Source organism: Thalia democratica, chromosome 9, assembly GCF_965202585.1.
Source record: "Thalia democratica chromosome 9, ktThaDemo2.hap1.1, whole genome shotgun sequence".
Lineage (NCBI taxonomy): Eukaryota > Metazoa > Chordata > Thaliacea > Salpida > Salpidae > Thalia > Thalia democratica.
The window spans coordinates 9,905,511-9,970,523 of record NC_139173.1 but is presented as its reverse complement, the minus strand read 5'-3'; the positions used below and the strand labels follow the sequence as shown (position 1 = coordinate 9,970,523).

Below are 65,013 nucleotides of genomic sequence, written 5' to 3'. Positions count from 1 at the left end.
AAATTTTGTTAAACAGTTCAAAGGTTTTGTATTAACTTATACCACACATTTTACTCATCGACACTTTGCGAATGTATGAGAAAATTGATTGTTTATCATAGTGTTTATTTTTAAAATCCGTGTTGTTTGTAAAAATAAATTTGCGGCAATTATCTCTTGAATAAATATTTGTTTATCGTTTAAACCATAGAAAAAACATGCTGTTTTTGATAAAAAAGCTTAAAAGTTTTAGATGTCTTTAATTTTAGTTTTAGCTATTATATACAAACAAGCATTTCTAAAACTTAAGTTTATTCAAAAAAAAAACTAATTAATTTTTCTATTTATAACTTAAACTTAATAATTTTTATCTGATTACTAAAACAGCGGTAACAAAATTTGAAACAAAACTATCTAAATAATTTAATATGCAATAAATTAGTTATCTTGATAAGTAAGTATCTAAAGCTTTGTTTTTTTTTAACAGATTTTCTTAAACATAATAAAAAGTTTTATATAAAGATTTTTGTCATTATCTTAAATTAGTTATAATATTTAGGAAAAAACTTTAGTATAGTATGTTTTTACTATAAAACATTTCAGTTACTTTATAATTCATAAAATTTTGTTGTGTTCATAAGAATAAACTGTAAAAAAATGTTAAAAGGTATTAAAACAAATTTAAAAAAACGATTTTCTAATTTAAACATTGATGAATATATATTTTAAAACAAATTTAACAAAAACAAACTTCGAAGAAAAAATCTTAAGCTTGAAAAAGCAAAATATTGTTTGAAAGAGAAATTATAAATTTTAAAGTGTTGTAACACTTTTCTATCTGAAACGTACAACGCTTTTTTCTAGTTCAACACAAACAACGCTTCATGACTTTCGATGCTCGAACTTTAACCCAGATCTCGAAGTTAATTGAGAATTGGTACTTCCTCGCAAATTAATCAGCTGATAACCGGCTTGCAGCGAAACCTGTTTGTGAGATAGGCAAACAGTGTGTTGGTGAAACAACTCAACTGGCACTGAGCAGTTACTTTCTTGTTTACCTGCTTAACTGCTTTTGCCGGACTCGAGTCTCACAGTGAAACTAAATCGGCAGCATGAACTTTCGCACGGCGGTTATGAAAGTGTCGAGTCAGCAGTTAAAATGAGTAGTTAAACGAGCGAAGAGCAGTAAAAACTGCACAGTAATTTCACAGCACCGGATGCTTTTTGAAGCGTTGAAGTTCAAAACTGCTCATTTTTGTAAATGAAGCAGGTCGTAATATCATTGGTTTCGGAAGTAGTTCTGTTTTTAATATTTTACGCAAACCAACCAAAAACTTTAAATGGCAAAAGAGAAAAGATATTTTAACCAAAACTGTGTTTTTTAGTTTATTTTCCAATCTCTTGAATACTTATTTAGTGCAGATTTAGTATTAGTGAGTGTATTCTATTAAACTATTCAATCAAACTATCTAGGTATGACCAAAGAATTAAAGTAATAGTTTAAACATACGTTATTATAAGTAACGTAGTTTACTAATTTTTTTTAGTATGTTTTTGTTAATTTGTAATTTCTACTATTTTTTGATGTCTGTATATTAAATTAATAATTTATAAATAAAAGAAAAGGATTTTGAAAAATTACTTTGTTTCTTATTAGTTAAGAGAGTTGTTTTGTTGACATAAGTAAACATTTCTATGATATTTAGACAGCATCTGAAAATCAATACTTTAAAAAATAACGCACAATTTAAAATAACTTTTCAATACGTTTAATTTTTCTTAATGAATTGAAACAACACATACTTATATAAAGCATAATTTCAAATTGTTGATTTTTAATGATTATTTTCCAATTTATTTGTATATTATTAACAAAAATCTAGTGCTGTTTTATAGCCTTAGGTGTATTTAAGAATGGCTGAATCAATTGTTGACAAGCTATAAAAAATACCATATAAAAGTCACATGAGTTAAAAAATATAGCTATAAAATAATGTATACAAATATTTTGGTCGTTTTACGCACGAAAGTATACATTTATAGTCTAAGTTCAAGTAATTCACTTTTAAGTATTCATAAGACGGCTTATGAAGTATTTTTCAGTGTAAAATCTACTGAAATATGTATGAAAAACTTTTTGATAAAAAATGCGTAATTAACATCATGACTTCTGCAATGCAGTGGTTTGGTTTATCATGACAAAATATCAAGCTTTGTTTTGAGAGAAAAAATCTATTATGTATAAGTTTTTACAGCTGCATATGAATTAATAAAAACCATAACTATTATTTCAATTTTTATGTATTTATTTATTCTGTATTTACTTTTACTTTTTATTTTAAACTTATTGAATTACTTTAGAATTTTTTATAAAAATTGTTAGTTTTTATATTTACTCTAAATAAGCTAAGCAAATATTGCCGTGAACAAAAGATCAAAGAAAAACTAATTTAAGTACAGAACTAGTTTTTAAAACACATCAATCATATTTTTGGACAACTGTTACAAGCTACTACAAAATTGTTGCTCTACTACAAATACAATCTAAATATTTTTATTTGCATCATTGATAAGTTTTTTATGTAGTTTATTTAAAATTTTTTATACAAGTTCAATTTTTAAATGTTTTAAATTGTTTGTTAGAAATAAAAAATATATATAATTTTGTAAAAAAAGTGTAAAAGAAGTTAATCTTTTGTAAAAAATCAAGTTTTAATTTAGAAACAGTATATTTGAATATACTACAATGAAACAAAAAAAATAGTTTAAAACAAGTTTGGAAAGAAGAAATAGACTGTATTTTACAACTAGTTGAAAATTACTGAACAACGCGGTAAAAAAAAACTTCTAGTAGCAACAAGTTCCAAGGAAATAAGCGATAATGTCAGTCAACGGCTCACTGTGGTGTCACAATCGTATTGCTACTCAATTGTTGACTCGCCCGGCCCCCACCTGTCACCGACGACAAAACTGGAGGCATTATGACGTCACAACGGCAGCTGGACGATGCTACTTTTTCCGATGCTTGGCCGCTGAAACGGGTTTTGAATAATTCATAAGAAAATCGGTGCACTGTTGAGTCTTTTATTAACACAAGTGATACAGTTGGTATAACTTACTGGTATTTTAGTTTAGCAAGTATCAAAAGGATTCAACTGAAGTTTTGGATAAGAAATTTTATTGCATTTAATTAAAAATATTTAAAATTCACCATACAGAGGGCTTTGAAGTAAGTTAAAGAATGTGTGTTTTAGAACTTTCAAGTCTATCAAATATAGTATAAGTTTTCTGATTTGAGGTTAAGAAAAAACTAGTAACAGATATACGTTATTGAAATAAAAATATTTTTTGGGATTCTCACTGAAAACAGTTTGGTAGATTTTAAACAGTTGAAATTTGAACTTTTGTTTAAATGAGAACCAATATAATTATTAGTTGTTAAAAAAGCTTAGATATAGAAACAAACATCTTAGCGTAGTATTGTGTAAGTTTTGTATTAGAAAGCTTAAAAGTACTTTGTTTGAAAATACATAACAAATATTAAAGTTTATTTTAAATAATAATAGTTAGAAAACTTTTTAAAACTTTGACTGTATGAGTTTATAATTGAAAAAAAAGTTAGAGTAGTTTTCAATACATTTTTATTAAAAATTGACTATATCAGGTATATAACTTAATAGTTTGGAAAGGCTTTGTAAATTTCGCAAATTAGTTTCTAAAGCAAATAATCTTTACTGCTTGTGATAGTCTATAGATAATAAATAAGAACAAATTTGAATATTTATCATAAACTATAGTTAAATCTAAAAACTATAATAGAAAACTAAATTAGGTCTAATATAATATTAAATTTTAAAGTGTTTCAACAGTAAGTTAATTTAGAGAAAATAATTGAATCTTAATATTGTTTGGTAATAAACACAAGTTACAAAACTGGATAATTGAAAACAATTGCTACAAAATTTATTGTTTAGTTTAAAACAATTAACCAAAAATGTTTCAAGTTTAATTGAAGTAAGCTCTTTAAAGTGAAAAGTTTCAAGTTTAAAAAGTATTTAGTGACTTATTTTAATAGTTTTTAGAAGTGTTAGTAATAGAGAAAATTTAATTTTTAGGTTTTTTTGTGTATTGGACGATAAGAGTTGAATATTTTTTTTGGTTTTTGTATTTCCGCAACAACTGAAATACTTGCTTTAAAGATGATTTTTGTACTAGAATTCGAATAAGTAAAAAAAAAAACTATTTAAAAATTAAAAATGCATTGTGCTGTTTATCTTAACACAAACAATAAAATAAATCAAACTTATGTAAAAGCTTGTTTTTACTTGGTACAGCGTCATTACAAAAGACAGGTAAAATCATTATTTACAAATAAAAAGGTTTAACCATACACACACAAGCATTACAAGAGTGACGCAAATATTGAATAATTAATCTGGTGACTTAAGCAACTTCATTTCTTCTTTTCGCAGGTGTTAACAATAAAACAACAAAACAAAGCAAACAAGCAATTAGTCTGTTATGACTTCGAAATCATCGCAGAGTCGGTATGGCATCAATTCACGTTATAGCGAATCTACTTCCTCGAGAACTTCAAGGAGCGTGAGTTTTTGTTCATTTTGTGGGTGGCAATAAGAATCTTTAAGGTATAATTGCCAGTGTCAAGTTGCACTGCAATTTTGAGAAGAATAGTAATCTTCCCGCTTATTATATGCTTGTAATTCGTTATTTTAAGTCTGTTGTTTTGATTCTTGTGTGACGGTAGTTATATGTGACGTGTGAACATTAAGTAAAAAACATTTTATTTTTTAAGTCGTGATTAGCTCAGGTTATATATAATTAAGAACGTCTGTGGCAATTTTAAAATGCATTTTGAGTTTCATTTTAATAAATTTTTCAAAGTCATACTTATTGGAAAAGATAAAAGTTGTTAAAATTTAAATAGCAAATTTCAACTTGTAGCATTTTACAGCTGACAAAAAATTACAAACAAAAAAAAGTTTAATTGTAAATTATTGAAACAATAACAACGTTTTATTCAAACATGTAAACAATTTAATTAGATAATCTGATATAAATTAATCAAACTGAGTTAGCTAAAAGCCAAAAACTTAATTTTACCGTCATAAGAAGTCATTATAAAGCTAAAATATGTAAAACACTAACAATTTTTTAATCTTTTATAAAAAATTTAAATCTTGTCTGTATAGAATAAAAATAGACTAAACAATGTTTTATCAAAAGTAGTTTTTACTGAATTGTTGTTTTTATCAGAATGCGGACATGGTACACTCCAGTTACGCTCGTTTAGTTGAAAAGATTCAGCGAGTTGAAGATGAAAACAAAAATCTGGTTAAGCTTGTTGAGAACCTGAAGAGTAAAAATGAAAAAGTAAGTAATATTAATATGTTTAAAACATTTTTAGTTTTTTTTTTAAATATGTTAAACAACTTCCACACAACAAGAAACAAGACTAAAGTGTTTAAATTTTTTCAAAGCAAATTTTTATGTTTTATACTTAATATAGTAAAAAAAACTGAATTGATCGAAAAGCGACTTAAACATCATCAAAACAACTTGAATATTTTTTTTTAATGCAGTAAAACGGGTTGTATTACTAAGACTATGAAATAAATTAATCAAGTAGAAACGTAATTTTAACATTAACTTGACATTAGGGCGATTAAACTCATTTCAATGTACAATTTTCGAATACTTTAAATGCTTTAGAAAGTATTTTTTAAACATGTATACGTTTGTATTTATAAACATCTTTTTTGTAGTACTGAATACTTTTTAATTGTAAATTAAATGAGTATTTTGAATATAAATTCCAGTGTAAATTAGGTGGTAACAGAAAAGATGCTTGTTGAAAATGAAAGGGATGAACTATTTGATGAATGTGACATGTTGAGAAACCAAGTGGAAGAACTTACCAACAAAAACAAGCTAAACACAAAAAGTAAGAAATTTGCATACATCATATTATACTTATTAATTATTGTACCTATTTAAATAAGTTGTAAAACAACATAATGTGAGTATTAATATCAAAAAATAAATTTATTAAATTTAGTTGCTAAACTTAGTCAAGTAAAAAATAAATAAAATTTAATTATTTTTTTAGAAATATGGATCAAAAATTTTTTTTGTCTTTAATATAACTATACGTATATATAAAATAAAAGTAAGAATTAAAGATAACCTAAAAGCTGTCTCATTAAACATTTATCCACTTAATCTTAAACAAATTTTTTACTAAAAAAGAAAGAATAAAATCTTCGAGTGTGCTGATACAAGAAAACAAGGAAGTTAAAAGAAGTGAAACTTCGGCGAACTGGAAACAACTGGCTAAACAAACAGGTTATTATATTCGAAAATAAAATTCCGAATGTCGAAACCGAACAAAAAGATTAAAGTATATATATATATATATAGAAATAACATACACAAAATAAACTTTTGCTTGGTACAGCTGTTTCTGCGTTTAATACGCGTCCTCAGCCAAGTTTTATTCAATGAAAAGCAAACTTGTAAGTACAGCAATAAAAATATACAAAATTAGGTATTACGTAATAATAGATAGTTGATTTTAGACAAAATTATTAACAGAGTTTTTAGATAAATTGCTTTCTATAATGTATGCATCCAGTTTGTAATTCGTTTCTTTTGTTTAAAGATTCAGATTTCTTAACTTTTAAAATTTCGATTTTTTCCGCATTGCACAATTTACATCCGTTTTTTAAACTGTATTTATTTTTCGTTCTTGTTAATATTTCCCACTGAATTTTAAAATTAACTTCGTCATTTTTTAATTTCCAAATGTACTGCGATAAAGTTGTCGTATTTTTATGTTTTTCGTGTTTGAAGCTGTACTTGTGTTTTGTGTAGCGATTCTTGAACGATAGTCCCGTCGAGCCTACATAAAACTTGGTCTGGTTATCAGTTATGACTGTCGCTTTATATATAACATTTTCCATCAGGCAACTTCCATTTACCGGGCATTCTTGTTTTTTGCAGTCACACATTCGCCTCTCTTTGTACTGCGTGTCTAACATCTTTTGATTGTGTGCCATTATAAGTTGTTTCATGTTTGGCATGCAGGAGTAGGACACTTTTAGTGTCTTCCTGTTAAAAACTTTACAATATTGATGGTTTTCAGTAAAGTTCTTGTCCACAATCTCTAGGAAGCGCTTCCCAACCCGTGTTGCCACACTTTTGCAGAATGGAGCGTTGAAATAAAAAATATTTCTTCTCCTTCTTTTCTTGTTGTTACCCTTCTCGTTTTTGTGGCTATAGGCTAACTCGTGATCGTATCCACTTTCTCTTATAGCTTCCTGGTATTGTTGGGTTGTTTCCTTAAAAATGCTTTGACTGCTAGAAATCTTCTGGAGGCGGTTGTTCACTGCAACCGGTATGTGTTTTAACACATGCTCTGGATGGTTTGACTTGCTATTCACATAAACCGTATGCGCATTTGGTTTTCTGTACGGCTTATGGCTTTCATTTTGAAGATCTAATGTTACATCTAAGAAGTCTGTTACAAACAGATTGGCTTCGATGGTGACATCAAAACCAATGTTTTTAAAGACTTTTCTTAGATGTTTGACTTTTCTCTCCATATCTGGTCCCGGTAGGATGTCCACCACTGCTAAACCATCGTCACGGTATATACCAAAATTACCATCTCTAAAGATCTTTTCCTTCTTCAATTTATCTAAAATGTATAGGCCAACCAGTTCGCAAATTTCTGCGCCATGAAAGCTTCAGAAAAGCAATATATATATATATGTATATAAAAGCGTGATACAGGATTTTTTCTGTTTTGTTCAAACAAAGCAAGCTGCTGTATAAGAATCAAAAGACGTGCCGACAAGGTTAAAAAAATTTTTGCTGGCAAACAGCCTCGTTTTTGATCAACTCGCAAGAAAAACACGCATGAAACAAATCCCAAAAATTTCTCTTCTACTATTTCAGTTTCAGCTACTAAAAAATCGCACGTAACGAATAAACAACTTTACCTTGCACTTCAGGTAATTTTACAATTTAGACAATCAATTTCTCCTGTTGGTGTGGAATTCCTCACTCGTTATGTCATTTTCTTCGCCTTATTTCTATCTTAAGGCAAAAAATAAAAAGGCGTTTGTAATAAAAGAGCAAGGTAACTGTATAACTAAACATTTTATGCCATTTTGACATTTAACTGTTAAATTACTCCGGTAGTTAAAGTTTGATATTTTTTTCGTAAATGACTTTTCAGTAACTAGTAAAGTATTACGTAAACATTATAACTACTTTAAACATATTTCGAAATTCTTTTTTTTTATATATACCTTATACCAATAAAACATTAAACTAAATGTTTTCGATAAAATATACATGTTTATGCTTTTAAAAAAGTTGTTAACTACTTGAAAAACCAAACTACAAATAAAAATAAACGAAATAGCTTTGAAAAAAAAATAACATAATAATAAATACAAAACTAGATAAAAACGGAAACACAAAAAATATTTTTAAAATTTATTGAAGGTATGCCAGACAAACTTATCGAGCAGCTTTTCACGAAACTGGCTCCATTCCTTTCCCTCCTACTTTCAACTAAACCGGCAGAAAAAATTAATAAAACTGAAGTTAAACCCTCTGAAGACAAAACCGCGGAACACCTTAAATATTCCGACTGTAGCGAGAAAATGAACTGCGAACCGCAGAGAACCGACGAGATGAAACCGAAGATGGGAGTGAAGGTGTATGAAGATGTGGAGACAAACATCAAGAAGCAGGTGGAGAGCGAATCGGAAAGTGAAGACGTTTTTCACGAAACAGAAGAACGTCCAATCAAAAGCCAGCAAAACTCGAAGTTCAAAAATCGAGGCTGGTCATCGACGGAAATCGACAACGTTACAAGTGATTATAAACATTTTTGAATAAGCAAATATTACTAAAACTAAAACAAATCAGGCTTTACTAAGTATTCATCAGTTAGTGAGTAATCAAACTGTTTCTAGAAACTTGAATGTAAATTTGTTTAAAAGATCGGAAAAGAGGAAATTAAAGCTTCATTTTTTAAAACTACTGGTTAAAAATTTACTTAAAGTACTACTTTTTTATTAACTGTTTTTTTAAATGTATTTCAGTTTTAAAAGTATCCGCTAAGTTCAGATAACTTACAAATAAGTAAAAGCCATGTTCCTACGATTTCGTGACGCTGTTATTTTTAAGTAAACGATTAGTTAAGATAATGTGATTTTAGTCAAAATTTTTACTAGATAACGTCATTAAAGCCTAATGATTATTTGCAAACACTTAAAAAAGCGTGTGACAGTTTTTATAAGTAAACCAACTGTCTTTTACTTAGTATTACAGTTGTTTATCTTTGTTTACCAGATCTTAATCCCTTAATCACGATTCGTGTTTGGTGGTATCATTTTTCTGCCTGAAACTAAATTGTTTTGTTTTAATTTTGTAAATCTGTTTGTATAATTTTTTTTTGTTATTTACAAATCTTTTTGAATATTAGTAGGGAATAATTTTCCGTTAATGCCGAAAACTAAAGTCTAATAAGTCATTTTAAGTAGTATAATGATAGATGATACTTAAAAGTTTAATCTACGTATATGTATATTTATATAAAGGGTATACAAACGGAGGTAAGATACCTGTCAAGGCGGAAACGCAAAAGAGATGTGTGAACGTTGTAGTGGAAGGAGATGATGTTTCAAACAGAAATTCTTTCTATGCGAATAATTATTTTGTTGGAGAAGGTTACCAACAAAACGAAAATCATCAAAACAAGGATGATGAAGTGTAAGTAAAGTTTTGTTTTGTTTTTAAGTTGAATAACTCAAATAGTAGATTATAACCGCTTTAAAACAAAAATTTTTAAATCCAACAAAAAACTCATGAAAAAATTTAAAAGCTTGTCAGTATTATTTTATTTTGATATAATTTTGAATAGTAAAAAGATTAACTGTAGTTGAACTAAAATAAGTTAAAAAGTACTACAAAAACAGATACTATACTGAGGAGAATAGTGATGAGACATGTAACGATCAAGAAGAAGCGATAAGATTGCTAGGTTAGTTTCTATCAATAATCAATAGGCTAAAATTACTACGCAACGTTTATAATGGTGAATAAGTTCAATGAAAAGTTAAACAACCTTAATAAAAACAACACAATACAATTATGTAAACATTATAATAAAACTAATTTAATGGTTCAAACCATTAGTTGAACAAAACTTATAATGCTCAAATATGTAAACTAAATGTTACTCAGATAGAAAGTATTCCTTTGATGTTATAATACAAGGCAGCTAATAGCACCTTACATAATCTTTAAATGTGACACAAATTAATTTATTACACACAAAGTACTTTTCAAGGGTGTGAATCATTGAAGCTAACTTTTCAAGATTTATATTTTCTCATTCATCAAAACTTTACACTGTTTTACGATACACAAAGCAAACAGATCAGATTGACTGATTTATGTAATCAAGTTAAACTTTTATGGTATTTAAACAACAAAAACCAAAAAATTATAAAGTATGAGTAGTTTAACCTAAGTTATGAATTATTTAAACTACTTATGCAGGTATAGCTTAACCCTAAATTAACTAAAAACGCTCGTTTATTTACTGTAAAAATAAATTTGAATAACGTATGCAAAAATATTTATAAATATAAAATTTCAGACCAAAGTTACTCTCATTCAAGTGACATGGATGCATTCAAAAATTTCGCGACACTGGAAGAAATTAATTTGTGTCAAAACAACATGATGCAAGGAGGAAATCAAAAAACAGAGTCTTTGCCAGTTGGGATGTTTTTGCAACAAGATTGCATGGTAAGTTATGAGTAAAATTTATAAAAAAAGAAATTTTTTTTCTGTTTTTAGTTAAATTAAATGAACTGGTAATATTATTTATGATTTTTTTTGTTTATAGTTTAAACCGGTTTGTAATAAAAAATCCGAAATACAAATTATTTCTAGCTTGTAGACTTATTGACATAGTTCCAAGAATTTAAAAAAATACTTACGTAATAAAAAGGCGTTTAAAAAAAAAAGAAAACTGATTTAACTTTTTTTTTCAAAAAACCCTTAAACTAACCGTGAAATTTTCACAGATGCGAGAATTCGATAGATTTGCAGTCGAGGACGACAACTGCAGTGAAGACAATTTCGTTTGTCCCCAGCAAAGTTTGTTTTTATTATTAAAATATAATTATATCACTTTTTAAAATGTGGTTTTAAATATTTTATCAAAAAGTTGTTTTTACGCCTCAAAATTGCATGTCTTGTTACAAACCAACAAACAATTCATTGGTTTATTATTTCACTCAAAAATACTAAAAATAAGAAAAGTACAAGCTGCACAGCTATATATAAAGTTTTATTCACATTCTTTCAAAGCTTTTCATTCATGAACTTCAAAAATAGTATTTGAGTGTTTTCATAAACTTTCTAAAAAAATTTTGAGTGCTATAAAATTGACATATACAATTTGGAATATAATAGTGGTAGGATTGAATTAATTCCAAAAACATTTTAAATATGCTGACAAATGGTTTTAAAACTTTCCTAGGTTTTTTGCACACAAATAGAAAAATGTACTTAGAATTTTTGTTTAAATAGTTTTATGAAGTCAAATAAAAATTGTGTTGGTATATAACTTGCATACTTAAGTGTTTTTTAATCACATACGCATGATACTGTTTGCGGATTTTATTTTTTATTACTCTGGTACGTTTTAACCACATAAAAATAGTAACTTATCAATTATGCATAAAGTATAAAAACTTGCGGACTAACAATACTAATTTACAGAGTTTATGATGCACAAAGCATCGCAAGAAACGTCCACAGTCACGTGCTACAACCCTGAAACAGGGGCCAAGCAGCAGTTCAGCAAGTTTAACAACTACAACGACGATTTGCAAAACAGGATAACACTCGCTGAAAACTGTGAGTTCCTGCAACACTTTGAAAGCACATTATATCACAATGTCGGACCGTTAAATTCATTATCGGCACCAAAGCGAATTTGTTTACAATTACTCGCTTGTTTGTTTTACTAATGCTGTCTCGTAAACACAAACAATATTAAATTTCAGAAACATTAAATTCAAACCCTTATTGTTTTATGGCTTTAATTTAGCACGCCTTGCGTTTCAAGTGCCGTGTAACGAGCGCCTGACCGCACTAACTGTTTTTTAAAAGCTCTGAAACCCGACACTTTGGCAGTTAATTTTATTTACTGCTCATTACTAACAGGCGAAAGGGCGCCGCTGAAACCACAAAGCGACTTTTACAAGAGGGAAATCCCCTTCGACTACCACCAGTCGGGGTCGTTCGACTTCAACATAATTCCCATCAACAAGGCGGTGTGCCCCAACCTGAAAGGTGGTTCCCCTTCGATAAAACCGAAACCTCTGGCGCCGCTGCGCGGAAGCACCAGCTCCAAGTCCATCGTGGGAATAATGAAGTCCAAGTTTAGAAGGTTGTTAGAATTAGTTGGAAAAATAAAATTGTTTCACTTGTATAATTTAATGATTGATTGTTTTAGATATGCAAATTGTTTTAGGAATATTGTTTATTTTGAAACTAAATTTATTATTTTCCGGAAATTTACGATTGAAGTAATTGCAAATTATGTTTCATGTTGAATGTGTACTTGTTATCATAAATTTTTAAAACTGTATACTATATATTTTTTTACTTTTGTAAACTTTCAACGAAAGAAGTTAACCTAATATGCTGTAAGTTCCTAAATATTTTTTTTAGTTTAACAGTTTTATGTATTCTACCTTTTTTAGAACTATGTAATGTAAATAATTTCAACCAACATTAGCTTCAATTTTTACAACTGAATATATACATATGGCAGTTAAAAAGCAAAAAATGTAAGCAAAAACCTACATTAATAAAGCCAAGTTAATCTTAATTCGAATTTTATTCTTAGAGCATCTAAGGAAAAAACTAAAGACGCATCTAAAGAATTCACATCAAACAAGATTCCTGCTTTTAGTGGTTATGTCAAATCAAAGCCACCTATGGGTTCTAAAGTTAAGCTGACAAGCTGTAAGCCATTACAGCAGGAAAAAATGTACCAGGAGGACAAAAGTTTGGTTGAAAATCGCGTAGCAGAAGGTAAGTTGTTTAATCTCAAATTTAAATCAAAGCTTAAATACACACTTTAATTTTTTTAAACGTATATATCAATCAAACTTTTAATATTACAAGCTATGCTTTTAAATTACAATTGTTCTAGTTTGTTTTAAAAACAGTGGTTTTAGTAACCTCCCTAAAAATGTCAGCTGAATAATTGTAATAGTGTTTTAAAACTAATTAAAATCATTTCAAAGACACACAAGACGTGGAGGCACTGAGTGATGAAGGATTCGGTGAGAGCAGCACGATAGAGCGGATGGAGAAGGACGGAACACTCACACAGAACTCAGTTTCGCCCAAGAAGAAGCAATATGACGACAAATACGTGAACGGATTATCGAGTTCTGCCCGGATAAATGAAGAAACTCCAGATAACAGTGTGTAGAAAACTAATGTATTTCGTTGAGAATTAGTTTAATTAAAAAACTATGTTTAACTATTTAACAGATGAATGATGTGGCTGTAAACTATTTTTTTTTATTATAGCTAAATTCCATTTAAAAAAACTCTACAAAATGACATTCTAACAGGCAAACTGGCAACAAAAGTCAGCAAAGTAAAGGTTCTAAAAAAGCAGTCCTTGTGTTCCAAACTGTCGTCTCCTGCCAAACTGCAGCAAAAGCAAAACGGTAACAAAAACATAGCTGTTATGAATCACAGAAAGATACCTTTGGTGGAAAGGCAACACTCGATTGACGCTTCGCGGCTGATTTTAATGCAGAAGGAAAAACAAGCGACTGTTTTATCGAAAACAAAAGTAACCCAGCCTCTCTCGCCCAGGGGAATGATAAAGTAATAATTTGTTATTCAGTAAAAAAAAATTGAACACAATACTAAAAATATACTAATTTAAAAAATTATCTATCTTTTACATATTACTCATGCAAATATTCTTTAATTATTCTTTACCAAACTTAGCAAACTAACTCTAAAAAACTATTCAGAAGAATTGAATCGCCCTCTAAATCGATCAAACCGAAGCAGCAGCTCATCAGGCAATACAGCACACCGGTTAACGTGGCTGCCGATGACAAGAACAACAGAAACAGCAAAAAACCTCTTTTAGCCTACAAGAGGCTCCCGTCCTCCTCTGCAATCCCCCTAAACAGCAACCAGCCGCTCAGGCCACCGAACTCACGACTTTCCTCGTCGCCTAGAACGCCAAACCAAGATTACAATGAATTCCACGGCAGCCAGTATCGAAGGTTTTTAATATAAAAACCATAAAAAACTGAATGAATAATATTGTATGACTGTTATTTCTTAATTTTTCCATCGAAAGTCAAAACTCTTTATATACTTTAAAATACAATTTGTAGTTTATATAAATCTTGGTTGTATTGAGAGGTATTTTGTTTTATGAAGTGTTTATAAAGAAACTAAAAATTCATATTACAGAATACAGAACAAAAAATTTAACTAAACATGCTTCGCAGGTCATCAGTGTCGCCAGGAGAACAAACCAAAAAAGTTCCTTATACATATAATGACAGCAGCAAAAGAAAAAAGCAACAGTCCTATTTATCCCCACCGACAAGAATATCCCGATTAAAAAAGTCTACCTGATTTTAATTTTTTTTATCTTTTTTTTGTGTAATAAACAATATACATAAATGCTACTGAAGCTGGTCTTCTTAATATATATTTGAATAAATTTATATATATTTTTCTCCATTATGTAGTTTTGCAACTAAAATTTTTATACCCTTTGTACTTTTTTTTCGAGAGCGAAATTAAAATAACCTCAAAGTACTACTGTGACTAGCTCACATGATTACTAAAAACCAAACACCAATAATAATATTAATTCGTTGCAATTTACTTAACTTTATAAGAGTTTTGCTAAACTAGCATTTTAAAATTAAGTTATTGATGGAAACTACAGGCTGTATTACTAATAATAAAAGCGTATCCATGTTTTCCTGAAGAAATAAACTTGAAAACAGATTAAACAGACCTTAACCAAGAGAGATTCAATATAGCAACAACTTTATTGTGAGATAGAGGTTATTTGATTTTAAATATTTCGCTTTTTTTTATTTAAATATTATTTAAACATTACGCTTTTCACAACGTATCTTTTAACAAATTTCTTAAATGATATATTTAAACTTATTAAAAATATTGTACAAAAAAAACTAAAAAGAAACATTTCACAGTCTATGACAAAACAGTTTGCTATGAATCGAACAATACTGCTCCAGCCAGAAACAGTGTTGGAAAAGTGCTTTGGGTTAGTTAGATACTGACTATACAAAACTTAGAAGGTTATTTACAATGAAAACTATATGTTAGTTTAAAATACTTGTGGTTTTCATTAGTCAGTTTTATATGGTATAACATTCTAACAGATCAGCTGCAGCTTTTGTGAAAGGAAATGTTACTTGTCTGGGCTACAGACCGTATTATTTCGAGGCTATAAAAAAGAGCTCTTGTTTTTGTCGATATTGTAATCATGGTAACAATCAACTTATTAATTTTGGAGTTTAATTTATTTTAGATAGTTTTAATTATGACATTTTTTGTTATATCATTTTAATTATGTTAATTAAGAAAACATTTTTAATAAGATAAAAACTTAACGTATGTAAAACATTAATTTATTAAACAAAATAACTTCTTTTATTTTATAATAATTTTCTTAAATTTCGTTTTTTGTTTAAATTTTTCGGTTCAAGTATTTTTTCTATCAAATAAATAATTTACTAATATAAACACTTGACATATATATCAATTAAGTTTTTTTATCAGATTAAGTTCTTCATTTTTCAAATAGTATATAATAGTGAAACTTTCGTTTATGTTTTTGTTTTAGTTAACTGACACAAAATTTTTCGTTTGTAAATAGCGTGCAATTTGTTATATATTTTCTGTTGAAGAACTGACTATAAAAAGATTTCAGGGCGAAAAATTACTTTTTTTGTCACGTTTTATATTAAAAAAAAAAACAAAATAAAAAAACCAAAGACTTAATTGTAAAACTACAGACTTTGAATTTTTTTTTTTAAACCGATATCGTTTATGAAGACCATTTTTGACTCTTTATAGGAGAATTAGCTGATACAAGATTACGTCAATACTACACTATAAGACTTTAAAAAAATCTATATAATTAGTTTGAATTTATATTCATAAAGATATGTATTCAATGTCAAAAAAAACTAATTTTGTTTAAATAAGTAGTACTTTGATACTTGATAAACTTTTAAGGTAACTAAAGATTAAGAACATGCTTAGACAGTATTTGTTATAAAACTGATTGCGTTCAAAATTATATGTAAACAAAATTGATTTTGTTAGTATGTTGTCTTAAGTTTAAAGTTTATCGATTCACAGATTTAAGTAATCTTGATATTAGAATCTAAACGAAATAAAAGTAAGTATAAAAGCCAAGAAACTAAATCCAATTACCACATATTTTTACTAATTTAAGACTTAATCTAACTTAAATATTTTAACTTGTAAAAACTAAAATAATACTCTCAAAATAAATGTGATAAAGCTTTGTTATTGACCAGTTATAACTTAAAACATATTCATTTTATTAATAAACATTTTTGTAGTATACAAACCAGCGCTTAAATTATTTTATTTAATATTAAAAATGTTTATTACAATATACATAATAACTTATAAAAGTCAATAATTCAACTATAAGTTTTATAAAACTCTAGCAACAAAAACATTAAATTCTATTTAACCTTCTTTTGAAATGTTTATTATTTAATAATTTTAGTTTGTATCTAAAATCTAATAACACAAAATTTTATTTTGTTTTTTTTTTGGTTTATATAACTTTTATAAAATATATTCTTTTGTGGTTTTTAATTCAATAGTTCAAATAAAAATTTTAGTTTAATTTTTTATGTAAATATTCGGCAAACAGACTATTAATTTAAACTCTTATAAAACAAGCAACACAAAAAACAAGTAGTCAAACATTTTTAATTATATTGTAAAACTCATAAAACTCGTTTAAACTTGTTGTATGTTTAATATGAGCATTGATATAAAACTCAAAAAAAGTAAAATAAAAACTAAATATTTTTTTAAAATAAAGTTTAAAGAAATCATTTGTTCAGCTAAAATTTAAAAGCAGTAATACATACTATTTTTTAGCCTATTTAACTAAACATCTTAAAAAGTTTTGAAGAAAGTAGATATAAACAACATAAGTAAAATAGTAGGAAAATTTTCTTATGGAACTTAAATGACTTTACTTGTAAACTTTAACTAAAACCGTCGATTTAAGTGCTCTGTTTTGACAAGCTTATTGGGAAATTGAAATAAGTTGTCTAGTGTTTGGTTTTTCCTTTTGAAAAGTTCTTTAGCTTCAAACCAGTTATTATATCACAGGTTCAAACTGAGGTTAGGAATCGCTGGTCTTAATTTTGTTTATTAAAAGAAATCTGTCGCGAAACCACAACTTAAATATTGTTGATTTCGTAACCTTATTTATATACTTCAAGATTGAGAAAAACTAAAATTTATTATAAAATTGTTTGTATTTTAATACATTCACAAAAAAGTTCTTAGTTGCATTTGTTCATTGTTTAAAATAGTAATTTTACAATGTATACTTTAAAAAGTATAAAACATTTGTCTCAAGCTATTAAACTTTATATCTCATCACAACAGTTTTCAGTAAATAAGTTTAATTTCATCAAGTTTTTAATAATACAGATTTTGCTTTAAACATACAAAAAGTACGCTGTTATTACAAAGTGATCTTAAATTTTTGTTCTTGTAAATTTATTTAAATAAGTTTTCAAATAGTGTTTACCTAATAGTTTAATAAGGTATAAAACTTATTTTTTGTTATAAACGATTGCAACTTGTAGCAATATATTTTAAAATATATGATGTATTCTTTTTTATGCTCTAGTGCGTGAAAATTTGATAAAAAAAAACCTGTGTTTTCTTTCTAACATAGTAAAAAACAAAACTTTAATACCAAAGCAGTTTAGACTCAACAGTTTTTTTCTCATATAACTATATATTTATTACAGAACTATACGTAATCTTTTTAATGTTTTTGAAAAATACTTTAATTTGCATAGAAATATGTTCTAAGCTTTCATCTAAACCGTATACTCGATTTAATTTATTTTTAAGTTAAATAAAGTTTATAAACTCAGACTGTAAATATATAAAGTATGCAACTTTCGTATTATTTTGCTTAAAATTTACTTAATTGTTAAAACTTTAGAAATTCTAAAATATCAATTCTGGATACATTAACACAAAAAAGCCTTGTTTATCTCAAAATGTTTCTACAACAAAGAATTTTTGTCCTACACAATAAAACAGTCTATCAAAAAGTACATTTGCTCTAAATTAATGGAACAACTATTAAAACATAAAACGTTTGTTGAAAAGAAATTAAAACTTAAAAAAATACTTTGTTAAAATTTTTTACTTAAACATATGATTAACAAAAAAAAGAAAAATATATATACAAGTTACAATAAATATTTAAAAACGATGCTAAAATATCATGCTGCTTCAAGTAATTTACTCATATTTTAAATGTAAAAATATACATGCAACCATATAAAAAAATAACTTTAATAAAACTAGCTTGTTGCAAACTATTTTATGTATATAATACATATGGGAACGGGTCACTTTTGCACGAGCGTCACTTTAGCACGAGGGGACACTTTTGCACGGCGTCACTTTTGCACGAGGGGACACTTTTGCACGAGGAGACACTTTTGCACGGCCGTTACTTTTGCACGGTCGTCATTTTTGCACGGCATTTTTATACGATTTATAAATTGTGCGACATTTTATACATCAAAAATTTTGCACGACGTTACATTTGCATGGCGACATTTTTGCAAAGCGCCACTTTCGCACAGCGTTATTTTTTCACGGATATACTTATAAACTGCGAAAATTTTTAAAAATAAGTCAACTTTAAACGGAACTTCAATTTTGCACGCTTCTAATTTTTATTTTCTCAAATAATAAAGTTTTTTTTTGTCAACTTAAATAATATTCGCTCTTAAAAACCAGTTGTTTTGAATAAATAAAATGTGGTAGTTTTTTAATAAAATTTTAATGTAAAGTTTTTGTGAGTTTAAACTTTCAAGAATTTATTTTACAAACTAAGTTTTGGTCAAAGACCTCGTCAGTGCTTAAATAAAGTTCTTAAATAGAAGTTTTTATTTTAAATTTTACGAAGAACAATATAATAACGTACCACAATTCATTAACTCATTTTTATAACCTTAATTTAAATAAACTAGATGAATATACATTTTCTAATTTTAAATAAAAACAATTTTGAATATTTTAAATAAACATAATCTAAATTTTGTTAGTTTTTAAACAGAAAGATAAACTTAATTTAGTAAGGCTTTAAAACACGAATCTTGAGTATTATTTCAAACTTATATTCTTATGATGTTAAAATTAGCATTGTATATTTGTTAAACAAACACTTTAAATTTATTTAAATTTTAAACAAATGTTAAATAATAATAAAAAATATTTAGTTAATTTATGAAGTGTAAATGTATTTTAAATTTTACTTGAAGTTTATTTTTTAATTCAGCGTGAGAATAAAAAGAGCAACAAAGTAGCGCATGTTTTCATGATTTAAACTTGGATTATTTTATTACTATAATGTTGCATGATCATGATAAGCTAACATTTGGAAGTTTGAACTTATCTTCAAAGAAAATATACCATACTAGTCTTCAACCGCTGCAATATTTCAATAATGAGGCTTAGAAGAATTCTTTTTTTTATCAGTCAACTCAAATATGGAACAAACTTCCAAATGAACTATTTTCTTGCAAAAATTAAAAGAAATTCGATTAAAGTTTTATCTTTATATTTGTGTTATATTCGTTTTAGTAACATTAATAAGTAATTTTAATCAACTATTGATTTAGTTTTAAGATTTAGTTTAGTTTATAGTTCAATTTTATAGCAGCACCTTTACTCTATTAATAATGAGTCATTTTTTAATGTATTTAATGATTATTTATACGGCCAGTCTATTGTTAATGTACTTGGAGCGTTAAATTTTTATTTTGTTGCTAGTCAGTGCATTTAAATATTTGATTTTGATCGTTTTACATCAAAGCGTTAATAAGTATAAGTTTGTGGTTAAAATTTTGCTTTTTATGTTGACCTATAAATTTGATATCAAATTATGTTTTTATTTTTTTTTAATAAATAAACTATTTGTGATAATTTTCGCTATCTTTATGTGTCTTTCAGTTTAAGTGGTCTAGGTTTTGATGCCTAGGTGTATCACATGGACAATAAACTTGAACCGTATAGTAAAATATACAAAAAGGCATAGTTGTTGATTAATATTTCAAAGTTCAAAATAAACTAGAACAATTTACTTACACTAAAAGTATTTTTTAATCCTAGTTTCTTAATAAATTACATTTTTGTCCCTGGTATGAATTTTTTATAAATAATTTTAGTTTATCTTTTCGTCAGTTTGTTTCTAAATTAACTTTTACTGTTTAAGATTTTAAATCTTTCATTTTTTACGTTTAATATAAGCATTTTATTAGGTTTTAGTTTTCAGTTTCTTTTTATGTCACAGATTTGGTACTAGCTAAAAAACTTTTTACCAAAATGCAAAATTGATATTCATTGCGAAAAAGTCATCGTGCCAAAATGTAGCTGTGCAAAAATTTCATCGTAAAAGTGTGACGTTGTGCAAAAGTATCGTTGTGCAACAATGCTGCCGTAAAAAATTATCATCATAAAAAAATGTCGCCGTGCAAAAGTGTCTCCTCGTGCAAAAGTGAAGCCGTGCAAAAGTGTCCCCTCGTGCAAAAGTGACCCTCCGTGCAAAAGTGACCCTAAGTGCAAAATTGACGCCGTGCAAAAGTGTCCTCTCGTGCTAAAGTGACGCTGGTGCAAAAGAGTAGCCGTGCAAAAGTGTCCTCTCGTGCAAAAGTGACCCTTCGTGCAAAAGTTACGCTCGTGCAAAAGTGACACCCACCCAATACATATACAGCTAGAAGCAATATATTACACAAGTTATTTTTATTTTACTTTGTGAAGTAGACTATATATTAAACATAAAAATAAGACTATAAAAAATTAGTTCTTGAAAGTGCTACTTAACTTAATGCCAGTAATTAAGTTAGTATTACATTTAAAGTATGCATGCATTTCTGAGTATTTTTGTTTTAAAAGTTCTAACCACTAAAAACAATTACTACGGCTTATATAACTTAAACCGACAAAACAAGAATCACGTCACAAAAATTTCAAACATATTTTAAACAATATTGCGATACTTTATTCAATACTATTTAAATATTTTTCTTATTGTTTTCTTTTCACGGCAGCTTCACTGCACGCGTGGGAACAAAAACAAGAGTCTTAAAAACGCCTTACAACGCATTTTGTCGTTCATTGTTTATTCAAGTCCCATCGCTTTATTCAAATCTTGTGTAAACTGGCAAACAAAAAGGCGAACGACAAAAGTAGAGGTGTCGCAAAAGCACTACAAAAATCGTTTGAATTCTTTAATGCTGGGATTAAAAGCGGAACTTTGTGGACTAACAATAACACAAACTGCTTATTTGCCATCTGGCGTCCCTGACAGCTAGTCGTTGGGCAAACATTCTAACCCGAGAGTTTTTGTAATAAGTTTGTTTTTCTGCGCTAACTTATTAGTGTTTAGAAAACGCGCTAAGCCTCTGCATGAGAGAAAAAAAAAGTGGGATTGTCAACAAGAAGCGATGTAAGGTGTTTGATTTTTTAAACAAATTTAAACGATAAACAGTACTTTATTTTAAAATTGTTTCAAACAAATTTCAATTAATTGATCTACTCGGTTTAGATATTTTCTTTTTAAATGCGAAATCAAATTACAAACCCGTATTTCAGCGATGTTATGTTGAATTGAAAATTTTAATAAAAATTAATTGAAGTAGAAAATTGCGTATGAGCAGCGGGAAGAAGAGAAGTCAATGCAATTAAACGTAAGCAAATAAAAAGTGGCAGGGTCACATTTACCACAGAGACGAAAACGACCATGTTATTAACGTCTCGGACTCTGGAGTGATTGACGTTTTTGAATTGAGATTCGTTTCGCTTTAATTCAGAAGATAGATGTAAACAGTTGAGATTGCTGAAGTGTGCCGTGTGACAAACTTGTTTATGTTATACCACAATGTTTGACTTCTATTATAGTTCTGAATATGTTATGGGAAACAAATGGTACTAATACTTTAAAAAAAGTTAGTAAAACTAAATTTTATAAAACTACTTTACAAGCTAGTTAGTAGTCAACTAATCAAAATACTTCTTTCCATTCGACTTTAAAGTTAGCACAACCAAATCCGGTTACAATTTGTCAAATAAAACAAATCCCATTATCTTCGTGAAAGCTAAATTAAACAAAAAAAAAAACCTAACTAGAAGCTATACGTAATTCCACAATTACGTCATAATAGAACATCTGAGTAAATTTCAAACGCATGTTATAAATTTTGACATTAGCCTTAACACAATGAGTATTGGAATTATGAATACTTCCATGCACCTGCCAATATTTCTTTTTGTGTTGTGAATGTCCTTTTGTTAATAAAATTGTAGTTAAAATAACATTAAGAGCACGTGATTACATTTAAATATGTACAGCTATTAATTCTTTTAAACATTTTTTTTTTGCTAAATTCTAAATTCATTAGAAATGATTAATCTATTTCAGTCAACTTGAGAATAAGATTTTTACTTTTAATTTAGAAACAATTTTCCAAAGTCTGTGTTTTTACAGCTAAATTAAGAGTTATATATAAATTGTACTTTATTTATATCAAGTATCAATTAAAAAAACTTTAGAAAATTTGTATAATACATTTAAAGCCAGCATAATACGTAGCAAATATACAGACAGCTTCTAAGTAGCCAATTTGAACGACTCAAGTCGTGACAAAATTGTGTATCAACAAAAATTCCAATCAGTGAACTTTCCCTTCGTTAGCATGACTTCACAGCACGAATCTGAATATTAAATGAACTTGATACAAGTTGAATATACGCTCTGTATGTTTTAAATACTTATTGCGTTTGCATATGTGTGTTTATAACGACTATTGTAAAGTCATGACTTGCTGTTAATTGACTTGCATGCACTATTTGTTTGTGTCTTAAAACAAATGTTTAGAAATATTTCTTGTTAGTATGATTTATACTATCTTTGTTCTATGAAGGTTTAATACATTTATTTTTCGAAAAAATCCTCGAAAATAGTTGATACTTAAGTTAAATTAAAAGTTGTTTTTAACAAAGTTAAATAATGCGAATTTTTAAAGCAATAAATTAGTCAAATGTATGATTCTGTTATACTAACATCAAAAACGAACTTTCAGTGTGGAAGGTTTTAACAAAGCTGGTGTAAGTTTGAACCTTAGTAATAAAAGTTAATTACTTTTAAAGTATAACTATAATCTTTTGCCAAAAAAGTACTAATTAACTTAACATCATTCTTATCTTTTAGAGTTTATCATGCAACAAGGAAATTTCATAAACTATGAAACTTATCAGCCATAGCTGATATAAAAGTTAGTCATTAAACTTAAAAATAAATGATTTTTGAAAACTTTATCTAAAACTCTGCAGAGTTATTAGTCAACTACTTATTTTTAACTTAAATAAAGCATGTAAAAATTAGAAAGAAAATAGTATTTTTATTATCTAAGTTAATCTTGAAGTTATACAACTTGTTGTCATAGTTAGTTTCTAATTATAGCAATCAGTACTCCTTCTTAGATATTTTTAACTCTTAATTTTGATTTTATCGTTTTCTTTTTGGCTAAGCCTGACGTCACCAATAATCAAGATTAATTATCGCTTCCTAGGCGCCAATAAAGACAACTTTCTGTTTTCCTATAAACAAAAAATTCTTTTGACTTTTCGAACAGCCTAATAGGTAAATACTTGAAGCTTGCTAGAATAGGTTTACTTTTTATTACTTCCCATTTATTAAACGTTAATGGTCTTCACTTAGTGTAGGTCATAGATAAGTGTTGTTTGTTCAACCAATTAAAGCATTTTTTGTTGAACATAATTTTAAAATTTTATTATGAAAACAACGACGGTTGTTACTTAAGAATTTGATATTAAATAAACTAGATAAGAGTTTTTAATTTAAGGCTGATATATTTTTAATTGATTAAGTTATTTTTTTTTTCTAAACATAACATATTTTGTACTTTGTTTTTTACCTAAAATTTTTGATAGTTAAAAAAGTTATGAGACTTACCAAAAATTTGTTTATAACTAAAGCTGAAATTGTTTATTATAAGACCTTATTATTCTTATAAAAACAAAATCTACTTGAAGCACTTTAACTGTTCTTTAATCAAGCTAATTAGAGATTATGAAATAAAAATGTTATTTAGTAGTTAAATTAAAACAACTAAAAAAAAAAAAAATAATTTGGTTGTTGTGCAAGTAATAAGTATTAATGATTATAATTTAAACAAGCTTTTAAAACAACTTATACCGTAAAAAAAATATTAATATCTAATAATATTAGAAAATAACGATATTCATTTCTATAAATAATAGACATTTATGATTTTTAAACATCTTCTAACTATTGATACCATAAAGATAGCTCAAAAGTTTCTTTTTTTTTAAGTTAAAGAAGCTTAACCTTATTTTAATTAAAGATAAAATTGTAGCTTAATCACAATTACCTATTAAAAAAGCTTAAAAAACTGTATTTGTTTTTCGTTCTTACAAGAGTAATTACAAGTAATTGATTTACAAAAAAAAACTTTTAAATTTTTGCAGTAAAATGAAATCGAAGCGTAAACTAAAAATACTTTACTTAAAAAAAACTTACGAAGTAATATAATATTCTTAACGAACACTTTATTTAAAATACTTAAAGTAAGAAAAACAATTAATTAGATAAACTTACAATAAGTCGTTTTATAGCTTAAAAATAATTTTACAAACAACAACTAGTATATGTTATCTTTTGATAACAGTTTTTTGTTAAAAGCTACAACTAAATAAAAAAATCAATTGTTTAATATGAAATTACAAACATCATTAAATAAATTGACGGTATAAAAATTTTCTCTAAAAGTATAGTTTAATTAAATTTAAGATATTTTATTAAATCAATAACTTATACAGGAGGGAGAGTAGTATAAATTACCTCAAATGTTTTTACTTTACTTTAAAATAAGTGTTTTAAATATTTGGTAAAATATTGAAAAAAAAAATTAAAGCTAAGTTTAAAAAAATAGTATTTCAGATAATCAATGTTTGCAACTATCTGTGGTTTACCCTAAATTTTTGTAAATCTTTTAATTAGTTTTGACTTTTTCATAACTATCTCTACGGCAAATTTTTAATTAGTTTTTAATCTTGTCATAAAGTTATTGTATTGAGTGGTTTTAACTTTCGTACAAGTGTAAATCTATATAATAGTTTAAAACCCTACTCTCCCAGGATTAAGAGAAACAAGACAGCAAATACCTCAAAACTCCCGATAATTAACATTTTGAGATGAGTGACATTGGTTGCTGCCACTTGAGCGCTAATTAACAAAAAGGAGCGACACATTAACGAGTTATCGAATCTAGCGAGATTTTCAATTTATCTTCTTCCTCCAGTATTTGTTGCTTGTTATTGTAAGACGACGGCTGCTCGGTAGTTGAAGCCCATCTCGTTCCGGTTATTTGCCTTCAATTGACGCATTAATGACACTTAATACTGCTAAAAATACCGAAAAATTCCGGCGATACAAAGATAGTAGCAGCCCGCTCTCCGTTCGCAGATTATCTTAATTACTCGCTCCTTCAAAGTGACATTTTGAGAGGGTTGATTTTGCTGCACAAAATACACACAGTTTGCTGGGAGGTTAATTGGAAGTGTCAGTTGTGTCTGCATTTTGTTTATAGTATTTTTGTTACTGTGAGCTAATAAAAATAAACAAAGTGCAGCCGACGATTAACAGAGGTCATGATGGTTAAAAAAATATAAATTTTTTGGTCTGGTAGTTTTGTTTGCCCTTGCATTTTAATAAAATATTTTTAAAATAAAGTATGTAAAATTATCTATTTATAAATAGCCAAGTCAAATAGCTTGTACTTTAAAACTATATTTTTTTTTAACTTTTTTAAAAATCAGACTGACAAACTGAAAATATACTTTTATTCTGAAATTTTAAAAGTTATTGTTTTACAAGACTGAACTTAAAAATCCATTTTGTCTAGCTATTAGTCAAAGCTCAAATTACTTTATATAATTAAAAACAGTATTATAAGTTTCAATTTTCAGTGCACAATCCACTTCTAAAGTAGAAACCTGTGCAAGCCAGATTAACTCTGTGAACTTTTTTTTATTGAACCAATTCTTTTTTATCTAATAAAATGAATTTATTAGTATCTTTTTTTGTTTAATCCGAAATTGAAGAAATATTCATAGGTGTTAAAATATGTTACTTTTACTTGTGATATTACATAAAACATTAAAACTATGAAAAACATTAACAGTATGTTACAGTAAGTTTTTTATTACAGATTTATTTTTTTAAATAAGGAAGTAGCCCAATATGTTTTAAACTGTTATAGCCTATTTATTTTTATAATATCATGTAAAAGTTTCGTATTTTAAGCACGAGTTTTTAAACGTGATTGGTTATAAGCGTGCTTAAATAAAATATTTTTTATAATGTAAAGATACTAACAGGTTCAGACTTATTAAGAATTTGGAATTGTTTGCAATAAACACACAATCTTGTTAAAAGCTTATCAGACTAGTAGTTTCAAGAGTTTTATCAACAAAAAAAACGTTAAAATAATGATACGTTATCTACACAGGTAGCAAAAGCATGAACACACTGAGTATTGATAGAAAAGTAGGCTGAAACAGCTATTTACTGAAAACCACCGTTGTTCTGGCGGCGGCGAGATAATGCGATATGACGTCATAATAGCACCAGCATCACTCTCTCTTTTTGCCTCGTTGAAACCGGTGGAGCGGAAAAGACTGAAACGCGTTTTTCGTTTCTCTTTAGTCGGTGAGAAGCCTGAATTGAGATTAGTTCATTGGCAATTTACTCTGGTGACAGTCAAGTGAAAATCCAAATTTGAAACAATTAACTTGAACTTAGCAAACTTTTTTGTTGTTACTAATACTCGGCAATTGACTCTGATTTAAATCGGCTCAAAACTGTTTTGTTTCTTAAATTAAGCTGAAGTTTTCACTCTAGATACAGAAAAAGTCCTTTGTTTATAAAGGTCCTAAAAGCAGTTTGTTTGTACTTGAGATTGGAAAAGAATAGACAATTAAGAGTAGAAAAAAAGTAATAGTTGCAGATATTTTAGTAATAGTTAAAAAATTATGGAGAATCTACTCATGAAAAAAGTTAATAGTTTTTTTTTTATCAAGGTTTATGGTACAAGGAATTTTTTTATTTAAATGAGAGTTTTTTTAAACAGTTTAAAGGTTTTGTGTTAACTTATACCACACATTTTACTCATCGAAACTTTTCGAAATTTATGAGAAAATTGATTGTTTATCATAGTGTTTATTTTAAAAATACATGTAGTTTTTAATAAAATAAATTTGCAGCAATTATCTCTTTAATAAATATTTGTTTATTGTTTAAGTCATAGAAAAACATGCTGTTTTTGATTAAAAAAGCTTAAAAGTTTCAGAAGTCTTTAATTTTAGTTTTTTACTATTTTATACAGGTAAGCATTTCTAAAAGTTAAGTTTATTCATTTTAAATGCAACCTTTTTTTAATTTTTAAATCAAATAAAAAAAAATTTAATCTGATTACTTTAATAACAGTAATAAAACTTGAGTTAAGGCAATTCAAAATAATTTAATATTTAATAAATTAGTTTTTTTAATTAGTAAGTATGGAAATCTTTGTTTTATACTTAACAGACTTTCTGAAAAATAATAAAAAGTTTTAGATGGAGCTTTTTGTCATTATCTTAAATTGATTATAGCATTAATAGAAAAAATTGATATAGTATGTTTTTGCTATAAAACTTTTCAATTATTGTACAATTAAAAATACTTTATTGTATTCATAAGAACAAATTATAAAAAAATAAGTGTATGTATTAATATATAATTTAAGAAAACAATTTTTTAGTTAAAATAAGGATCAATGTATTTTTGTTATAATAAATTGATTAAAAAAAAACTTCGAAGTAAGAATCTAAAGCTACAAAAAGCAAAATATTGTTTAAAAAAGAAGTTATAAGTTTTGGAGTGTTGTAACACATTTCTATCTGAAACGTACAATGCTTTTTTCTTGTTAAACACAAAAAACCGCTTCATGATTTTCGGTTCTCGAACTTTAACCGAGATCTCGAACTTGATTGAGAATTACTTCTTTCTCGCAAATTAATCAGCTGATAACTGGCCTGCAGCGAAACCTGTTTGTGAGATAGGCAAACAGTGTGTTGGTGAAACAACTCAACTGGCACTGAGCAGTTACTTTCTTGTTTACCTGCTTAACTGCTTTTGCCGGACTCGAGTCTCACAGTGAAACTAAATCGGCAGCATGAACTTTCGCAGGGCGGTTTTGAGAGTGTAGAGTCAGCAGTTAAAATGAGAAGTTAAACGAGCGAAGAGCAGTAAAAACCGCACAGTAATTTCACCGGATGCTTTTTGAAGTGTTGAAGTTCAAAACTACTCATTTTTGAAAATGAAGCTGGTCGTAATATCATTGGTTTCGGAAGTAGTTCTATTTTTAATGTTTTACGCAAACCCAACAGAAACTTTAAAAGGCAAAAGAGAAAAGATATTTTAACCAAAACTGTGTTTTTTAGTTTATTTTCCAATCTCTTGAATATTTTATTTAGTGCAGATTTATTTAGTGCAGATTTAGTATTAGTGAGTGTATTCTATTAAATTTTTCAATTAAACTATCTAGGTATGACCAAATATTTTAAGTAATAGTTTAAAAATATGTTATTATAAGTTACGTAGTTTACCAAATTTTATTTTTTTAAAAGTTAGTTTTTTGTTAATTTTCAAGTTTTACTAATTTTTGATGTCAGTATATGAATATAATAAACTCTAAATAACTTCAAATAAGACTTTAAAAACTTACTATGTTTCTAGTTACGACAGTTGTCGTATTGACATAAGTGAAAAATTCTATGATATTTTAAACAGCATCTGAAAGTCAAAACTTTAAAAAAATGACACACAGTTTAAAACGACTTTTAATACGTAATATTTTTCTTAATGAATTGAAAGAACACACACTTACAAAAAGCATAAATAAAAAAATAAAAAATTTTTGTTTTTTTTCTATATATTGATAAAAATAATTAGTGTTGTTTTTACAGCCTTAGGTGTGTTTAACAATGGCTGAATAAAATATTAACAAGTTACATAGAACTAAATACCATACTAAAGACACATGAATTTAAAAAAAGCTATAAAATTATGTACACAATAGATTTTGGTCGTTTTACGCACAAAAACATATATTTATAGTCTAAGAAGTAATTCACTTGTAAGTATTCATAAGACGGCGTATGAAGTATTTTTCAGTTGGTTTTTTAGTGTAAAACCAACTGAAATATGTATGAAATTTTTTTAAAGATTAATGCATAATTAAAATCATGACTTCTGCAATGCAGTGGTTTGGTTCATCATGACAAAATTTCAAGCTTTGTTTTGAGAGAAAAAAATCTATTATGTATAAATTTTTACAGCTGCGTATGAATTAATTTAAATCATAACTATTATTTCAATTTTTATGTATTTATTTATTCTGTATTTACTTATACATTTTATTTTAAAATTATTGAATTACTTTAGAATTTTTTATAAAAATTGTTAGTTTTTATATTTACTCTAAATAAGCTAAGCAAATATTGCCGTGAACAAAAGATCAAAGAAAAACTAATTTAAGTACAGAACTAGTTTTTAAAACACATCAATCATATTTTTGGACAACTGTTACAAGCTACTACAAAACTGTTGCTCTACTACAAATACAATCTAAATATTTTTGTTTGCATCATTGATAAATTTTTTTTGTAGTTTATTTAAAATTTTTTGTACAAGTTCAATTTTAAAAGGTTTTAAATTGTTTGTCAAAAATAAAAAATATATATAATTTTGTAAAAAAAGCGTAAAAGAAGTTAGACTTTTGTAAAAAATCAAGTTTTAATTTAGAAACAGTATATTTGAATATACTACAATGAAAACAAAAAAAGTGTTTAAAATAAGTTTGGAAAGAAGAAATGTACTGTATTTTAAAACTAATTGAAAATTACTGTACAACGCGGTAAAAAAAAACTTCTAGTAGCAACAAGTTGCAAGAAAATAAGCGATAATGTCTGTCAACGGCTCACTGTGGTGTCACAATCGAATTGCTACTCAATTGTTGACTCGCCCGGCCCCCACCTGCCGCCGACGACAAAACTGGAGGCATTATGACGTCACAACGGCAGCTGGACGATGTTACTTTTTCCGATGCTTGGCCGCTAAAACGGGTTTTGAATAGTTCATAAGAAAATCAGTGCACTGTTGAGTCTTTTATAAACACAAAATATACAGTTGGTATAACTTACTAGTATTGTTGTTTATCAAGTATCTTAAGGATTAAACTGAAGTTTTGATTAAGATATTTTATTGCATTCAGTTTAAAATATTTTAAATTCACCATACAGACAATTTGATGAAAGTTAGAGAATGCGTGTTTTATGATTTCAAGTCTAACACATATGGTACAAGTTTTCTTGATTTTTAATAAAGGACAAACAGTGACAAATATACGTTGCATTAAAACAGAAACATTTTGTGGATTTCGCACTGAAAATAGTTTAGTAGATTTAGGACGATTGATATTTGAACTTGTTTTTCAAATGATGGACCAATATAACTTTTTGTAGTAAAAAAACAAATAAGGTACATAAACACACATCTTAGCATAGTAATGTGTAAGTTTTGTTTTTAAAGCTTAAAAGTAGTTTTGTTTGAAAATATATTACAACTATTTAAGTTTATTTTAAGTAATAATTGTCTTTAAACCATATTGAAACTTAGACTGCATAACTTAATCCTTAAAAAAAAAGTTAAGTAGTTTTTCATACATTTTTAGTGATATTGGTAAAAAGTTTTATAGATAGAATTATCTATAATCTAGAATAAAAATTTAAATTTATTATTATTTATTTTGAACAGATAAACACCACAATAAAATTTATTTGTCTTGAAAAATAACTCACGAAAACTACAAAACCTTAATAAATTATTAAGTTATATACCTGATGGAACAGTTTTTAATAAAAATGTATTAAAAACTACTTAATTTTTTAAAAGCTGTTCCATCACGTATATAACTTAGTAATTTATTAAGGTTTTGTAGTTTTCGTGAGTTATTTTTCAAGACAAATAAATTTTAGTGTGGTGTTTATCTGTTCAAAATAAATAATAACAAATTTAAAATTTTATTCTAGGTTATAGTTAATTCTATCTATAAAATTTATTTTTTAATTTAAAACAATAAACCAAAAGTGTTCTAATTTTAATTGAAGTAAGCTCTGTAAAGTAAAAAGTTTAAAATTTAAAAACTACTAAGTGACTTATTTTATTAGTTTAGAAGGTTTAGTAAAAAAAAACATTTACCTTTAGACGTATTAGTGTTTTAGACGATAAGAGTTTAATAAATTTTTTTAAGTTTACATATTTCTGCAATAACTGAACTACTTGCTTTAAAAATGGTTTTTATACTAGATTTCGAACAAGAAAAACAAAAAACTCTTTAAAAACTAAATATTATTGTGTTATTTATCTCAACACAAACAGAGAAATCAAACTTATGTAAGATCTTGTTTTTACATGGTACAGCATCAGTATAAAAGACAGGTAAAATCACTATTTACAAATAAAAAGATTTAACCACACACACGCATGCATTACAAGAGTGACGCAAATATTGAATAATTAATCCGGTGACTTAAACAACTTCATTTCGTCTTTTCGCAGGTGTTAACAATAAAACAACAAAACAAAGCAAACAAGCAAACAGTCTGTTATGACTTCGAAATCATCGCAGAGTCGGTATGGCATCAATTCACGTTATATCGAATCTACTTCCTCGAGAACTTCAAGGAGCGTGAGTTTTTGTTCATTTTGTGGGTGGCAATAAGAATCTTTAAGGTATAATTGCCAGTGTCAAGTTGCACTACAATTTTGAGAAGAATAGTAATCTGCTCGCTTATTATATGTTTGTAATTTGTTATTTTGAGTCTTGTGAGACGGTAGTTATATGTAACGTGTGAACATAAAGTAAAAAACATTTTATCTTTTAAGTCGTGATAAGCTCAGGCTATATATAATTAAGAACGTCTGTGGCAATTTTAAAATGCATTTTGAGTTTTATTTTAATAATTTTTTAAAAGTCATACTTATTAAAAAAGATAAAAATTGTTGAAATTTAAATAGCAAATTTCAACTTGTAGCATTTTACAGCTGAAAAAATATTACAAACAAAAAATAGTTTAATTGTAAATTATTGAAACAAAAACAACGTGTTATTCAAACATGTAAACAATTTAATTAGATAATCTGATATAAATTAATCAAACTGAGTTAGCTAAAAGCCAAAAACTTAATTTTACCGTCATAAGAAGTTATTATAAAGCTAAAATAAGTAAAACACTAATAATTTTTTAATCTTTTATAAAAAATTTAAATTTTGTCTGTATAGAATAAAGATAGACTAAACAATGTTTAATCAAAAGGAGTTTTTACTGAATTGTTGTTTTTATCAGAATGCGGACATGGTACACTCCAGTTACGCTCGTTTAGTTGAAAAGATTCAGCGAGTTGAAGATGAAAACAAAAATCTGGTCAAGCTAATTGAAAACCTGAAGGGTGAAAACGAAAAAGTAAGTAATATTAATATGTTTGAAATATTTTTAGTTATTTTTTAAAATATGTTAAACAACTTCCACACAACAAGAAACAAGACTAAAATGTTTAAATTTTTTCAAAGCAAATTTTTATGTTTTATACTTAATATAGTATAAAAACTGAATTGATCGAAAAGCGACTTAAACGTCATCAAAACAACTTGAATATTTTTTTTTAATGCAGTAAAACGGGTTGTATTACTAAGATTATGAAATAAATTAATCAAATAGAAACGTAATTTTAACATTAACTTGACATTAGGGCGATTAAACTCTTTTCAATGTACAATTTCCGAATACTTTAAATGATTTAGAAAGTATTTTTTAAACATGTATACGTTTGTATTTATAAACACCTTTTTTGTAGTACTGAACACTTTTTAATTGTAAATTAAATGAGTATTTTGAACATAAATTCCAATGTAAATTAGGTGGAAACAGAAAAGATGCTTGTTGAAAAAGAAAGGGATGAACTATTTGATGAATGTGATATGTTGAGTAACCAAGTAGAAGAACTTACCAACAAAAACAAACTAAACACAAAAAGTAAGAAATTTGCATACATCATATTACACTTTTAATTATTGTACCTATTTAAATAAGTTGTAAAATAACATAATGTAAGTGATAATTTCAAAAACTAAATTTATTAAATTTAGTTGCTAAACTTAGTCACGTAAAAAATAATTAAAAGTTAATTATTTTTTTAGAAATATGGATCAAAAATTTTTTTTTGTCTTTAATATAACTATACGTATATATAAAAATAAAAGTAAGAGTTAAATATAACCTAAAAGCTGTCTCATTAAACATTTATGTACTTAATCTTAAACAAAGTTTTCACTAAAAAAGAAAGAATAAAATCTTCGAGTGAGCTGATACAAGAAAACAAGGAAGTTAAAAGAAGTGAAACTTCGGCGAACTGGAAACAACTGGCTGAACAAACAGGTTATTATCAATATTTAAAAATAAATTTCCGAATGTCGAGACCGAACAAAAAGAAGCCGAAACACTTATATATATGCACGGTATAAGATACAAGCGTTAGATAGGAGTTTTTATGTTTTGTTCAAACAAAGCAAGCTGCTGTATAAGAATCAAAAGACGTGCCGACAAGGTTAAAAACATTTTTGCTGGCAAACAGCCTCGTTTTTGATCAACTCGCAAAAAAAACACGCATGAATAAAATCCCTTAAAAATGTCTATTCTACTTTTTCAGTTTTAGCTTTTAAATAATCGCACGTAACGAATATCCAACTTTACCTTGCACTTGAGGTAATTTTACAATTTAGACTTTCAATTTCTCCTATTGGTGTGGAATTCCTCACTCGTTATGTAATTTTCTTTGCCTAATTTCTATCTTAAGGCAAAAAATAAAAAGGCGTTTGTAATAAAAGAGCAAGGTAACTGTATAACTAAACATTTTATGCCATTTTGACATTTAACTGTTAAATTACTCCGGTAGTTAAAGTTTGATATTTTTTTCGTAAATGACTTTTCAGTAACTAGTAAAGTATTACGTAAACATTATAACTACTTTAAACTTATTTCGAAATTCTTTTTTTTATATATACCTTATACCAATAAAACATTAAACTAAATGTTTTCGATAAAATATACATGTTTATGCTTTTTAAAAAGTTGTTAACTACTTGAAAAACCAAACTACAAATAAAAATAAACGAAATAGCTTTGAAAAAAAAAAAACATAATAATAAATACAAAACAAGATAAAAACGAAAACACAAAACATATTTTTTAAATTTATTGCAGGTATGCCAGACCAGCTTATCGAGCAACTTTTCACAAAACTGGCTCCTTTCCTCTCCCTCCTACTTTCCACTAAACCGGCAGAAAAAATTAATAAAATCGAATTGAAACCCTCGGAAGACAAAACCGCGGAACACCTGAAGTATTCCGACTTCAGCGGGAAAATTAACTGCGAACCGCAGAGAACCGACGAGATAAAACCGAAGATGGGAGTGAAGGTGGCTGAAGATGTGGAGACAAACATCAAGAAGCTGGTGGAGAGCGAATCGGAAAGTGAAGACGTCTTTCACGAAACAGAAGAACGTCCAATCAAAAGCAGGCAACCTTCGAGTTTCAAAAATCGAGGCTGGTCATCGACGGAAATCGACAACGTTACAAGTGATTATAAACAATTTTGAATAAGCAAATATTACTAAAATAAATCAGGCTATACTAAGTATTCATCAAATAGTGTGTAATCAAACTGTTTCTAGAAACTTGAATATAAATTAGTATTATAAGATCGGAAAAGAGGAAAATTAAAGTTTCATTTTTTGAAAACTACCGGTTTAAAAAAATTACTTTAAACAACATTTTTTTTTATTAGTTGTTATTTAGTATTGTTCTTTAGTTTTGAAAGTATCCGCTAAGTTCAGTTAACTTCGATAGATGTAAAAGCCATGTTCCTAAGATTTCTTGATGCTGTTATTTTCAAGTAAACGATTAGATAAGATTATGCGATTTTTGTCAAAATTTTTACCAGATAACATCATTAAAGCCTTATTATTATTTGCAAACACTTAAAAAGCGTGTGACAGTTTTTTATAAATAAATTAACTGTCTTTTACTTAGTATTACAATTTTTTATCTTTGTTTACCAGAACTTAATTCCTTAATCACGATTCGTGTTTGGTGGTATCATTTTCCTGCCTGAAACTAGTTGTTTTGTTTTAATGTGGTAAATTAGTTTATAAAATGATTTGTTTTGGACTTTTACAAATCTTTTTGAACATTAGTAGATGAAAAATTTTACATTAATGTTAACAACTTTAACCAAATAAATTATTGTAAACATTCTAATGAAAGTTGATACTTATAAGTTTAATATATTTAAATTTTATATAAAAGGGTATACAAACGGAGGTAAGATACCAGTCAAGGCGGAAACACAAAAGAGATGTGTGAACGTTGTAGTGGAAGGAGATGATGTTTCAAACAGAAATTCTTTCTACGCGAATAATTATTTTGTTGAAGAAAGTTACCAACAAAACGAAAATCATCTAAACAAGAAAGATGAAGTGTAAGTAAAGTTTTTCGTGTTTTTTTCAAAATTTTAATAAAGTCTAAATTTAAAAGCTTATAACTGTTGTAAAAATTTAGATAAAGATAAAGTTTTTAATACTTTTTGAATTTGTTATAAAGAAACGTTTAGAATAAAAAATGTTGTTTTTTTAATAAGCCAACAGTTAAAGATAAACTTAAAACCTACAAAATATAAGATAAAAGTCAAGAGATTATCTTTAAGTGACAATAAAAGTAGTATATTCTTAAGTGGTAAAAAGTTGACTTTTCAACTATGATTTTTTAAAATAACATTAAAAATGTACTATAAAAACAGATACTATACTGAGGAGAATTGTGATGCTGCATGTAATGATGAAGAAGAAACGATAAGGCTGCTGGGTTAGTTTCTATAAATAATAAATAAGCTAAAGTTTAAACTTTGACGCACCGTTTGTAATGGCGAATGAAAATAGACGAGGTTTATAGGTATAAGGTTAAAATTTTTACCTACGTAAACAAAAAGCTATTTATGAACGCAAAATAAAAAAAAACCGTTAACAAAAAAATACTGGTATGTAAAGTTTATAATAAAGCTGTTGACTAATGTATTGGTTTAAACCACTTTGTTTAACAAAACTTATAATATTCAAGTATGTAGAGAAAATTCTACTCAGATAACAAGTGTTCCTTTGATGTGCACCTTACAGAATCTGTAAATGTGACACAAATTAGTTTATTACACACAAAGTACTTTTCAAGGGTATGAATCATTAAGATGACTTTGCAAGATTTATATTTAACCATTCATCAAAATTTTACATTGATTTACGATACACAAAGCAAACAGATCAGATTGACTGATTTATAAAATCAAATTTATTTTTTATGATATTTAAACAAAATCATACAGGTATAGCTTACGTCTATAGTAACTAAAAACTCTTGTTTTATTTTGTAACAAACTGATTTTAAGAACATAAATTAAAGAATATATCTGAATTTTAATGTAATGTAATAGTATTTAAAATTATAGACCAAAATTATTCTGATTCAAGTGACATGGATGCATTCGAAAATTACGCGACACTGGAAGAAATTAATTTGTGTCAAAAAAACATGATGCAAAGAGAAAATCAAAAAACAGAGTCTTTGCCTGTTGGGATGTTTTTGCAACAAGATAGCATGGTAAGTTATTTTCTGTGAATATAAATACGAAGTATATAAATATTTTTTATAAACTTTAATTAAATTAGATGTAATGATGATATTATATTTATATTTATTTTTTTTTCTAATTGCAGTTTAAACCGGTTTATATTTTAATGATATAAAGCAAGAAGTACTTCTAACTTATGATTTTACTGACATAGTTCAAAAAATCGGGAAAAAAATTAACCTACCTAATAAAAGGGCGTTTCAAATAAGAAAAATATGAATTAACTTTATTTTCCTTCAAAAAAAACTTAAACTAACCGTGAAATTTTCACAGATGCAAGAATTCGATAGTTTTGCAGTCGAGGACGACAACTGCAGTGAAGACAATTTCGTTTGTCCCCAGCAAAGTTTGTTTTTATTGATATAATATTATCAAATCAAATTTGCTTAAAATATGGTCTAAACATACTTAATTAAAAACTTGTTTTTTTACGCCCTAAAGCTTTATGATTTTTTACAAGCCAACAAACAATTAATTGGTTTAATATTTTACTCAAAAATACTAAAAGTAAGAAAAGTACAAGCTGCACAGCTATATATAAAGTTCTATTCACATTTTTTCAGTACTTTTCATTCATGAACTTTGAAAATGGTAATTGAATGGTTTCATAAACTTTTTAAAAAATGTTCGAGTGCTTTAAACTTGACATATACAACTTGGAATATAATAGTAATGGAAGGATTGAATTAGTTCCAAAAACATTTAAAATATGCTGCTATATTTTTATAAAGCTTTCCTAAGTTTTTAGCATAACAAGTAATAAGTTAATTAAACATTTGATTAATGTGTTGTGTAAAGTCAAAAAAGAAACTGTTTTAGTATAAACTTGCATACTTAAGTGTTTTTTTAAATACATACGCTTGATATAGTTTGCGGTTGACTTATATCTAACCACATGAAGCTAACCACATTTTCAGTTATGCATGAACTTTAAAAACGTGCAGACTAATTATACTAATTTGCAGAGTTTATGATGCACAAAGCATCGCAAGAAACGTCCAAAGTTACGTGCTACAACCCTGAAACAGGGGCCAAACAGCAGTTCAGCAAATTTGACAACAACAACGACAATTTGCAACACAGGAGAACACTCACTGAAAACTGTTAGTTCCTGCAACAATTTAAAAGCACATTATATCACAATGTCGCAACGTTAAATTCATTATCGGCATCAAAGCAAATTTGTTTACAATTACTTGCTCGTTATTTTACAAATGCTGTCTCATAAACACAAACATTATTAAATTTCACAAACATTAAATTCACACCCTTTTTGTTTTATGGCTTCAATTCAGCACGCCTTGCGTTTCAAGTGCCGTGTAACGAGCACCTGACCGCACTAACTGTTTTTTAAAAGCTCTGAAGCCCGACACTTTGGAAGTTAATTTTATTTACCGCTCATTACTAACAGGCGAAAGGGCGCCGCTGAAACCACAAAGTGACTTCTACAAGAGGGAAATCCCCTTCGACTACCACCGGTCGGGGTCGTTCGACTTCAACATAATTCCCATCAACAAGGTGGTGTGCCCCAACCTGAAAGGTGGTTCCCCTTCGAGAAAACCGAAACCTCTGGCGCCGCTGCGCGGAAGCACCAGCTCCAAGTCCATCGTGGGTATGATGAAGTCCAAGTTCAGCAGGTTGTTCAAAATTAAGAAATATATTTTTAGTTATTACACCTTTTTTAATAATGAATATTGCAGTTAGTTTTAACATTTAAATCATATTTTAAACTAAATATATACCTATAGGAATTAATGTTGGAAGATTTTAATCAACCACATGCTTTACTAAAAAAAATTAAATTAATTCGAAATTCTTTTTTAGATCATTTAAAGAAAAATCTAAAGACGCATCTAAGAAGTTTACATCAAACAAAATTCCTGCTTCTAGTGGTTATGTTAAACCAAAGCCACCTATGGGTTCTAATGTTAAGCTGACAAGCTGTAACCCTTTAAAGCAGGAAAAACTGTACCAAGAGGACAAAAGTTTAATTGGAAACCGCTTAGCAGAAGGTAAAATGTTTAATCTCGAGTTGATAAAACTGCTTGAAATAAACCAAATTTGTTGTGCAAATTTGCAACTTTTTTAACGTGTATATCACTATACTTTGGTAGTATAAGTTACCTTCTTAAATTAGAACTGCTCTAGTCTGTTTTATATAAATTTAAACCTCTGCTTTATTTTGTGAGAGTTTTTAAAAACTAATCAAAGTTATTTCAAAGGCACAAAAGACGTGGAGGCGCTGAGTGATGAGGGATTCGGTGAGAGCAGCACGATAGAGCGGATGGAGAAGGACGGAACACTCACACAGAACTCAGTTTCGCCTCAGGACGGATTATCGAGTTCTGCCCGGATAAATGGAGAAGTTCCAGATATCAGTGTGTAGAAAATTAATGTATTTTATTGAGAATTAGTTTGACTAAACAATTGTGATTAACTGTTTTACAAATGAAGAAGATAGCTGTAAACTCATTTTTTTTATCTTAACTAAGTTCAATTACAAAAACACTACAACATGAAATTTCAACAGGCAAACCGACAACAAAAGTGAGCAAAGTGAAGGTTATAAAAAAGCAGTCCCTGTGTTCCAAACTGTCGTCTCCGGCCAAACTGCAGCAAAAACAACACAGCAACAAGAGCATAGCTGTTTTGAATCACAGAAAGGTACCTTTGGTGGAAAGGCAACACTCGATTGATGCTTCGCGGCTGATTTCAATGCAAAACGAAAAACAAGCGACTGTTTTGTCGAAAACAAAAGGAATCCAGCCTCACTCGCCCAGGGGACTGATAAAGTAATGATTTGTTATGCAGTCAACAAAATAAAAATAAAAACAAATACTAAAAATATACTAATTTAAAAAACTATCTATCATTTACATATTACTCATGCAAATATTATTTAAATATTCTTTACCAAGCTCAGCAAACTAACTATAAAAAACTATTCAGAAGAACTGAATCGCCGTCTAAATCGATCAAACCGAAGCCGAAGCTCATCAGGCAATACAGCACTCCGGTCAACGTGGCTGCCGATGACAAGAACAATAGAAACAGCAAAAAACCTCTTTTCATCTACAAGAGGCTGCCGTCCTCCTCTGCAATCCCCCTAAACAGCAACCAGCCGCTCAGGTCACCGAACTCACGACTTTCCTCGTCGCCTAGAACGCCAAACCAAGATTACAACGAGTTCCACGGCAGCCAGTATCGAAGGTTTTTAATATAAAAACTACAACAAACTGAATGAATAATATCGTATGACTTTTATTTCTTATTTTTTTTATTCAAAAGTCAAAATTCTTTATATACTACAAAATAAAATACAATTTGTAGTTTATATAAATCTTGGTTGCATTGAGAGGTATTTTGTTTTATGAAGTGTTTATAAAGAAACTGAAAATTGATATTACAGAATACAGAACGAACAATTTAACTGAACATGTTTCGCAGGTCATCTGTGTCGCCAGGAGAACAAACCAAAAAAATTCCTTCTACATACAATGACAGCAGCAAAACAAAAAAGCAACAGTCCTATTTATTCCCACCGACAAGAATAACCCGATTAAAAAAGTATACCTGATTTTAACTTGTTTTTTTTTTTTTGTGTAATAAACAATATAAGTACTACTACTGAAGCTGGTTTTCTTAATAAATAGTTGAATAACTTTATATTTTTATTTTCTCCAGCATATAGTTTTGCAACTAAAATTTTTATACCCTTTGTACTTTTTTTTTCGAAAGCGAAATAAAAACAACCTCAAAGTACTACTGTGACTAGCTCGCATGATTAATAAAAACCAAACACCAATGTTAATATTAATTCGTTGCAATTTTATAAGAGTTTTGCTAAACTAGGATTTTAAAATTAAATTATTGATGGAAACTACAGGCTGTATTACTAATAATAAAAGCGTATCCATGTTTCCTGAAGAAATAAACTTGAAAACAGATTAAACTTAACCAAGAGAGATTCAACATAGCAACAACTTTATTGTGAGATAGAGGTTATTTGATTTTGAATATTTCGCTTTCACTTATTAAAATATTATTTAAACATTACGCTTTTCACAACGTATATTTTAACAAACTTCTTTAATGATCTATTTAAACTTATCAAATATATTGTGCAAAAAACTAAAAACATACATTTCACAGTCTATAACAAAATAATTTGCTATGAATGGAACCATACTGCTCCAGCCAGAAACAGTGTTGGAAAAGTGCTTTGGGTTAGTTTGATACTGACTAAACAAAACTTAGAAGGATCTTTACAATGAAAACTATCTGTTAGTTTAAAATACTAGTGGTTTTCATTAGTCAGTTTTATATAGTATACCATCTAACAGATCAGTTGCTGCTTTTGTGAAAGGAAATGTTACTTGTCTAGGCTACAGACCGTATTATTTCGAGGCTATAAAAAAGAGCTCTTGTTATTGTCGATATTTTAATCATGGTAACTATCAACTTATTAATTTTGGAGTTTATTTTATTTTAAATAGTTTTAATTATGAATATTTTTGTTTTATCATTTAATTGTGTATATTAAGAAAATATTTTTAATAAAATGAAAACTTAACGTACGTAAAACATTAATTTCTTAAACAAAATAACTTCTTTTATTTTAGAGTTGTTGATAATTTTCTTTAATTTCGTTTTTTGTTTAAATTCTTCTTTTTCTATCAAATGTTATTTTACTTATATAAACTCTTTACATACATTTCAATTAAGTTTTTATCAAAATAAGTTCTTCTTTTTTCAAATAGCATTAATTGTGAAACTTTCGTTCCTTTTTTCGTTTTAGTTGTGTGACATAGATATTTTTCGTTTGTAAATAGCGTGCAATTTGATGTATGAAAATAAAATAAAAACTTGAAGTGTTGCTCATGCTTGTAATATACTAAATTTAATTTGTAACTGCAAAATCAGTGCATATTTGTTTTTAAAACTGTTACCATACAGTTAATCATCAAATACGATATTTGTGAGCACTAGGTATGTATGTTAAAACTATATAACATTTTATATTCTTGACATCATTTATGGAAAAAAATAGTCAAAGTTAAAAAATCAAAGAATGTATTGAAAAACTACGGACCTTAGTGAAGACGCCTATATCGTATTTAAATTATTTTTGACTCTCGATTAAAGAATTGCCTATAATAGGTTTTTAAGGCGGAAAATTACTTTTTTGTAACTTTTTTTATAAAAAAAAATATCTAAGTAAAAAAATCAAAGACTGAATTGCGAAACTACAGACTTTGGAAAATTTTTTTTTTTATTAAAAATCCATTTAGTTTTTAAAACCATGTTTGACTCTTTATAGGAGAATTAGCTGATAGAATATTACGTCGAATACTACACTATAAAATTTATAAAAAAGATCTATATAGTTAGTTTGAATTTATATTCATAAAGATATGTATTCAATGATAAAAAAAACAGTTTTGTTTAAATAAATTTTACTTTAATACTTGATATTCTTTCAAGGTAACTAAAAATTAAGAACATGGTTAAACAGTACTTATTATAAAACTGATTGCATTTAAAATTATATGTTAAGAAAATTGATTATGTTAGTATGTTGTCTTAAGTTTAAAAAGTTTATCGATTTAAGTAATCTTGATCTTAGAATCTAAACGAAAAAAAAGTAAGTATAAGAGCCAAGAAGCTATATCCAATTACCACCATTTTTACTAAATTAAGTCTAAATCTAACTTAAATATTTTAATTTGTAAAAACTAAAATAAAACTCTCAAAATAAATGTGGTAAACCTTTCTTATTCACCAGTTATAACTTAAAATATATTCATTTTATTAATAAACATTTCAGTAATATACAAACCAGCACTTAAGTTTTTTCATTTATTGCTTAGAAGTTGTTATTACAAACATGTAACTTATAAAAGTCAATAATTCAACTTTAAGTTTTATAAAACTCTGGAAATAAAAACATTAAATTCTAATTAACTCTCTTTTGAAATGTTTATTGTTTATCATTTTTAGTTTGTATCTAAGGTATAATATTGCAGAATTTTATTTTTGTTTTTCTGTTTACATAACTTTTATAAAATATAATCTTTTGTGGTTTTTAACTCAATAGTTCAAATAAAAATTTTAGTATAATTTTTTTAAACATAAGGCAATCGAGACTATTAATTTTAAATCATTATAAAACAAACACAAAAAAAAACAAGTAGTCAAACCTTTTTATTTACTGTGAAACTCATAAAACTCGTTTAAACTTGCTGTGTGTTTAATTTAAGTATTGTAACAAAACTCATAAAAGTATAAAATAAATAAATAAATATTTGTTCAACTAAAAATTAAAAGCGGTAATACATACTAGTTTCTAGGCTATTTAACTAAAATTTTTAAAAGTTTTGAAAAGAGTAGATACAAACAACATAAGTAAAATAGTAGGAAAATTTTCTTATGGAACTTAAATAACTTTACTAGTAAACTTTAACTAAAACCGTCAATTTAAGTGCTCTGTTTTGACAAGCTTATTGGGAAATTAAAATTAGTTGTCTAGTGTTTGGTTTTTACCTTTTAAAAAGCTGTTTAGCTTTAAAGAAGTTATATTATCACAGGTCAACTGAGGTTAGGAATTGCTGGTCTTAATTTTTTTTATTAAAAAAAGAATTCTGTCGCGAAGCCACAATTTAAACTTCGTTGATTTCGTAACCATATTTATATACTTCAAGATAGAGAAAAATTAAAAAACATTTTAAAGTTGTTTGTATTTTAATACATTCACAAAAAAGTTCTTAGTTGCATTTGTTCATTGTTTAATAAGTAATTTTACAATGTATACTTTAAAAAGTATAAAATATTTGTCTCAAGCTTTTAAACTTTAAATCTCATCACAAAAGTTTTCATTAATTAAGTTAAATTTCATCATGTTTTTAATAATACAGATTCTGCTTTAAACATACAAAAAGTGCGCTGTTAATACAAAAAGATCTTAAATTTTTGTTCCTGTAAATTAAAAAAAAAAATTCAAATAGTGTTTACCTGTTAGTTTATTAAGGCATGAAACTTGTTTTTTGTTATAAAGGATTGCAACTTGTAGCTATATATTTAAAAATATATGATGAATTCTTTTTTATGCTCTCTAGTGCGTGTAAAAATTTGATTATAAAAATCTGTGTTTTCTTTCTAGTATAGTAAAAAATAAAACTTTAATAGCAAAGCAGTTTAGACTCAACAGTTTTTTTCTCATATAACTATATATTTATTACAGAATTATTTGTAATGTTTCTGTTGTTTTTGAAAAATACTTTAATTAGCATAGAAATATGTTGTAAACTTTTATCTAAACCGTATACTCGATTTAATTTATTTTTAAGTTAAATAAAGGTTATAATCTCAGACTTTAAAGATATAAAGTATCCAACTTTCGCATTATTTTGCTTGAAATTTACTTAAGTGTTAAAACTTTAGGAATTCTAAAATTCTAATTCTGGATTCATTGATACAGAAAGCTTTCATTGTTTATCTCAAAATATTTCTACAACAAAGAATTTTTGTCCTACACAATCGAACACTTCTATTTAAAAAGTACATTTGTTCTAAATTAATGGAACAACTATTGAAGAATAAAACTATTGTTGAACAGAATTTAGAACTTAAAAAATTATTTTGCTAAAATTTATTACTTAAATATAAGATTTGAAAAAAATAGAAAAAAATATATACAAGTTACAATAAATATTAAAAACGATGCTAAAATATCATGCTGCTTCATGTAATTTACTCGTATTTAAAAAAAAAAGTATACATGCAGCCGTCCAAAAAAACAAAATTTAATAAAACAAGCTTGTTGCGAACTGTTTTATGTATACAATACATATATAGCTTGCAGAAATATATTACACAAGTTATTTTTATTTTAATTTGTGAAGTAGACTATAAATTAAAGATAAAAAAAAACTATAAAAAATTAGTTCTTGAAAGTGCTACTTAATTTAATGCCAGTAATCTAGTTAGTATTACATTTAAAGTCTGCATGTATTTCTGAGTATTTTTATTTGAAAAGTACCAACCACTAAAATACAAAAACTGCTGTTCATATAACTTAAACTAATTAAACCTTTACGTCACAAAAGTGTCAAACATATTTTAGACAATGTTGCGATATTGTATTCAATATTATTTAAATGTTTTTCTTTATTATTTTTTTTGACGGCAGCTTCACTGCACGCGTGGGAACAAAAAAAAGAGTCTTAATAACGCCTTACAACGCATTTTGTCATTCATTGTTTATTCAAAGCCCGGTCGCTTTATTAACATCTTGTGTAAACTGGCAAACAAAAAGGCGACTGACAAAAGCAGAGGTGTCGCGGAAGCACTACACAAATCGCTTGAATTCTCTGGTGCGGGGATTAAAGGCGGAATTTAGTGGGCTAACAATAACACAAACTGCTTATTTTCCAACTGGCGTGCCTGACAGCTAGTCGTTGGGCAAACCAATAGTTTTTGTAATAAGTTTGTTTTTCTGCGCTAACTTATTAGTGTTTAAAAAACGCGCTAAGCCTCTGCATGAGAGCAAAAAAAGGGGGATTGTGAACAAGAATCGATGTTAGGCGTTTGTTTTTGTAAACAAATCCTGTATTTTAAAACTGTTTTAAACAAATTTAAATTGATTGATTTAAAAATTTAGTCTATTCGGTTTAGATTTTTTTCTTTTTAAATGTGGAATCAAATTACAAACCAGTATTTCAGCGATGTTATGTTCACTTAAATATTTTGATAAAAAATATTTGAGGAAAAAAAATTGCGTATGAGCAGCAGGACGAAGAGAAGTCAATGCAATTAAGCGAATATAAGCAAATAAAAAGTGGCAGGGTCACATTTCCCACAGAGACGAAAATAACCATGTTATTAACGTCTCGGACTCTGGAGTGATTGACGTATTTGAATCGGGTTTCGTTTTGCTTTGAATTAGAAGATAGATGTGAACAGTTGAGATTGTTGAAGTGTGCCGTGTGACAAACTTGTTTATTTTATACCACAATATTTGACTTCTAATTATAGTTCTGAATATGTTGTTGGAAACAAATGGTACGAACAGTATATAGTTGCTAACACTTTAAAAATAATTTAGTAAAACTTAATTTTATAAAACTACTTTACGATCTAGTTAGTAGTCAACTAATTAAAATACTTCTGTCCATTCGACTTTAAAGTTAACACAATCTAATCCGGTTACAATTTGTCAAATAAAACAAATCCCATTATCTTTGTGAAAGCTAAACTAAACAACAACAAAAACTATTTAACTAGAAGCTCTACGTAATCCCCAAATTACGTCATAATAGAACATCCGTGTAAGTTTCAAACGCATGTTATTAATTTTGACATTAGCCTTAGCGCAATGAATATTGGAATTACGAATATTTCCATGCACCTGCCAGTATATATTTTTGTATTGTGAATGTCCTTTTGTTACCAAAATTGTAGTTAAGATATCATTAAGGGCACATGATAACATTTAATATGTACAACTACTAATTCTTTTTAACATTTATTTTGCTAAATTTTAAATTGGTTAGAAATGATTAAATTATTTCAGTCAATTAATGAATAACATTTTTACTTTTAACTTAAAATTTTTTTTTTCAAAGTCTGTGTTTTTACAGCTAAATTAAGAGTTATATATTATACTTTATTTATATCAAGTACCAATTATAAAAACTTGAGATAAAAAACTTATTTAGTTTAGTAATTTTTTCCTGATATTTTCAATTCTTTAGAAATGATCAAATGATTTCATTCAACTTTAGAGTTTAATTTTTACTTTTAAATTAGAAACATATTTTCAAAGATTGTGTTTGTATATCTAAATTAAGAGTCATATAAAAAGTGTATTTTATTTATATCAAGTATCAATTGAAAATAAAAATTCATTAAAACTTCAGACTTTTTTTCAAAAACAGTTTGAAGCCAGCATAATAAGTAGCAAAAGCACAGACAGCTTCTAAGTAGTCAACTTGAACGACTCAAGTCGTGACAAGATTGTGTATCAATAAAAATTCCAATCAGTGAACTTTCCCTTCGTTAGCATGAGTTCACAGCACGAATTTGAATATTGAACTTGATACAAGTTGAAATTACGCTCTGTATGCTTTACATACTTATTGCGTTTGCATAACGACTTTTGTAAAAGCATGATTTGCTGTTAGTTGACTTGATGCTTTATTTTGTTTGTTTCTTAAAACAATTATTTAAAAATATTCCTCGTTATAATGATTAATACTATGTTTGTTCTATGAAAGTTTAATACACTATTTTTCGCAAACATCCCTAGAAAACTGTTGATAATTTAGTAAAAATAAAAGTTGTTTTTAACGAAATTGAATAATACGAATTATTAAAATATACGTTAGTGATTTGTATGATTTTGTTATACTAATATTAAGAATGAACTTTTAGTAATTAAGGTGTGAAGTTGAACTTGAGTAGTAAAATTTTATCAATTTTAAATTTTTTATAACTATAATTTTTTGCCAAAAAAACTACTAATTAACTTCACATCATTCTTATATTTTAAAGTTTATCACAAAACGATTAATTTCATTAATTTTGGTATTTATTAATCGATACAAAAGTTAATTGTTAAACTCAGAAACATTTTATTTTGAAAACTTTATCTGAAACTCTTGAGAGTTATTAGTCAACTACTTATTTTTAACATGAAATTAGCGAAAATAAATTAGAAAAAACATAGTATTTTCATTGTTTAATTTAACCTTGAAGTTAAACATTTTTTTGTTATAATTAACTTCTAGTTATAGCTAGCATTACTCCTTCTTAGATATTTTTAACTCTTAATTTTGGTTTTATCTTTTTTAAATTTCTAAGATTGACATCACCAATAATAAAGATTAACTATCGCTTCCTAGGCGCCATCAAAGACAACTTTCTGTTTTCCAATGAAACAAAAAAGTTTTTTTCTTTTCCAAACAGCCTAATAGGTAAATACCTGAACCTAGCTAGAAAATGCTTACTTTTTATTACTTCCCATTTATTAAACGTTAATGGTCTTCACTAAGTGTGGGTCGTAAATAAGTTTTTGTTCAACAAATTAAGCATTTATTGTTGAACTAATTTTTTTAAATTTTACTAAGTAAACAACGATGATTATTAGTTTAAAATAAATTTAAACGCACATAAAGTTGGTATTGAAGAAACTAGATAATTACGTTTTTAATTGAAGACTGCTATATTTTCAATTGATTAAGTTATTTAGTTTTTGTTTTAATATATTGTATTTTGAACTTTGTTTTTTACCCAAAATTGTTGATACTTAAAAAAGTTATGAGACTTGCCAAAAATTTGTTTATAAGTACAGCTAAAATTGTTTACTATAAGAACTTATTGTTTTTATAAAAACAAAATCTACTTGAAGCACTTTAACTCTTCTTTAATTATGCTAATTATAGATTATGAAATAAAATTTTGTTTAGTAATTAAATTAGAGCTACTAATTAAATTGAAAAAATAAACATTTGGTTGTTGTGCAAATAATACGTAAAAATGACTATAACTTAACAAGCTTTTAAGCAACTTATACCAGATATAAATCATTAACATCTACTAATATTAAAAAGTAATGATAATCTTTTCTACAAATAATACACATTAATAATTTAAGGCATTTAAGATTTTAAAACATCTTCTAGCTTGTTGATAGCATAAAGATAGCTCTAAAGTTTCTTATTTTTAAAGTAAAAGAAGCTTAACCTTTTTTTTTAATTGAATTGTAACCTGGTCACAAATTACCTTTTTATAGAATTTTGAAAATTGTATTTGAATTCCGTTCTTACAGGAGTAATTACAAGTAAATGTTTTGCAAAATTTTCAATGTTTGCAGCAGAATAAAATCAAAGCGTAAACTAAGACTATTTTACTTTAAAAAAAACTTACGAAGTATTTCAGTTTTTTTAACGGACTCTTTATTTAATTAACATTAAAGTAAGAAAAACCAAATAGTTAGATAAACTTACAATAAATCGTTTTATAGCCTTATAATGATTATACAATTAACAACTAGTAAGTATTTTCTTTTGATATTAGTTTTTTATTAAAAGCTACAACTAAATAAAAAAATCAATTGTTAAATACAATCTTACAAACAATTGACGGTATAAAAATTTGCTCTAAAAGTATATTCTATTTTCAAATTTTAAATTTTTTATTAAATCAATAATTTGTACAGGTAGAAGATTAGTATAAATTACCTTGAACTTTTTAAATTTCTTACAAAATAAGTGTTTTAACTAATTTTAAAATATTAACATAGAATATGATATAACTAAATATAAAAAAAAAATTTGTTGTTTATTCATTGCAACTATCTGTGGTTTACTATAAACTTTTGTAAATTTCTTTTTAGTTTTCACTTTTTCATAACCATCCATATGACAAATTTTCAATTAGTTTTTAATCTTGTCAGAAAGTTGTTTTGAGTGGTTTTACTTTTCATACAAGTGTAAATTCATATAATAGTTTAAAACCCTACTCTCCTAGGATTAAGAAAAACATGACAGCAAATACCTCAAAACTCCCGATAATTCACAGTTTGAGATGAGTGACATTGATTGCTGCCACTTTAGCGCTAATTAACAAAAAGGAGCGACACAATCACGAGTTATCGAATCTAGCGAGATTTTCAATTTCTCTTCTTCCTCCAGTATTCGTTGCTTGTTATTGTAAGGCGACGGCTGCTCGGTTGTTGAAGCCCATCTCGTTCCGGTTATTTGCCTTCAATTGACGCATTAATGACACTTAATACTGCTAAAAATACCGAAAAATTCCGGCGATACAAAGAAAATTACAGCCCGTTTTCCGTTCGCAGATTATCTTAATTACTCGCTCCTTCAAAGTGACCTTTTGAGAGGGTTGATTTTGCTGCATAAAATACACACAGTTTGCTGGGAGGTTAATTGCAGGTGTCAGTTGTGTCTGCATTTTGTTTATAGTATTTTTGTTACTGTGAGCTAATGAAAACAAACATAGTGCAGCCGACGATTAACAGAAAGAAGTCTTGGTGGTTGAAAAAATATAATATTTTTTGGTCTGGTAGTTTTGTTTGCCCTTGCATTTTAATAAAATAATGTTGTAGAAAAATTATGAAGTATTATTTACTTATAAATAGCCAAGTCAAATAGCTTGTACTTGAAAACTTTTTTTTATCTATTATTAATTAGACTGACAAACTGAAAATATACTTTTAATTTGAATTTTTTTTTAAATCTTGTTTCATAAGACTGAATTTTCAAATCCATTGTGTTGAGCTATTAGTCAAAGCTCAAATTACTTTAAATAGTTAATTACAGTATTATAAATTTCAGTGTACAATCCAATTCTAAAGTAGGAACCTGTGCAAGCCAGATTAACTATTTGAACTTTTTTTTATTGCAACAATTCTTTTTCATCTATTTAAACAAATTTACTACCATCTTTTTTTTGCTAAAACCGAAATTGAAGAAATATTCATAAATATTAGAATATGTGACTTTTACCTGTGATATTACATAAAACATTATAACTATGAAAAACAATAATAGTATGTTACACAAATTAAGGAACTCATGTAAGTTTTTAATTACAGAATTATTTTTATAAATTAGGAAGTAGCTCAACATGATTTAAACTGTTTTAGGCTATTTATTTTTATAATTTTATGTAACATGTTTCGTAATTTAAGCACAAGCTTTAAAACGTGATTGGTTATAAGCGTACTTAAACAAAATATATTTTTTATAATGTAAAATTAATAACAGATTATGGCTTATTAAGAATTTGGAAAATGTTTGCAATAAACACACAATCTTGTTAAAAGCTTATCAGACTACTAGTTTCAAGGGTTTTGTCAACAAAAAACTTTAAAATAATGATACGTTATCTATACAAGCAGCAAAAGCACGAGCACACACTGAGTATTGATAGAAAAGTAGGCTGAAACAGCTATTTACTGAAAACCACCGTTGTTCTGGCGGCGGCGAGATAATGCCATATGACGTCATAATAGCACAAGCATCACTCTCTCGTTTTGCGTCGTTGAAACCGGTGGAGCGGAAAAGACTGAAACGCGTTTTTCGTTTCTCTTTAGTCGGTGAGAAGCCTGAATTGAGATTAGTTCATTGACAATTTACTCTGGTGACAGTCAAGTGAAAATCCCCATGTGAAACAATTAACTTGAACTTAGCAAACTTTTTTGTTGTTACTAATACTCGGCATTTGCCTCTTTTTAAATCGGCTTAAAACTGTTTTGTTTCTTAAATTAAGCTGAAGATTTCACTCTTGATACAGAAAAAGTCTTTTGTTTAGTGCTAAGAGCAGTTTGTTTGTACTTGAGTTTGGAAAAGAATAGACAATAAAAACACAAAAAATGTAATAGTTTTATATGTTTTAGTGATAGTTGAAAAATAGTGGATAATCTACCAATAAAAAAAGTTAATTATACATTTTACGATAATTAATGGTACAAGTAACTTTTTTACTTAAATGAAAGTTTTTAAAACAGTTCAAAGGTTTTGTATTAACTTAATACCACACGTTTTACTAAAAGAAACTTTTCGAAATGTATGAGAAAATTTATTGTTTATCATAGAGTTTACTTTAAAAACCCGTGTTGTTTGTAAAAAATAAATTTGCGGCAATTATCTATTAAATAAATATTTGTTAATTGTTCAACTTAGAACGTAGAAAAACATTCTCTTTTCGATAAAAACAAAAAGCTTAAAAGTTTCAGACTGTTTTGATTTGATTTTTTGCTATTTTATACAGATAGCATTTCTAAAAACTAAGTTTATTCATTTTAAATAAAACTTTTTTTTGAATTTTGAACTTTAAATTAAATTTTTTTAATCTGATTACTTGAACAAAAGTAAAAAAAAATAAAAAAAAGCTATTAAAAATGATTAAATATGCAATGAATTAGTTTTTTAATTACTAAGTATCAAAACCTTTGTTTTATGCTTAACAGATTTTATAAAATATATTAAAAAGTTTTAGATGGAGCTTTTTGTCGTTATCTTAAATTAGTTATAACATTTAGGAAAAAACTAAAGTGTAGTATGTTTTTTTATTATAAAACTTTTCAATTGATTTACGATTAAAAACACTTTATTGTATTTATATAACAAGTTATAAAAAGAAAAGAAAAATTAACAAGATATTATTAAACAAAAAAAATATTTTCTAGTTATTAAAAAAATGATGAATTTATTTTTGTTATATTAATTTGAATAAAAAACAAACTTAGAAATAAAAGTCTGAAGCTTGAAAAAGATAAATATTGTTTGAAAAAGAAGTTATAAGTTTTGGAGTATTGTAACACTTTTCTATCTGAAAGGTACAACGCTTTTTTCTTGTTCAGCACAAACAACGCTTCATGATTTTCGGTGCTCGAACTTTAACCGAAATCTAAAACTTGATTGAGAATTGCTACTTTCTCGCAAATTAATCAGCTGATAACCGGCCTGCAGCGAAACCTGTTTGTGAGATAAGCAAACAGTGTGTTGATGAAACAACTCAACTAGCACTGAGCAGTTACTTTCTTGTTTACCTGCTTAACTGCTTTTGCCGGACTCGAGTCTCACAGTGAAACTAATTCGGCAGCATGAACTTTCGCACGGCGGTTATGAAAGTGTCGAGTCAGCAGTTAAAATGAATATTAAACGAGCGAAGAGCAGTAAAAACTGCACAGTAATTTCACAGCACCGGATGATTTTTGAAGTGTTGAAGTTCAAAACTGCTCATTTTTGAAAATGAAGCCGGTCGTAATATAATTGGTTTCGGAAGTACTTCTATTTTTAATGTTTTACGCAAACCCAGCAGAAACTTTAAAAGGCAAAAGAGAAAAGATATTTTAACCAAAACTGTGTTTTTTAGTTTATTTTCCAATCTCTTGAATATTTATTTAGTGCAGATTTAGTATTAGTGAGTGTATTCTATTAAATTTTTCAATCAAACTATCTAGGTATGACCAAAGAATTAAAGTAATAGTTTAAACATACGTTATTATAAGTTATGTAGTTTACCAATTTTTTATTAGTATGTTTTTGTTAATTTGTAAGTTCTACTATTTTTTGATGGCTGTATATTAAATTAATAATTTTTAAATAAAAGAAAAGGATTTTGAAAACTTACTATGTTTCTTATTAGTTAAAAGAGTTGTTGTGATGACATAAGTAAACATTTCTATGATATTTAGACAGCATCTGAAAATCAATACTTTAAAAAGTAATACACAATTTAAAATAATTTTTTAGTACGTTTAATTTTTCTTAATGAATTGAAACAACACATACTTAAATAAAGCATAATTTCAAATTGTTGATTTTTTATGATTATTTTCTAATTTCTTTGTATATTATTAACAAAAATCTAGTGCTGTTTTATAGCCTTAGGTGTATTTAAGAATGGCTGAATCAATTGTTGACAAGCTATAGAAAAATATCATAAAAAAGTCACGTGAGTTAAAAAATATAGCTATAAAATAATGTATACAAAAGATGTTGGTCATTTTACGCACGAAAGTATACATTTATAGTCTAAGTTCAAGTAATTCACTTTTAAATATTCATAAGACGGCGTATGAAGTATTTTTTAGTTGGTTTTTCAGTGTAAAACCTACAGAAATATGTATGAAAAACTTTTTGATAAAAAATGCGTAATTAACATCATGACTTCTGCAATGTAGTGGTTTGGTTTATCGTGACAAAATTTCAAGCTTTGTTTTGAGAGAAAAAAATCTATTATGTATAAGTTTTTACAGCTGCATATGAATTAATAAAAACCATAACTATTATTTCAATTTTTATGTGTTTATTTATTCTGTATTTACTTTTTATTTTAAAATTATTGAATTACTTTAGAATTTTTTAGAAAAATTGTTAGTTTTTGTATTTACTCTAAATAAGCTAAGCATATATTGCCGTGAACAAAAGATCAAAGAAAAACTAATTTAAGTACAGAACTAGTTTTTAAAACACATCAATCATATTTTTTGACAACTGTTACAAGCTACTACAAAATTGTTGCTCTACTACAAATACAATCTAAATATTTTCGTTTGCATCATTGATAGTTTATTTAAAATTTTTTGTAGAAGTTCAATTTTAAAATGTTTTAAATTGTTTGTTAAAAATAAAAATTTAATATAATTTTGTAAAATAAAGCGTAAAAGAAGTTAGACTTTTGTGAAAATCTAGTATTAATTTAGAAACAGTATTTTTAAATATACTACAATAAAACAAAAAAGTGTTTAAAACAAGTTTGGAAAGAAAAATGTACTGTATTTTTATACTAATTGAAAATTACTGTACAACGCGGTAAAAAAAAACTTCTAGTAGCAACAAGTTGCAAGGAAATAAGCGATAATGTCAGTGAACGGCTCACTGTGATGTCACAATCGAATTGCTACTCGATTGTTGACTAGCCCGGCCCCCACCTGCCGCCGACGACAAAAATGGAGGCATTATGACGTCACAACGGCAGCTGGACGATGCAACTCTTTCCGATGCTTGGCCGCTGAAACGGTTTTGAATAATTCATAAGGAAATAGGTGAACTGTTGAGTCTTTTATAATCTCAAGTGAAACAGTTGGTATAACTTACTGGTATTTTTGTCTAGCAAGTATCAAAAGGATTAAACTGAAGTTTTGATTAAGATATTTTATTTTAATCAGTTAAAAATATTTCAAATTCACCATACAGACAACTTTGAAGTAGGTTAAAGAATGTGTATTTTAGAATTTTTAAATGTAACACAAATAGTATAAGTTTTTTGACTTTAGGTTAAGGAAAAATGAGTAACAGATATACGTTACATAGATATAAAAATATTTTTTTAGAATTCGCACTGAAAATAGTTTAGTAAAAGTAAAACCTGTTGAAATTTGAACTTTTTTTAATGATGGACTAATATAACTATTAGTTGTTTAAAAACAAATCGGATACATAAAAAAACATCTTAGCATAGTTTTGTGTAAGTTTTTCTTTGAAAGCTTAAAGTTAATTTTGTTTGAAATTATATAACAACTGTTTAAGTATATTTTAAGCACTAATAGTCTTTAATTTTTTTTTAAACTTTGACTGCATGAGTTTATCATTGAAATAAAGTTAAAGTACTTTTTAATACATTTTTATTAAAAATTAACTATATCAGATATATAACTAAATAGTTTAGAAAGGTTTTGTAGATTTCGCAAATTAGTTTCTAAAGCAAACAATTTTTTTGTTGGTTTTTGTCTAAACAAAATAAATCACAACAAATTTAAACTTTTATTTAAATTTTACTTATGAACTATAAATTAAAACTATAAATTAGGTCAAACATAATATTAAATTTTAAAGTATTGCAACAATTAGGTAAACTAGAGAAATAAAAATTGAATTCTTAATACTGTTTGGTAATATACACAAATTATTTAATTGGATAATTGAAAACGATTTCTATAAAGTTTGATGTTTAATTTAAAGCAATAAACCAATAATGTTTTAAGTTTGATTGAAGTAAGCTCTTTAAAATAAAAAGTTTCAAGTTTTTAAAATACTTATAGACTTATTATAATAGTTTTTAGAAGTTTTAGTAATAGAAAAAGTTTACTTTTAAGATTAGCTTGTGGTTTTAGAAAATAAGAGTTTAATAAACTTTATTTGCGTTTACATATTTCTGCAACAATGGTTTTTATACTAGATTTCGTATAAGTAAACAAAAAACTCTTTAAAAATTAAAATGCATCGTGTTGTTTATCTCAACACAAACAAAAAATAACCAAACTTATTTAAAACATTTTGTTTTTACATGGTACATCGTCATTACAAAAGACATATAAAATCATTATTTACAAATAAAAAGGTTTAACCATACACATACGCATTACAAGAGTGACGCAAATATTGAATAATTAATCTGGTGACTTAGACAAATTTATTTTTTCTTTTCACAGGTATTAACAATAAAACAACAAAACAAAGCAAACAAGCAAATAGTCTGTTATGACTTCGAAATCATCGCAGAGTCGGTATGGCATCAATTCACTTTATAGCGAATCTACTTCCTCGAGAACTTCAAGGAGCGTGAGTTTTTGTTCATTTTGTGGGTGGCAATGAGAATCTTTAAGGTATAATTGCCAGTGTCAAGTTGCACTGCAATTTTGAGAAGAGTAGTAATCTGCCCGCTTATTATATGCTTGTAATTTGTTGTTTTGAGTCTTGTGAGACGGTAGTTATCTGTAACGTGTGAACATTAAATAAAAAACCTTATATTTTTGAATTTGTCATTAGCTCAGGCTATATACAATTAGGAACGTCTATAGCAATTTTCAAATGCTTTTTGAATTTTGTTTTAATAAATATTTTGAAATAAAGCTCATTTAAATAGAAAAAAGTTGTTGAATCTTAACAGCAAGTTCTAATTTGTTGAATATTATAGCTGACAACAAAATTATTCATAATATAAATTTCAGTGTAATTTATCAAAACCAAAACAACGTGTTTTTAAAATATGTAAACTGCTTAATTAGGTAATTTAACAAAAAATAGTCAAACATAGCAAGTTCAAAGCCTAAAACTAATTTTACATTTATAAGAAGTTATTATAAAGCTAAAATAAGTAAAGCACTAATAACTTGTTTTAAATTTTTGAAAAAATTCAACGTTTGTCTATTTAGATAGACTTTAAAATGCTTTAACAAAAGGAGTTTTTACTGAATTGTTGTTTTTATCAGAATGCGGACATGGTACACTCCAGTTACGCTCGTTTAGTTGAAAAGATTCAGCGAGTTGAAGATGAAAACAAAAATCTGGTCAAGCTCGTTGAAAACCTGAATGTTAAAAACGAAAAAGTAAGTAATATCAATACATTTATAACAGTTTTTATTAATTTTTAAAGTATGTTAGCGAACTTTTGATCAACAAGAAACAAGACTAAAATGTTTAGATGTTTTTTAAACAAATTCTCTAGTTTTATACTTAATATAGTATAAAACGCTGAGTTGTTACAATAAATCGAAAAGTGGCTTAAACATCATCAAACCAACTTGTTTTTATTATTATTATATTCTTTATTGTGCAAAGTTAGACTCAGGCATCAAAACCTGAGCCACTTAATCAAGACACAAGAACGAGAATAATGAAAATAAAAACATTTATATTCAACACCAAATAAACATAAACAAAACATCAAACATAGTTAAAATATAAAAAACTCATTAACAAGATTAAACTCATTTGGTTGATATAAAAGGCGATAACTTAGTACACACAAAATCATTTGTACAAAATAATTATATTAAATTAATATATTGTCAGGGGGAGGCGTTTGAAACAAATGTTTTTTTCTTAATTGCAGTTAAACGGGTTGTATTACTAAAATTATGATGTAAATAATCAAATAGAAACGTAATTTTAATATTAACTTGACATTAGGGCGATTAAACTCATTTCAATGTTTCATTTACGAATAGTTGAAATGCTTTAGAAAGAACTCTTTAAACATGTATACGTATATGATTATAAATATTTTTTTGAAGGATTAAAACACTATTTAATTGTAAAATAAAGGAGTATTATGAATATAAATTCCAATGTAATTTAGGTAGAAACAGAAAAGATGCTTGTTGAAAAAGAAAGGGATGAACTATTTGATGAATGTGATATGTTGAGAAACCAAGTGGAAGAACTTACCAACGAAAACAAACTAAACACAAAAAGTTAGAAATTTTTATCAAACATATTATACTTTAATTATTGTAACTATCTACATAATTTGTACAATAACATCATGTGAGCTTTAGTACCAAAAATTAAGTTTATTTTATTAAGTTACTAAAGTTAGTCACGTAAAAAAAAAAAATCAAATAATATGTTTTTAGAAATATGGGTCAAAAACTTTATAATTTATTAAACATATAATTATATTTATTATTAAAATAAAAATTAACAGTTAAATAAAACCTAAAAGCTGTCTAATTAAACAATTGTATGTTTAACATTAAATAAAGTTTTCACTAAAAAAGGAAGAATAAAATTTTCGAGTGAGCTTAATCAAGAAAACAAGGAAGTTAAAAGAAGCGAAACTTCGGCGAACTGGAAACAACTTGCTGAACAAACAGGTTATTATATTTGAAAATTTCCGAATGTCGAAACCGAACAAAAAGGTTGATATGTACACGAGATACAAGCGTCACACAGGAGTTTTTCTGTTTTGTTCAAACAAAGCAAGCTGCTGTATAGGATTCAAAAGACGTGCCGACAAGGTTAAAAGCATTTTCCTGGCAAATAGCCTCGCTTTTGATCCAACTCGCAAGAAAAACACGCATGAAGCAAATCACCAAAAGTTTATCTTTTCTTCTACTTTTTCAGTTTCAGATACTAAATAATCGCACGTAACGAATATCCAACTTTACCTTGCACTTAAGGTAATTTTCATTTCTCGACTTTCAATATATCCTTTTTGTGTGGAATTCCTCACTCGTTATGTCATTTTTTTCACCCTAGTTTCCATCTTAAGGCGCAAAAAATTAAAAGACGTTGTAATAAGAGAACAAGGTAACTTTAGAACTAAATATTTTATGCAATTTTGACATTTAAAAGTGTTAAATTACTTCGGTAGTCAAAATTTGATACTTATCATAAATGATTTTAAATTGTAATTAGCAAAGTATTACGTAAACGCTATAGCTACTTAAAAATAATTCGAATTTTTTTTTACATATCTTCTACCTTTAAAACATTAAACTAAATGTTTTAACATGAAATACATGATTCTGCTTAAAAAATGTTAACCATTTATACTACCCCACTACAATTATAAGAAAAAAAACATAACATAACATTTTTTTTGATTTATTGTAGGTATGCCAGACCCGCTAATCGAACAGCTTTTCACAAAACTGGCTACTTTCCTCTCACTCCTACTTTCCACTAAACCAGCAGAAAAAAATCAAAAAACTGAAGGGAAACCGTCGGAAGACAAAACCACGGAGGAAGAAGACATGAAATATTCCGACTTCAGCGGGAAAATGAACTGCGAACAGCGGAAAATCGACGAGATGAAGCCGAAGATGGGAGTGAAGGTGTATGAAGATGTGGAGACAAACATCAAGAAGCAGGTGGAGAGCGAATCGGAAAGTGAAGACGTTTTTCACGAAACAGAAGAACGTCCAATCAAAAGCCAGCAAAACTCGAGGTTCAAAAATCGAGGCTGGTCTTCGACGGAAATCGACAACGTTACAAGTGATTATAAACACTTTTGAATAAGCAAATATTACGAAAACTGAAATGAATCAGGCTTTATTAAGTATTCATCAGTTAGTGAGTAATCAAACTGTATCTAGAAACTTAAATATAAATTTGTTTAAAAGATCGGAAAAGAGGAAAATTAGAGTTTCATTTTTGAAAACTACTGGTTAAAAATTTACTTAAAGTACTACTTTTTTATTAATTGTTTTTTTACTTGTATTTCAGTTTTAAAAGTATCCGCTAAGTTCAGATAACTTACAAATAAGTAAAAGCCATGTTCCTACGATTTCGTGAGGCTGTTATTTTTAAGTAAACGATTAGATAAGATTATGTGATTTTAGTCAAAATTTTTACTAGATAACGTCATTAAAGCCTAATGATTATTTGCAAACACTTAAAAAAGCGTGTGACAGTTTTTATAAATAAACCAACTGTATTTTACTTAGTATTACAGTTGTTAATCTTTGTTTACCAGATCTTAATCCCTTAATGACGATTCGTTTTTGGTGGTATCATTTTTCTGCCTGAAACTAAATTGTTTTGTTTTAATTTTGCAAATCTTTTTGTAGAATTTTTTTTTGTTTTTTACAAATCTTTTTGAATATTAGTAGGGAATAATTTTCCGTTAATGCCGAAAACTAAAGTCTAATAAGTCATTTTAAGTAGTATAATGATAGATGATACTTAAAAGTTTAATCTACGTATATGTATATTTATATATATGTACCCAAACGGAGGTGAGAAACCTGTCAAGGCGGAAACGCAAAAGAGATGTGTGAACGTTGTAGTGGAAGGAGATGATGTTTCAAACAGAAATTCTTTCTATGCAAATAATTATTTTGTTGGAGAAGGTTACCAACAAAACGAAAATCATCAAAACAAGGATGATAAAGTGTAAGTAAAGTTTTGTTTTGTTTTTAAGTTGAATAACTCAAATAGTAGATTATAACCGCTTTAAAACAAAAATTTTAAAATCCAACAAAAAACTCAAGTAAAAAATTAAAAGCTTGTCAGTATTATTTTATTTTAATATCATTTTGAATAGTAAAAAGACTAATTGTAGTTTATTTAAAATAAACTAAAAATTACTACAAAAACAGATACTGTACTGAGGAGAATAGTGATGAGACATGTAACGATCAAGAAGAAGCGATAAGATTGCTAGGTTAGTTTCTATCAATAATCAATAGGCTAAAATTACTACGCAACGTTTATAATGGTGAATAAGTTCAATGAAAAGTTAAACAACTTTAATAAAAACAACACAATACAATTATGTAAACATTATAATAAAACTAATTTAATGGTTCAAACCATTAGTTGAACAAAACTTATAATGCTCAAATATGTAAACTAAAAGTTACTCAGATAGAAAGTATTCCTTTAATGTTATAATACAAGGCAGCTAATAGCACCTTACATAATCTTTAAAGGTGACACAAATTAATTTATTACACACAAAGTACTTTTCAAGGGCTTGAATCATTGAAGCTGACTTTTCAAGATTTATATTTTCTCATTCATCAAAACTTTACACTGTTTTACGATACACAAAGCAAACAGATCAGATTAACTGATTTATGTAATTAAGTTAAACTTTTATGGTATTTAAACAACAAAAATCAAAAAATTATAAAGTATGAGTAGTTTAACCTAAGTTATGAATTATTTAAACTACTTATACAGGTATAGCTTAACCCTAAAGTAACTAAAAACGCTCGTTTATTTACTGTAACATTTATTTTAAAAATGTAAAAATAAATTTAAATAACGTATGCAAAAATATATATATATAAAATTTCAGACCAAAGTTATTTTCATTCAAGTGACATGGATGCATTCAAAAATTACGCGACACTGGAGGAAATTAATTTGTGTCTAAACAACATGATGCAGAGAGGAAATCAAAAAACAGAGTCTTTGCCAGTTGGGATGTTTTTGCAACAAGATAGCATGGTTAGTTATTTTCTATGAACACAATTTTAAACCAAAAAAGTTTTTCTGTTTTGAGTTAAATTAAATGAACTGGTTATATTACATATATTTTTTTTTCGGTTTATAGTTTAAACCTGTTTGTAATAAAAAATCACAAAGTACAAATTATTTCTAGCTCATAGACTTATTGACATAGTTGCAAGAATTAAAAAAAACACTTACATAATAAAAAGGCGTTTTGAAAAAATAACAAAACTGATTTAACTTTTTTTTTTCAAAAAACCTTAAACTAACCGTGAAATTTTCACAGATGCAAGAATTCGATAATTTTGCAGTCGAGGACGACAACTGTAGTGAAGACAATTTCGTTTGTCCCCAGCAAAGTTTGTTTTTATTATTAAAATATAATTATATCACTTTTTAAAATTTGGTTTTAAATATTTTATCAAAAAGTTGTTTTTACGCTGCAAAATTGCATGGTTTGTTACAAACCAACAAACAATTCATTGGTTTAATATTTCACCCAAAAATACTAAAAATAAGAAAATTACAAGCTGCAGAGCTATATATAAAGTTTTATTCACATTTTTTCAAAGCTTTTCATTCATGAACTTCAAAAATGGTATTTGAGTGTTTTCATAAACTTTCTAAAAAATGTTTGAGTGCTTTAAACTTGACATATAAAATTTGGAATATAATAGTGGTAGAATTGAATTAATTCCAAAAACATTTAAAATATGCTGTTAAATGGCTTTAAAACTTTCTTAGGTTTTTTGCATAACAAATAGAAAAATATACTTAGAATTTTTGTTTAAATAGTTTTATGAAGTCAAATGGAAACTGTTTTGGTACCAAACTTGCATACTTAAGTGTTTTTTAATCACATACGCATTATACTGTTTGCGGTTTATTTTTTATTACTCTGGTATATTTAATCACATAAAAATAGTAACTTATCAATTATGCATAAAGTATAAAAACTTGCGGACTAACAATACTAATTTACAGAGTTTATGATGCACAAAGCATCGCAAGAAACGTCCACAGTCACGTGCTACAACCCTGAAACAGGGGCCAAGCAGCAGTTCAGCAAGTTTAACAACTACAACGACAATTTGCAACACAGGATAACACTTGCTGAAAACTGTGAGTTCCTGCAACACTTTGAAAACACATTTTATCACAATGCAGCACTGTTAAATTCATTATCGGCATCAAAGCGAATTTGTTTACAATTACTCGCTCGTTTGTTTTACAAATGTTGTCACTTAAACACAAACATTATTGAATTTCACAAACATTAAATTCACACCCTTATTGTTTTATGGCTTCAATTTAACACGCCTTGCGTTTCAAGTGCCGTGTAACGAGCGCCTGACCGCACTAACTGTTTTTTAAAGCTCTGAAGCCCGACACTTTGGAAGTTAATTTTATTTACCACTCATTACTAACAGGCGAAAGGGCGCCGCTGAAACCACAAAGCGACTTCTACAAGAGGGAAATCCCCTTCGACTACCACCGGTCGGGCTCGTTCGACTTCAACATAATTCCCATCAACAAAGCGGTGTGCCCCAACCTGAAAGGTTGTTCCCCTTCGATAAAACCGAAACCTCTGGCGCCGCTGCGCGGAAGCACCAGCTCCAAGTCCATCGTTGGAATAATGAAGTCCAAGTTCAGCAGGTTGTTAGAATTAGTTGGAAGAATAAATTTGCTTCAGTTGTATAAATTAATGATTAATTGTTTTAGACATGCAAATTCTTTTAGGAATATTGTTTATTTTGAAACTAAATTTACTATTTTCCGGAAGTTTACGATTGAAGTAATTGCAAATTATGTTTTATGTTGAATTTGTACTTGTTATCATAAATTTTTAAAACTGTATACTATATATTTTTTTACTTTTTTAAACTTTCAACGAAAGAAGTTCACCTAATATGCTGTAAGTTCCTAAATTTTATTTTTAGTTTAACAGTTTTATGTATTCTACCTTTTTTAGAACTATGTAATGTTATTAATTTCAACCAACATTAACTTCAATTTTTACAACTGAATATATACATATGGCAGTTAAAAAGCAAAAAATGTAAGCAAAAACCTACATTATTAAAGCCAAGTTAATCTTAATTCGAATTTTATTCTTAGAGCATCTAAGGAAAAAACTAAAGACGCATCTAAAGAATTCACATCAAACAAGATTCCTGCTTCTAGTGGTTATGTCAAATCAAAGCCACCTATGGGTTCTAAAGTTAAGCTGACAAGCTGTAAGCCTTTACAGCAGGAAAAAATGTACCAGGAGGACAAAAGTTTGGTTGAAAATCGCGTAGCAGAAGGTAAGTTGTTTGATCTCAAATTTAAATCAAAGCTTTAATACACACTTTCATTTTTTCAAATGTGTATATTAATAAAAATTTAAATATTACAAGTTATGCTTTTAAATTACAATTGTTCTAGTTTGTTTTAAAAACAGTGGTTTTAGTAACCTCCTTAAAAATGTCAGCTGAATAATTGTGATAGTGTTTTAAAACTAAATATAATTATTTCAAAGCGACACAAGACGTGGAGGCGCTGAGTGATGAAGGATTCGGTGAGAGCAGCACGATAGAGCGGATGGAGAAGGACGGAACACTCACACAGAACGCAGTTTCGCCCAAGAAGAAGCAAGATGAAGATAAATACGTGAACGGATTATCGAGTTCTGCCCGGATAAATGAAGAAACTCCAGATAACAGTGTGTAGAAAACTAATGTATTTCGTTGAGAATTAGTTTAATTAAAAAATTATGTTTAACTATTTAACAGATGAATGATGTAGCTGTAAACTATTTTTTTTTATTATAGCTAAATTCCATTTAAAAAAACTCTACAAAATGACATTCTAACAGGTAAACCGGCAACAAAAGTCAGCAAAGTAAAGGTTATAAAAAAGCAGTCCCTGTGTTCCAAACTGTCGTCTCCTGCCAAACTGCAGCAAAAGCAAAACGGTAACAAAAACATAGCTGTTATGAATCACAGAAAGATACCTTTGGTGGAAAGTCAACACTCGATTGACGCTTCGCGGCTGATTTCAATACAGAAGGAAAAACAAGCGACTGTTTTATCGAAAACAAAAGTAACCCAGCCTCACTCGACCAGGGGAATGATAAAGTAATAATTTGTTATTCAGTAAAAAAAAATTGAACACAATACTAAAAATATACTAATTAAAAAATTATCTATCTTTTACATATTACTCTGCAAATATTCTTTAAATATTCTTTACCAAACTTAGCAAACTAACTCTAAAAAACTATTCACAAGAACTGAATCGCCGTCTAAATCGATCAAACCGAAGCAGCAGCTCATCAGGCAATATAGCACACCGGTCAACGTGGCTGCCGATGACAAGAACAATAGAAACAGCAAAAAACCTCTTTTCATCTACAAGAGGCTGCCGTCCTCCTCTGCAATCCCCCTAAACAGCAACCAGCCGCTCAGGTCACCGAACTCACGACTTTCCTCGTCGCCTAGA

General features: G+C 27.4%; 5 protein-coding genes across 7 annotated transcripts in view; all 5 read left to right on the top strand.

Moving 5' to 3' along the window:
- The first annotated feature begins 4,449 nt into the window (after positions 1 to 4,449).
- On the top strand, positions 4,450 to 6,362 carry LOC145844788 (uncharacterized). The gene is made up of 4 exons (XM_082952211.1): positions 4,450 to 4,581; positions 5,254 to 5,370; positions 5,827 to 5,941; positions 6,247 to 6,362. Exons 1-4 carry the CDS (start codon positions 4,501 to 4,503, stop codon positions 6,360 to 6,362), a joined length of 429 nt encoding a protein of 142 aa, XP_082808337.1. The 5' UTR covers positions 4,450 to 4,500.
- Positions 6,363 to 8,513: 2,151 nt separating this feature from the next.
- LOC145844787 (uncharacterized) lies at positions 8,514 to 14,721 on the top strand. Its single transcript, XM_082952210.1, has 12 exons — positions 8,514 to 8,886; positions 9,615 to 9,786; positions 9,993 to 10,057; positions 10,679 to 10,830; positions 11,112 to 11,184; positions 11,812 to 11,949; positions 12,259 to 12,484; positions 12,947 to 13,134; positions 13,350 to 13,532; positions 13,686 to 13,947; positions 14,100 to 14,360; positions 14,592 to 14,721. Exons 1-12 carry the CDS (start codon positions 8,514 to 8,516, stop codon positions 14,719 to 14,721), a joined length of 2,223 nt encoding a protein of 740 aa, XP_082808336.1.
- Positions 14,722 to 32,014: 17,293 nt separating this feature from the next.
- On the top strand, positions 32,015 to 41,879 carry LOC145844128 (uncharacterized). Of its 2 annotated transcripts, XM_082951488.1 has the most exons (19): positions 32,015 to 32,270; positions 32,929 to 33,045; positions 33,501 to 33,615; positions 33,922 to 34,017; positions 34,843 to 35,217; positions 35,947 to 36,118; positions 36,437 to 36,501; positions 37,136 to 37,287; positions 37,592 to 37,664; positions 38,284 to 38,421; positions 38,730 to 38,955; positions 39,143 to 39,330; positions 39,541 to 39,696; positions 39,849 to 40,110; positions 40,268 to 40,528; positions 40,766 to 40,885; positions 41,265 to 41,319; positions 41,471 to 41,544; positions 41,662 to 41,879. In XM_082951488.1, exons 1-17 carry the CDS (start codon positions 32,190 to 32,192, stop codon positions 41,293 to 41,295), a joined length of 2,628 nt encoding a protein of 875 aa, XP_082807614.1. In that variant the 5' UTR covers positions 32,015 to 32,189; the 3' UTR covers positions 41,296 to 41,319; positions 41,471 to 41,544; positions 41,662 to 41,879. The 2 variants fall into 2 exon arrangements, with proteins under 2 accessions (XP_082807614.1, XP_082807615.1); XM_082951489.1 differs by lacking the exons at positions 41,265 to 41,319; positions 41,471 to 41,544; positions 41,662 to 41,879 and having other exon boundaries at positions 40,728 to 40,857.
- A 14,396-nt stretch (positions 41,880 to 56,275) lies between these two features.
- LOC145844786 (uncharacterized) lies at positions 56,276 to 59,585 on the top strand. The gene is made up of 5 exons (XM_082952209.1): positions 56,276 to 56,406; positions 57,057 to 57,173; positions 57,926 to 58,040; positions 58,347 to 58,442; positions 59,185 to 59,585. The coding sequence occupies exons 1-5, from the start codon at positions 56,326 to 56,328 to the stop codon at positions 59,583 to 59,585; spliced, it is 810 nt and encodes a 269-aa protein (XP_082808335.1). The 5' UTR covers positions 56,276 to 56,325.
- A 609-nt stretch (positions 59,586 to 60,194) lies between these two features.
- Positions 60,195 to 65,013, top strand: part of LOC145844282 (uncharacterized) — a 6,126-nt gene continuing 1,307 nt past the window's right edge. For both annotated transcript variants that reach the window (XM_082951665.1, XM_082951664.1), the window contains exons 1-10: positions 60,195 to 60,465; positions 60,672 to 60,736; positions 61,376 to 61,527; positions 61,817 to 61,889; positions 62,515 to 62,652; positions 62,961 to 63,186; positions 63,649 to 63,836; positions 64,052 to 64,234; positions 64,388 to 64,649; positions 64,803 to 65,013. The exon at positions 64,803 to 65,013 is cut by the window's right edge and continues 47 nt beyond it. In XM_082951665.1, the coding sequence (XP_082807791.1) occupies positions 60,293 to 60,465; positions 60,672 to 60,736; positions 61,376 to 61,527; positions 61,817 to 61,889; positions 62,515 to 62,652; positions 62,961 to 63,186; positions 63,649 to 63,836; positions 64,052 to 64,234; positions 64,388 to 64,649; positions 64,803 to 65,013 (1,671 nt within the window). In that variant the 5' untranslated portion in view covers positions 60,195 to 60,292. The remainder of the gene's footprint in view (positions 60,466 to 60,671; positions 60,737 to 61,375; positions 61,528 to 61,816; positions 61,890 to 62,514; positions 62,653 to 62,960; positions 63,187 to 63,648; positions 63,837 to 64,051; positions 64,235 to 64,387; positions 64,650 to 64,802) is intronic.

Excerpts from the sequence above, each read along its gene's own strand:
- LOC145844788 (XM_082952211.1), top strand. The coding sequence starts at position 4,501 with ATGACTTCGAAATCATCGCAGAGTCGGTATGGCATCAATTCACGTTAT. Across the intron at positions 4,582-5,253 it reads CCTCGAGAACTTCAAGGAGC|AATGCGGACATGGTACACTC; the intron begins GTGAGTTTTTGT and ends TGTTTTTATCAG. Across the intron at positions 5,942-6,246 it reads AAACAAGCTAAACACAAAAA|AAAGAATAAAATCTTCGAGT; the intron begins GTAAGAAATTTG and ends TTACTAAAAAAG.
- LOC145844787 (XM_082952210.1), top strand. The coding sequence starts at position 8,514 with ATGCCAGACAAACTTATCGAGCAGCTTTTCACGAAACTGGCTCCATTC. Across the intron at positions 13,135-13,349 it reads TGAAAATCGCGTAGCAGAAG|ACACACAAGACGTGGAGGCA; the intron begins GTAAGTTGTTTA and ends ATCATTTCAAAG. Across the intron at positions 14,361-14,591 it reads CACGGCAGCCAGTATCGAAG|GTCATCAGTGTCGCCAGGAG; the intron begins GTTTTTAATATA and ends CATGCTTCGCAG.
- LOC145844128 (XM_082951488.1), top strand. The coding sequence starts at position 32,190 with ATGACTTCGAAATCATCGCAGAGTCGGTATGGCATCAATTCACGTTAT. Across the intron at positions 33,616-33,921 it reads AAACAAACTAAACACAAAAA|AAAGAATAAAATCTTCGAGT; the intron begins GTAAGAAATTTG and ends TCACTAAAAAAG. Across the intron at positions 40,886-41,264 it reads AGAATAACCCGATTAAAAAA|ATTAAACTTAACCAAGAGAG; the intron begins GTATACCTGATT and ends ACTTGAAAACAG.
- LOC145844786 (XM_082952209.1), top strand. The coding sequence starts at position 56,326 with ATGACTTCGAAATCATCGCAGAGTCGGTATGGCATCAATTCACTTTAT. Across the intron at positions 58,041-58,346 it reads AAACAAACTAAACACAAAAA|GAAGAATAAAATTTTCGAGT; the intron begins GTTAGAAATTTT and ends TCACTAAAAAAG. Across the intron at positions 58,443-59,184 it reads ACAACTTGCTGAACAAACAG|GTATGCCAGACCCGCTAATC; the intron begins GTTATTATATTT and ends GATTTATTGTAG.